Source organism: Clarias gariepinus, chromosome 9 (genome assembly GCF_024256425.1).
Source record: "Clarias gariepinus isolate MV-2021 ecotype Netherlands chromosome 9, CGAR_prim_01v2, whole genome shotgun sequence".
Lineage (NCBI taxonomy): Eukaryota > Metazoa > Chordata > Actinopteri > Siluriformes > Clariidae > Clarias > Clarias gariepinus.
Window position 1 is genome coordinate 11,870,745 of NC_071108.1, and position 60,948 is coordinate 11,931,692.

Consider the following 60,948-nt stretch of genomic DNA (forward strand, 5'->3'; position numbering starts at 1 on the left):
GAACTAAACCACAAAATAGACAGAGCTCCACTGTCTACAGGAGAACAGACGGGGCTTTGGAAACTCTGGGTTTGTGTCTTTTCTAAACTTTTATATTTACCTGAGCGCACACGCTTAAAGGACAGCATGCCACTCTCTCTCTTTCGCCGGCGTCTTTGGGAGGAAGAGGCTGGGTCTTTGCCTCTGTCTCTTAACTTTCTGCATAACTTTGTTTTTTTCTGTCTGTCTGCCCCTTTTTGGTCTTTGGCCCTGATACCTTACCGGTGCTAACAGGACCCTTAAATAAACACACCGCTAGGTGTGGTGCGTTCAGGATGATTGTGTTGCGGCGGCATTGCCTGGCAACCGCGTGTTTAAGTGGCCGCGCCTCTGCCTGTTTAGAACTCCGTGCGGTAGCAGCCTGCGGATCTGCCCGTTCTGAACAGTGCGAAGTATTTATGCGCGGTTCCGCCCCTCGTGAGACCTGCGTCATTATAACAGGACTCTGGAGTTTATTACTGTGGATTGGTAACTCTTCTTCTGCCACAACTTTAAAAATTAAAGAATTAAACTATAAATGTACACTTTATTGCCAAAAGTATTAGCTCGCCTGACATCCGATTCTTAATCCATAAGGGTTAATATGATGTTGGCCAACCCTTGGCAGTTATAACAGCTTCAACTATTCTGTAAAGGAACAGGAAGGGGCCATCCCCAAACTGGTCCCACAAAGTTGGGATCATGAAATTGTCCAAAATGTCTTGGTATGCTGAAGCATTAAGCATTCCTTTTACTGGAACTAAGTGGCCAAGCCCAACTCCTGAAAAACAACCCCACATCATAATCCCTTCTCCATCAAACTTGGCACAATGCAGTCAGACAAGTACTTTTCTCCTGGCAACTACCAAACCCAGACTCGTCCATTGGATTGCCAGACAGAGAAGCGTGATTTTTCACTTCAGAGAACACGTCTCCACTGATCTGGAGTCCAGCATGCTTTATACCACTGTATCTGATGGTTTGCATTGCACTTGGTAAAGTTAGGCTTGAATGCAGCATCTCAACCATGGAAACCCATTCCCTGAAGCTTTCTATGGACTGTTCTTAAGTTCCTTAAGAAGCTCTCTATGGACTGTTCCTAACCCGAAGGCCACATGAAGTTTGGAGGTCTCAAGCTATTGAATCTTCAGAAAGTTGTCGACCTCTGTGCACTATGCGTCTCCGCATCTGCTGACACCACTCTGTAATTTCACGTGGCCTACCACTTTGTGTCTGAGTTGCTGTCGTTTCCAATCGCTTCCACTTTGTTATAATACTATTAACATTAGACTGTGGAATATATAGTAGTGAGAAAATTTCACAACTTGCCTTCTGGACTGCACAGGTGGCATTCTGTCACGGTACCACCCTGGAATTCACCGAGCTCCTGAGCGCGACACATTTTTTCACAAATGTTTGTAGAAGTGGTCTGTATGCCTAGATGCTTGAGTTTAACCATGGAAGTGACTGGATGATCTGGATTCAGTTATTTGGATGGGTGAGTGAATACTTTTGGCAATATACTGTATATTTCACATAGGAGTTTATAAAAGTGGAGTGGATAAATGGGTATATGACAAGTTGACTAAAGTAATTATTGTCAGTAAAAGTGTAGATGACAAATTTCAATTTTCTGCTGAAATCATGTGTTTCCTATGTCAACAAAACCAAGTCATGAGTTTATAACTTTGTCTGTTTAATGTTTATGATTTTTGTTTTTTACACACAAAAGTTCCTACTGTGCCAATACATGCGCCAATGTCCAGCAGATTCTGCTGTACTGCTGTTACAGAGCTACCACTGTGGGTGAAGACCATAAACACATACATTATTAAAGCTCCACCTCACTGAGTCTCCATTAAGAAATAATCAGCATTTAAAAAATGAACTCTTATTTAATTACAATAACAGTAACAGTAAAATTTTTCATTTTTTACAGATTTAATTGTTGAACTAAAAAACTTAGCCCCCTTTTAAAAAGAAGAGATAGACATGAGTTTCTTGTAAAACATAAAAAGATTCTGCATCATATAAAAAAGCACATTCTTCTTTTCAAACTCAACATTTTTTAAAACCACAAGGTAGATGTAACCCCCATAAGAAGTTCAGTTCTCATATGAATGTAAAATTTTATAATTAATAATGTAAATATATTATTATATAAAATTATTGTGATTTCATATTTTAATATAACTTCCTTGAAATTGGAAATCTGCCTAACAATAGTTGAGTAGTCCTGTGTAGATAATGGTGATTGGCTAAATATTTCAAGCTCCGCCCCCAGCCCAAAATAGACTGTGTCTGCAAGCGTGCAGCGGGAGATTGTGAGCTAGTATTAGAGAACTATTAAACGGAATAAACTTAGCCAAATTGTTGCTGCTAGTGTGCAAAATTAGGGAAAAGAGGAGCTTATGCATCAGGAAGCAGTGCCAAAGTATTGTTAATTGTATTTTTTTGGTTTGGGATTGGAAAACATTTATTGAATCTCGGTGAGTACGGATTTATAATCACATGTAGCATTGAAGGCTAGTTATATTTTGAGTTATTCTGTGTTTTATGTTGTATTTAACCATCAATGACTGTAATTTCATTGTATTGGATGTAAATACTGATAAAATGCATGTTATTTTCATGTTAGCATGTGTGTAATGGTGAATTCTAATTGCTGTATTGTAATTTAACATTGCAATCCATGTTTGATGATATTAATACGGAACATATAACAGTATCTGTTCAATTATCTGGAAGTGTTTGCATTATTAATGGCTATTTTAGTTAATTGTATGTCATATAAATGTGTGCATTATTCTCTGTGATTATCAGGAGAATTCAGGAATTATTGCAATTCTATATTTATGTGCATTTGGTTTTAATGCTCATGGACTCGAACTATTTAAGTGATATACATGTGCCTGTTTTTATATAGGCCAGGTTTTTGGTTCATTAGAATTCCTGTGTTCTGGATAGAAGATGGCGAGCCACCCAGTTTGAATTGGTGACCTTCGATTGGTTTGTGCAGGACGTCCTTACATCCAGTATTCGGTAGGACTGTGCAATTACGACCTATGGAATTATTTTTCTAGGAACTTAATTTACTTGGAATCTGAAGGAACTTGTGAATTGGAACTGATCTGAGCTTAGCAACGTGAACTGAATGGACAGAACTGGTGATCCTTAATTCACCCAGTAATACACCTATACTGCTAAAACACACACACACACACACACACCTGTTATTGTTATTGAGTTTTATGTATTTGTTGTTCAAATAATACAAGTGTTATTTTGTATGCAAGTGTTTGCTTTTTTATAAATTTCAAAGCCTAAATTAATATTAAGTGAATTGTTCATTTAAGGGAATAGACCATTGTATATATTTACTGTATTTACATAAGCGAACCTAGTGTGTACTTACCCACAGCAGGGTTACATAAACACTTAATTTAATTTAATCATAGTGTTCTTTAGTAATTAATATTTCTTATTGCATAATTGTTACAAAATATAATAATGTTTTTGAGAGCCCTAACGCAGGGCTTCAGAGGGGATCAATGAAACAGCAGGTTGTGAGAGTGCTTATGATACGCATGGGAAGACCTTTCTGTTTGGAGACAGTGTGGGGTTATTAATTAATAAACTTAAAAGGAAACAAAATAAAAATAAAAAACACCATATAAACAAAGCTCCACTGTCTGTGCGAGACCTGACGGTGCTCTAAAAAATAGAAATAAAACTTAAGATTCTCTCTGGGCCTATGCCCTTACCGAGGATTTATGAAAAAGTTGTGCCTTTTTTATACTTTTATACTTATACCTGAGAGGTCTCTGAGTTTTATAAATGTAATAAGTAGAGTTTACAAATAGCAGTATAGTTCTTTTCCTACTAAAGACTAGTAGTATGCAAATATTTAAACATCAGTTTCCAGTATTATTTGAACACTAAATACTGTTTCTACCATTATGTTTATGTTTAGGCAAGGGAAAAAAAAATCATGTATAATTTCCATAAAACCTTGCTCAATTACAAAGAAAAAAATTGTTCAATAAGAACTTTGATGTATTGATGGTTTCCTGTTTTTCCTTTCTGTAGCAGTGACATCATAGCCTCTTCCTTCTGCTTTATGTGAAGAACCAGAGGTGATCTCTTTGAACTTATTTGCTAACTCCGATATCCTGCAGTTCACTTCAAAGCCAAGACACAACATTTTAGAAAAGCACGAAAATGTATAAGTATACAGTACTGTAGAGTAGATTTGCTGAGCAAAGATGGTTTGTCATGTGCAGAAAACAAGTCAACAACTCCTGAGTATGCTATTATTTTCTCAAGATGAAACAATTGTTAATTTTTTAGGAATATAAACCTTGTTAAATAAATGCATATTTTTAATACTGTTTGACAGATTTTTGACTGTTTGTGTTTTAAAGATTTACTATTAATGTTAGTTAAAATGTAAGGATGTAAACCACACACTTAATATTAAAATACTTGCCCCTTTCCAACATAAGTAAATAAATTAAAAAGTAAAATTAAAATCTACTAAATAAATTAACTATACCTTTTATATACACTACCGTTCAAAAGTTTTAGAACACTTGCAAATTTCTTTGTTTTTGTTTAGTGATTTATTTTCTACATTCTACAACAATACTGAGGATTTCAAAACTATAAAATAACACATATGGGATTAGGTAATTATGTAACAACAAGAAAAACAACAGTTAGTTGTTATTTTAAGACACAGAGGTCAGCCTTTCTGTAATAGTTTTTGCAAGAACAGTATTGTCAAGTGCATTTGCAAAATCTGTTAAGCACCATAATGAACCTGGCTCTCATGAAGGCCATCCCAGGAGGGCGAGACCAAAGCCTGCCTCTGCCGCAGACGAGAAGTTCATTTAGAGTTATCAGCCTAAAAAATGACCAATTAACAGCACCTCAGATTAGAGGCGTTAGCAGACACATCTCACGATTAACTGTTCAAAGTAGATCAATGCATTTTTTTGGACGCCTTCAGCATTCCTTTACAATGTAGAAAGAAATAAAAATCAGGAACCATCATGGAGTTAGAAAGTGTTCTAAAACTTTTGAACAGTAGTGTAAATCTACATATTGTCATGTCTTCTTTTGGTGTCTCTTCGTGTTTGTTTTTAACATATGCAACAATGAAGTAATAATATGAAATAATATTTACTTCAACAGATAGAGACAGTGTGGACATCTCTTTTAAATACCCTGATGGATATCGACATGCACCCATGTACGTCTGTCATGACACATGCATTTCTTCAAGTGTTTTAATTTAATCTGAGAAGCCACGTAAAGTTGTCTCCAAGTGGAGATACACTGCAGTAAACTCTGCTTCTGCATGTAGCCTCTCTACCATCACACACCTTACATTAAAAGACTCTGGAGTTTATTACTGTGGAGTGAATAAATGGGGATATGAAAAGCGAAGTAAAGCAAAGATTATTGTCAGAAAAAAGTATACATGACTTTAATTACCAACTTCAGAATACCCTAAACTAAAATAAACTATGTGTGAATTATCGATCCTAGCTACAAATGTTGCCTGTCTAATTGATTGTGAGGGTTAATTTTTGTTAAGGTTAATTTTTGTTAAGGTTAACAAAATATAAATACTTATGTGCATTCATAGCTAGCAAAATTTGGATTTTGCGGTATGTAGCTTTTAAATAAATGTAGTAAATTGGGGGGGGGGTGTCACTGAGGTGGTCAAACAACTCCACAGTGGCAAATCCCCAGAAATTGGGGAGATCCGTCGAAAATGCTCTGGGTGTTAAGGGGCTGTCTTGGTTGACACCCCTCTTCAACATTGCATTTGGGAAGTCTGGGACAGTGCCTAAGGAGTGGCAGACTGGGGTGGTGGTTCCCTTTTTCAAAAGGGGGAACCAAAAGGACTATAGGAGCATTACACTACTCAGTCTTTAGCCACCTACTGTATTCACCTACTATTCAGTTTCCCGCTCCAGCAGATAATGACTGCAGTTCATATCCTGTTGTACTGTAGCTTCCCACTGAAAATAGTTACAAGACCGTATGTGTGTAAGGTGCATAATACACAAAGGTAAAAATAATTTTGTGGCACACAAGTCTTCCTTTACCTGATTTCTTTTAATATTTACACATATCTATTCCTCACTCATTTTTGCCCCAGTGTTTTTGTAGTCCTGTTTGTTTAATTTTTTTTTACATATTTGTCAAAATTAAAATATTTAGATCATGAAACTAATTTTTTACATTTTACATAAATATTTTGTAAACCCCAGTAAGTACAAAATGTTTTTAAAGTTTTTAATCATGATTTCATTTATTAAGGGAGAAAAGCTGTTCAAACCTGGCAATATGTAAAAAAAGTAATTGCCCCCTTGCTAAATTATGAATGTTGAAATGTGAGAACCTGTCTGACAAAGTAAAGCATGCTAAAAGTTCTCAAAAAGCAACACATTATGCCATGATCTAAAGAAATTCAAGAACTTATAAGAAATAAAGGAATTAACATGTACCAGTCTGGAAAAGTTTATAAAGTAATTTCTAAGGCTTTGGGACCCCAGCAAACCATGGTGAGAGCCATTGTCCACAAATGGAGAAAATTTGGAAAAGTGGTGAACCTTCAAAGTAGTGGCCCACCTACTAAAATTACTCCAAGAGAACAGCGACAACTCATCCAGGTACTGTTACATCTGGCATAAAAATAATACACTGTTTCATAAAAAGAACATCATACCAACAATTCTCGGCCTGGCCATCGGGAGCACTGAGAGGATTTCCGGTGGCCTGTTGACTCATTTGGTGATTTTTTATTTTTTTTTTGTAATAATTAATAATTAAATTTTTTTATAGGAAAAAAAATCATCACTGTAATACTTAATGTATTACAGTGATGATTTCCGAATTTTACAATTGTCCTGACTTTTCTGGAATTCGGGTAGTATTAGAGGGAAAAAAACAAGGCTGTCTATGGTTTCTAAATTTATTTGGGTGCATAGGATGGCCTGGGTTGGTGTGGCTTGAAATCAGACCGAATTTAGACTGATCAGTTTGTGACGCTCAAGTACACTTGAATTATGCAGCAGGAAAATAATCTAAAACACACCAGCAAGTCCTCTTCTGAATGGCTCAAAAAAGAAGAGAAGAAATTAAGGATTTTTTAAATTATTAATTAAATAATTTATTAACTGCATTTTGTATTTACTTGGGTTATCTTTGAGTAAAATTAAAATGTATCAGGAAAAAAATCAGGAAGATAAAAACTAGGCAAATACTTTTTCACAGCACTGTATATGTTATGGACACATTAAGACAAGCCTGAGGTTTTTAAACATCATGTCTTGCACCTCTTCTACAAACACATTCATATAAGAATAAGAGGAATTTAAATCATACTTTATATTCAGAAACTTTATTCTCTGACCACCCACTGGCACTAATGGTTCCTACATGTTCCATGAGTGCATCCACTAAAATTGCCTCACCTGTGAGACACTTAATAAAAACTACTAAAAACTGCAATAAAATATACCTTACTTAAAGACCAGAGGTAGTGTTCTCTATATGTATACTTTACATAGATGTAATAAACAAAACCTTACTCAATCATAAATTATTTCATAAAGTAGGTTTAACACAGGTTACTCATATTTCATGAGACAAGAATAAAGTGGAGTGAAAAGGGGAAGTTCTGCTTTTTCTTTTATATAGTCATGGTAATATTTTAAAGGTGTAAAGTTTTATTGTTGAGGTGTGACTGGATGATAGTTAAAGCCATATTCAGCGAAATAGCTAAAACATCAAACATGATCACAAGTTTATTATTGCAAACAACTTGTTTACATCAGAACATTCAAAGGCTTTGCACAATGCCACAAAAGTGGTGGTAGGGCTTGAACCTGTGACCTTTCAATCACCAGTTTAACATCTTTACAACTAAGCTACCCCTGCCTGTGTATGCTGCAAGGCACACATAAAATGCACAAACCACATTTCTTTGTGCAACATATGAATTAAGAACTTGTTATGTAAATTATAGTTAATCGTTATCCAGAAAACTGTTTGGTGTACTTAATTAAAGATAAATAAATAAATAAATAAACCTAAAATTTAAGTTGAATGAATGTAATACACACAGAAAGATGGCAGTACAGTACAGTACATCACTTTTCTAGCAAAGACAGAGCATGTGACTCCTGTAAGCAAGCTGAAAATAAACACTTTTTTTGGCCTCGTTTCTTTATTATGTTCAATTATTAAAATATTAAGTGTGCTTGTATCATTCCATTTTTGTTCTTGGAAGAAAGAATTTACTTGACTGATATTATATAATCATACCATATTTAGGGCACTTGCTATGATAAAACAAATAACTCAATCAACATCTTTTAAAAATATATCATACAAGCTTGTGCCAACAACAAAGAATAAAATGTTCTCACTTAAAGCTCTGATGTGTGATTAAATCATTGCTACTTACTTGTGTTTATATAAGCACCCAGATGTGTTTACTTAAAACATCTCTGCTGACTTCATCTTCAAGGTTTTAACTTTTAACCTAAAATTCAAGTAGCTCTTCATCCATCCTGGCAGTAGACCTGCCACATGAGTATGATTGCTCCTTTCTGCCCAGGGGCAGCTTTCACACTTATGTACACTTATGTATTGCCACCTACTGTGAAAATAAATAAGTGTAATTTGTTTGAGTGACACCAATTAACCCAAAGAGAAGAAAAGAACAATGAAGTCACCCTTTACATTCTGCCTTACATTATTAATATTTCAGGAAAAAATGTAAAAAGCTACCTTCTTGCTTGCTTTCCTACTTTAGCAGCTATTGCTATGTAATTTAGAAGATGAGATTGGCATGTGCAGGCACCCGTAGACCCTTTAGTTGGGAAAAAAATTGTACATAAGAGATGTTTTAAGTAAACACATCTGGTAAATGTTTATATGAAAAGGCATCATCCCTAACTCACACTAAACCTTCCTTGGTCTTAGTGATAGCTCTGTTCTGTGTCTTATATTCAAGGATTCAAAGATGCTTTATTGTCATACCAGCACACTTCCATGTTCTGGTACGAAACTAGGACCCAGGTCCCGTTTAAGCCACAGAGATAGCATAGTAGTATAAATATTAGGGTGTATATATGTATATACTTAAATATAAATACGAGCAATCAGATATATTATGCAGGAATTTAGACATAAACTATACATAGTGTATTGCACATTTCCAGAGACTGTATTGCACACATTGTGTATTCGACTTATAGGGTTATATATGTATTGCACCATAGAGTTATATATTACACTAAAAATATAGAGATATGTTGTAATAAAATTCTATCCAAAGTTAGCAGTTTGTGATTGTGTTTGATTGTGTTTAATGGGAGAGGACCTACAAAGCACGGCTAGAGTTCAGCAGTCTAATTGCTTCAGGGTAAAAGCTGTTTTTGAGCCTGGTGGTCTTGCACTGAAGGCTCCTCAGTCTGAGGGAAGAGGTTGAAATAGAGCATGTAATCACTTGGATTTAAATGCTATTTATAATTGCCTACTTAGTAAGATTGGAAATCACCAGGGACACACACAATTAAATGTCTGCCTGAGCTAGCTTAAACTGAAGGTTTAAAAGGTTAAAAGCCAGTTGTTGACACTTAGGCTTTTACCCAGTACTTTCGATATGATGTTGAGTCTTATTTTCTCATGCAAAGTAACACCTCTTGTGCAAATATGCATACTGTGCATTTGCAAACTGAATGCACATTAAGCTTGACCAAGATCCTATCATCACTGAGCACAAACCAATACTACATTTTCTTAACTTTTTGACTCATGATTGCACATGCAGAAAGTGGCTGTAATTGCCACATTCTCTGATTTTATTATTTACTTCTTGCATATTACTGAATACAGTAATTTACATTTGACAGAAAAAAAGGCAATATATACTGTAGAATGGATCAAATTGTTGGCATTTTTTTCTCAACTGCCATGCGGAAGGCCTAGGCTCCCACTCCACCACCCTTAGATCATTTTCCACCTTTGCAGCACTTCTATCCTTCAGCCTTTTCACATATTATGATTTGGCAATTGTATTTATTACAGATTGGTATTAATCCTGTTATTTTGATAACAGTCCCAGTCTGAGCTAAAGTAAAGCAGGTCCATATGTACAGTAGCTCCATGGTGCTACCAACACTATGGTTTACAGTCTATAAGGTTTTCTTTGGTTGATAAGCTGACTGAATTTAAATTACTCTTTCAGTAAAGAGAGTAGAAGCTGCAAAACGCATGCTGATTTGTCATTATTTATTTTTAACTGGTATCTTGTGAATTTCTTAGGTAATTAATTTGGTGCCCACTGCAGCTATGCAGATATTATTTTTCTGTAAGTCACTCCTTCTGTCAACAAGCTTCTGTATTTCCTCGTTAAAAATGTTTTAGGTTGAGCTGTGAACCACAAATGCACTGCTGTATTCACTGCTTCTAATGAAATGATGCTTTGACACATTAAGACAAAGTTTTGGCAGAGCGTTGACAGTGCGAACAGAAGTGGGCAAACGTGCATTGTCATGCAAGATCACAACGCCCTTGGATAGCAGTCCTTTGCCTTCAATTCAAAGTTTAGGCTTCAGCTCTTCGGTAAGCATTTCACTGTGACGAGCCCTGTTGATTTTTGATCCTTTCTCCTAAAAATGTTCCAATACTGACCCTTGAGAATCCCAGAAAACTGCAAGCATCAATTTTTCCAGCTTATGGTTGACTTTTGAACTTTTTCTTGGTTAGCGATTGAGGTTGTTTCCATTCCTGTCTTTACTGTTTACTCTAGTGCTTGTAGGGATGAATCCATGTCTCGTCACCAGTAATGATTTTTTTTAAGAAACTTTTAGGTTTCTTAAAATATTGGTCCAAATTTTGTCTGCAGATATCCAAACGCTTTTGTTTACATTCTTCAATAAATACCATACTACAATTAGTTACAAATGAAATGATGTACTGTAACAATGTTCACACCTGCACAGCAGTGACTAGGGAGACAATAGTCTTGAACGGAAAATGATGATAAGACCATGCAGCCAACAGAAGTTTCAATATGACTGGATTGCGGATCATTTTTGACTCACCCATGTACAGTAATCTTAATCAGAATCACTACACTGCTTGGGCTATTGAATCACTACACTGCTTGGGCTATTCTGTTAATTTTTTGTTTGTTTGTTTATTTTTCTGTTAATAATTTGCCTATAGCTAAATAGTAAATACTGTTTGTATCATTAAATTTATGTTCAGGTCAAGAAATACTAAAATAATAATTTAATTATTTCATTAAGGCAACAACAACAAAAAATAAAATGTGTTCAATCAGAGCAATGTATTTTTAAGTTTCCTGTGTTTCCTTCCTGTAGCGTTTACATCATAGCTTTTTCCTCCTGCTTATTGTGAAGAACCAGAAGAGATCTCTCAGACATCCTCTGCAAACTCCTACACCATGCAGCTCAATTTAAAGACGTGTGACAACATTTTAAAAAAAGACTAATAATGTATAGTTATATGACACATTGTGCTGAGATTGGAAAGAAGGCTGAAACTAACACAAAAACAAGAACACAAAGCTTTCTCAGGACAGGATTTTTTAACAGTAAGTTAATTGCATTTCTTTATCCAGCTTGCTTGGGATCATCACTCTGTTATGTTCAATAGTTCAATTGTCTGCAATGTTTAATTTCTATTTCTATTTAACTAATATTGACTTTTCAAGAGTTAGTATTAGTGACATTTAAAATATAAAAATATGAACCATGAACTTTAAACCTGGTAGACATTTGTAACTATTAAACTAAGTTAGACCAAGTAGAGTGCATATAAAGCATTCATGAACTTAATATAGCAATGATTTGTACCTCTTTGTAAGTGTTTAACAATTCCACTGAGGAAACATTTAGTGTTTTTGTATTTGATTATAAGTTTTTTTGTTTTTTTTTTAGTTCTGATCTGTGTGACAATGAAAAGCAAGGCTGAAAGTGTATTTACTGGAACAGAAGGAGGCAGTGTGGATATCTCTTGTAAATACACTGATGGATATCAATATACACCCATGTACCTCTGCCGTGATCCATGCGCTTATTCTGATGTTTTAATTAAAACTGAGAAGGCTGATATTGTTACCTCTAAGGGAAGATATAGTGCACTAAACACCGTCTCTGCACGTAGCTTCTCTGTCACCATAAGACACCTCACATTAAAGGACTCTGGAGTTTATTACTGTGGATTGGAAACATGGGGACCTGACACTCTGACTAAAGTAAAGCTTCATGTCAGTAAAGGTATAGAAGATTTGTATAATTTAATCACTCTGAACATGTATTTCCTGTAGCAGTATTTGTTTCTGTCATTGCAACATGAATATTTCCAAACATTATCAAAATTATGTTGCAAGCAGCAAAAGAATACAGCAGTTGTACATAAACTAACACTGATTTATTATTTTGCATTAAGTTGCATTAAGTTAACTCAGAAACTACTGACATGATCTGAGCTGTACTGTTGTTTCATATGCTTATGTATAATGTTGCTTATTACCCATAACAGTTCCTACTGTGTCTACACATTCTCCAGTGTCCAGGCAGATTCAAAGTTCTGCTACTACAGAACTACCTCTTGCCACCACAGTGATAACAGCTACTGCAGGTATAGAACGTAAACACACATATAAAAATATATAACACACATATACACACACACCATTGTAACAGTTCATAAGTAGTTAGAAGGTAGATTGTAGCAGATTGTAGGTGGTTCCTGCCTTTTAATAATGAATCAAATAATCAGAAAACATGCTGAATTCTTTGTTAACAACGTGTTGACATGGACATTTTTATCACTACAGGAGCCCTCATAAAAAGTTCTCATACAGGGGGTAGAGTAAATCCTCTAAAAAGAAGAAAAAATGATCAGTGTGTTCGAGAGACTACAATGCTCTGGCGTGCACAAAAATTTTACCTTTTTCTTGCACATCATAAATGTTCTCATGTGCAATTAAAACTTTTTTTGTGTACTAGATAGTTTGTACTTTTTATTTTTACACTTCCAACCATGTCCAGTATACTACTAACAGAATGCTCTGCTGTCCCGTTGAGAGATTTTGGTAGTCAAATCATGACAGTTCAACATACCTTTTGCATGGTTCATAGCAGAGCCTTAAGTACATCTTATCATTTTGTAGTTAATACTTCATGCTTTAATGCCTAGGAACTAGGAACATAGGACACAGGAACATACAGTAGGAACGAGTCAATTGACCAAAAATTCAAAGAAATTCTGCAAAAACTTCTGGAATCTGGGGAAGGCCCTTAAGACTTTGTTAACCAATCACTTATCAGCATTAAGATATGTTAGCGAGATCAAAGATAGATTAAGCGCTTTATATGGATTTGATTTTTTTTATATATAAAAGGGGAAATGCCTAAATTTCTTGCAAAAAAACTTGTGTGATGTAGACTTTTTTCTTTCAGATAATTCCACATCATATGAACAAACATCATCCCAACCTCAAACTCAACATTATTTAAAGCCACATGGTAAATGTTCATTTTTATAGTTCTGTTCTGCAAAATTTAGAACTTTTAATTGCTTTCTTAGAGATCAAATAGATTCATAAATAAATGTATTATTCAAATCAAGCTGATGTTTTTATTTCACAGCTTATAGCCAAACATAATTACTATTTTATTAACTTTAATTATTTTGTTTAAATAGAACAGGTGCTTATTGTTTGTGGAGGGGTGCTAGGCCTAATGCTGTGCTGTATTCTTCCAGCTCTTGTGATTATTTACAGGAAAACATCCACAAATGTCACATGTAAGTTATAAGAGTATGTTTAGAAATATAAAGCAAATGTATCAAATAAAATACTTTACCTTCTTTAGTGCTGCCACATTGCCAGCATGAATTTCATTAAAATTTTCTTTGTTATTTAGGTTTAAAACCAATTGCTTCTGAAGTGTCACATTCACCCACTGATCAGGTATGCTAAACTGTGTTCTATAGCTGAAATATTATAAATATACAGTATATACTGTATTTTGAGCCAGTGGTGGCTCAATTGGTTAAGCCTCGGGTTACTGATCGAAAAGGCGGGCGCTCAAGCCCCAGCATTGTAAAATCACCAAACACAAAATCTGATATATATATACTGTATATATATACTGTATATACACACATACTGTACACATTCATGCTATATATATATACACTAATCAGCCATAGCATTAACACATCGATTATCAATTACAGTACATGTCAAGATAACTGGGAACAAGCTTATGTGCATTCAAGGCTCACCCATGCCTACCCCAAAATCCCCAGATTCCAACCCAATTGAGGCCATAGAACACCTATAAAATAGCTAATGGGTTGGGCAGTCCTTAACCCAATTGAAGAAAACAGCAAATGTCTAATACTTGTAATACGTTTACACCCTGTCTGTACTAAAACTAACTGAATGCCATTTCTTTTGAACTCTTTCTATCAAGGAGGACATTTGCCATGTGTATGATGAGATGTCAGCTGTGTATAGCTTAGCTGGTCCAGCTACAGAAGATGGTTCTTCAGGCACCTATTGCACCATTCAGCTTCCTGCTCCAGCAGATACATGTACTGATTACAATCCATATTCTCTTGTACTGTAGCTCCTCACTGAAACCAGTTACAGCACCTTATACATGTGAGACATACCAAAATATGTGACAATACCAAAAGGTAAAACGTTGTTGTGTTGTTGCAGCTCTCATGCGAACACGTGTACATAGTGATTAGGCAGAGTGAGAAAACACTTAACTAAGAAGCTGTATTCACTGACCGCCCACTAGTATGAATGTTTCCTATCTAAGTACATGTTCCATGAGCACACCTGCAGGAAGTGACTGAAGTGTGAGACGTTCCACAATAAAATGCTAAATTTAACATACTGTAGGTGGTATGTAGTTGTCTAACACATAAATTACTTCAAAAATCACAACAATCTAAATATATTTCTCGTTGTGTCTGATGTGGATTTAATACAAAGTAATAATAGTTTGCCCAGAGGTTGAGTATAATTGCCAAGATGTGAGCTGTTATTGTTGAGATGTTACCAAACCATACAGTAATATTTACCAAAATAGGTAAAAATGTCAACTATGAACATTAGACAACAGTGAATGTAATTCTTCTTTATTAATAATTGCTGAAAATATGTTTTTCAATGTTTTGTGCTATTTGTCCAAATTATGTCTTTAATGTTTCCAATAAATGTCTTAAATGGCAGATAAAAAAAAACCCTTTCTTTTTTGTTGTGTTTTTGTCATGTGCTTGCCATTGCAATATGGTATTAATTTATAACAGTAAGTCAAAAGGGGCACATATGACTCAAAGTCCTTGTTATTCTCCATGCATACAGCCACAACTTTACATCTTAAACAGTCATAAATTGAGAAATAATTCTATAAATTCTCATGAAACATAATGTGTATGTTCTCAATATGATGTTATTAATGGGTTTATTGTAATTTGTATTCCTTTAAACAAAATATCATTTTCTGCTAATATAATATCAACTTTGTAAAGTGTGGTGGGCAGTGGTTCTGGACTCAGTTTGAGTTGTGGGTTGTAGTGATTGACTTGCCAAGATGAATGTTGAGCACAGTGTTAAGAATTCTAAGCAAAACCCCAGTGAAGAAATTATTGCAGAGTATGATGATGATCATGGAGCTTTTGCTAGATGGTAGGCAGGTGAATAGTCCATTGGTGTGAGAGATCACCTGCATTGTTGGTGCGTTTTAATAATGTATTTTTTTTCTCATAATGTGAGACCATGTTGAGCCTTATCCATGTAAGCCAAGAAAAATAATTAAAAGCTGTTTGATTCATCAGTTTGATTCATTTTCATATAAATACTTTTAGCTGTCATTTTCCATGTACAGTAAAAGATTATTTTTAATAATGTTTGCTAAACGAAGTAAGAAATCTTTTTACTACCTATGTTGCATAAAACTATAATTTTAAGCATCTGTGTGAAACATGAAGACTAATATAAACTGGTTACAGAACAGAACACAGTCATATAGCACTCATTTATAATTAGTAGTAAACAGAAGAAGTAACCATCGTACATAAAATTACTGGTGAAAATATTTTTTATACTTTGTTTCTTAGTATGTTTCATGAATGTAATACTTAAATATCACAGAAAGATTGCAGTACATTTATTCTCCAGCAAAGATAGACCAGTTTGATTTTTCCCCTAACCATTATGTAATCTTTCACATGTCATAAAACCAAATACCAATTGTATCCATATTTTCAATTTTTTCAAAAACACAAATTACAAACTCATTCCATGTAATTACACTATTTCAAAGGCACTATATTGTTTGATGAATTAACTTATGAGCACATGAAGATATTAAACAAAATCAAACAACAAAAATAAAATTCGTCAAATTCTCTTCTTTCAGAGCTTTGATGTATCAACTATTTCCTGTTTACTTCCCTTAACAATGACATCTTTTTCCTGCTTATTGTGAAGAACCAACTGTGATCTCTTCAAACGTTTCTGCTGACTCCTACCTCATGAGGCTCACCTTAAAAACATAACACAAAATTCTGAAAAATAACAAATATCTATAGATATAGCAAATTGTGATTATTGTGAGTTTAGAAAGGAGGGTACTGTGCAAAAAAAAAACAATGCAAACTTTTCTGAGGACTCTCTTCGTTTCCCAAGGTAAATTAATTACATTTATTCATCCACTTGGTTTGGGAACCTTACTCTGTTTTTTGTCTGTTGAATGGATGTCACTTTTTATTACCATTTAACTAACATTATGTTTTCAATAATTGCTAATAATAAACCTTTAAACAGATATAAAAAAAACATTTAATTGTCATGTTGGGGGGGGGGGGGGGCGGTATGGATGTTAATGCCGTGGGCAGAAAGAGGGCAGGCATAGGCACAGAGGGGTGTTTTCAAACAACAAAAGTCTTTAATCACAAAACAAGTAACAAAGAAACATAACAAACACTTGTACTTTATCGGGCATGAGACCTCACCAAGGCACTAGTGGAAAACACAAATATAAGGTGAAACACAGGCTTACAGACAAACTTACAGGCTCTAATACCTGTTACCCAACATAGAAGCACTATGTTGAGACACAGGCTTAAGAACGAAACACAAAGCTAAACATGGAGCTGAAAACAGACACGACTAGGGCTAAAGACATGGCAATCAGCTACACATGCACTTAGCCACACAGCGGCTGGGCTAAGAGAACACACACAGCGGCTGGGCTAAGGGAACACACACAGCGGCTGGGCTAAGGGAACACACACAGAGGGTTAATGACATGCCTCGGTCCAGGTGTGCTCCCGCATCCCCTGACCGAGGTGCCTTCTGGGAAACTGGGTCTGCGAAACAAAAACTACCATTGACAAAACAGTGCCCTCTAGTGGCGATTCCTTACATTAATAATACAAAACTTTTGTAACTTTCAAATCTTTCAAATTTTAAATCTAGTTTTTTACACAGAGGAAAAGTAATGTCTATTGTAAAGCACAGGAACGTTTTGCCCATCTTTGTTGCTGTCATACTGAGCAAATTTTTACAATGTTTTTATGTGTTTTTTAGCTCTGACATGCGTGACAATGAAAAGCAAGGCTGAAAGTGTATTTACTGGAACAGAAGGGGGCAGTGTGAATATCTCTTGTAAATACACCGATGGATATCAATTTACACCCATGTACCTCTGCCGTGATCCATGCGCTTATTCTGATGTTTTAATTAAAACTGAGAAGGCTGATATTGTTACCTCTAAGGGAAGATACAGTGCACTAAACACCATCTCTGCACGTAGCTTCTCTGTCACCATAAGACACCTCACATTAAAGGACGCTGGAGTTTATCACTGTGGATTGGAAACATGGGGACCTGACACACTGACTAAAGTAAAGCTTAATATCAGTAAAGGTATAGAAGACTTTCATTTCCAACTTTTTAATACCGCAACTGTTTTATTGCCTTAACTTTACGAACTGTATGTAAATAAAAATGTATATTTCACATAACAATTTATAAATGTTGTGTGGATAAATGGAGATGTTTGGTTTGGTACATTGCCTATCATTTTAAATATTATAGACATAAATAGCCGAAAGCTGTTCATGTCAAGAAAATATAAATACTACCAAGGTCATTATTTATAGAAAAGATTATTGTGTGACATGCAAAAGGGGAATAAACAAAGTGATATACTGTATATGTGCAGTAAATGTCTAAAGTAACACTGATTTATTCTAATTGAGGCCTAAAGCCACCTCATGAGTGCATAACCTTGTCTGTTTCATATATGTTTATGATTTTTATTCTTACACACAACAGTTCCTACTGTGTCGACACCGGCTCCAGTGTCCAGGCAAATTCAACATTCTGATTTTACACAGCTACCCCATGCCACCACAGTGAGAACAGCTACTGCAGGTAAGGACCATAAACATATACTCATTAAGCTTCAGCTCCTTCCTGAGTCTCTATTGAGCAATAATTAGCATTCGAAACTTATATTAAATTAACATAAAAGACTGATCATTTTATACAGATTTTATTGTTGTACTAAACACTTTTTAAAAAGAAAAAATAGACATGAATTTCTTGTCAAACATGTAAAATTTATTTTTTTATTTTTTTTATTTATCAGAAACCTTTTTACGTCTTATAAACAAGCATATTCCACATTTCAAACTCAACATTCTTTGAACCCACAAGGTAAACAGTTGATTTTCATCATGTTCTTCAGTATTTAATATTCTATATTGCCTGTTTGCTGGGTTCATTACTAAATATAATTAAATAAATAATTCATTTTCACAGATTATAGTCATCTGAAATAACAGTTTACACTTCTTTTTTGTATCTTCTCTAACAGGACAGCTGCTTGTTGTTTGTGGGGGGCTGCTGGGTCTAGTACTGTACTGTGGTCCTGCAGCCCTTGTGTTTCTCTACAGAAGAGCTAACAGCCACAGGACATGTAAATGTGAAAAGCACTTCATAAAATACTTTTATTTTTATAATATTCTTAGCATCGATTTTTGTGTATGTTAATTTTTCTTGATCTAATTTAGCTTGCTATTTACTACCTGCTCCTGAAAAGCAAATGTCCCCTTTACCGTCTTATCAGGTACGATATACTGACTCCTGAACTAAAACCACTACTATAATAAGAGAACAAAAAATAGATCAGGCATAACTGCCGTTTCAAATGGATGCTTAATTTTTCGTGGAAATTTTTTTTGCTGCTTTTCACAAAGAAACATCAGGAATATGTTTTACAACCTAAATTCCAAATTGAAAAGTGGGGATGTTTTTTAAATTTGAATAAAATGAAGACTTTCAAATTACATGACCTAATATTTTTTTATTTACAATAGAACAAATAAAACATAACAAATGTTTAGAATTTTAAGCACAAAGGATATTGAGCTCATTTCATCAATTTTGATGCCTGCTACAGGGTTTAAAAAACTTTTTACAAACTCTTTCACAGATTGGAGAGCCTCTGCCCATCTTAACTTCTGAGATACTTTGCCTCTCTAAGACATCTTTTTTTGATAGCCAATCATGTTACAGACCAGATGCTAGATGTTCTACCAGCTGAATCTTTTCAAAACTTGCTTTTCAGCCCTTTGTTTTCCCCGTACCAGCTTATTTGTGACCTGTAGCAGGCATCAAATTTGAAATGTGCTCATTAAGTGAGTAAAAGGGTAAAATTTCTCTGTTTAAACATTTATGTTCCCTATGTTCTATTGTGAATAAAATATTTCCTCATGTGATTTGAAAGTCTTTTAGTTTTTAGTTTTAGTATTCAAATTTTAAAAATATCCTAACTTTTCCAGAATTCAGGTTATATTGCAGGGAAAAAAACAAGGCTGTCTATGGTTTCTAAATTTATTATGGTGCATAGGATGGCCTTGATTGGTGCGGGATTTCTCTGCCTGAAATTGTGTCCCAGTCTGGCCCTGCATTAAAGCAATCATTAAATATAAACAGTAGCCTTTACAGTTTGGTGGCATGTCTTATACATCACAGTGCATCTGAAAACTTACTGACTATCAACATATTGTAATATAATTATATATATTATATATTTTGCACATTTAAGGGTATTAGTGAGGTCAGGCAGTTAAAGTATGTTTTGTAAGAGGGTCTGGTGTGCAGTTGGCATTCCGGTTCATCCCAAAGGTGTTTAATGAGGTTGAGGTCAGGGTTTTATGCACGCCACTTAAGTTCTTTTACTCTAATCTTCTGCAAACAATTTGTTTATGAACCTTAACTTGTGCCCATGGAGCACACAGGTCTGGGGCTCCTAATTCCAATTCCATCTTTAGGGAAACAGTTAGTTGAAAAACCCATATATGGGTGCAAGGGTCAGGTGCCCGCATACTTTTGACTATACAGTGACTATACAATGCATTCTCTCACTGTGCCTATGTTTGAAACACATTCCAGTATGTGTGTGCAAGGCTGTTTTTCTGCCTCATCAGTGTGGGCTCAAGATCCACAGGGGTATTTTATATGTAATGGGTTAAACTGTGCAAATGAAAAACCCTAGGACCTTTCCTGAGTGCACATTTATGTAGCATGTATTTATTTTGTACAAGCATTGAAAAAGTGATGCTAGCACAAATGCCTCTCACAGTATTCTTATACAGTACATGCATGTCTGTACTGCAAATAACTACCTGTCATTTTTACTTTCACACTCATTCTGTCAAGGAGGACATCTGCCATGTGTATTATGAGATGTTGGCTGAGGACAGTTTACGTGTTCCAGTTATAGGAAATGATTCTTCATTCATCTACTGCACCATTCAGCTCTCTGACAACAATTACACCCCCTAAATATTATACTTATGAATAATACACAAAATACAATGTGCTGTTTAATAGTGGCGGTAGCTGCGGGCCATTAGAAAAATGCTTATTAGAAAAAAAAATTCTTCAGTTTGGAGCATAAAAATTGGACTTTAAAGCAATGGAAAAAGGTAATATGGTCTGATGAGTCCAGATTGAACCTACTTTAGAGCAATAGGCACAACAGAGTAAGAAGGGAAGTTCATGAACTGATGCACTTATACATGCATAAATGTATAAGTACATTCATTTAAAATCGCATTTTTCACAAAATTGCAAAATCAAAAAGGATTTTTTTTAAGAAATACAAAAAAATAATTATTATAAATAACTGATATTTGTATTCATTTGATTCTTTTCTTGTATTCATGAAGTTTTTATACAAAAGAGTTATGACCTATAAATATCTTCTTATGTGACTTATAACTATAAATTGTTATCTATTTATGTTATATACCTGTGTCTTCATTAAAATAAAGGTTCACAATGGAATACTGTAGGTGATGTACTGTATTTCTAATGTGTGTAATTCATGTGTTCTTCTAGAACAGTTCATTATATGTATAAATCGCATGCTAGAAGCAAGATTTTAGATCACACTGTAACTATAGATGGCCTTTCTGTTCTATCTAGTGCAACAGTAAGAGATCTCAGTGTGATTATATTCTAGTCTTTTATTTGAAGCTCATGTAGAAAATATCACCAGTATAGCATTCTTTCACCTCAGAAATATTGCCAAGTTAAGGAATATATTGTCACTAAACGATGCAGAAAAAATAGTTCATGCTTTTATCACCTCTAGGTTGGACTATTGTAACGCCCTACTGTCTGGTTGTTCAACTAGAATGAATAATACTTTTGATATATAAAGCATTAAATGGTCTCGCGCCGCAGTATCTAAGTGAACTGCTAGTGTCTTATGATCCGCCACGCCTACTTTGTTCAAAGAATGCAGGCTGCTTCTCAGTACTGCATATTATAAAAAATTACAGTTGGGGGCAGAGCTTTTTCTAACAAACCCCCAAAGCTATGGAATAGTCTTCCAAATAGTGTTTGGGACTCAGACACATTCCCAGTGTTTAAGTCCAGGCTAAAAACCTATTTATTTAATCAAGCATTTTTGTAAATAGATTTGCATTAGGTAAAGGAGCAGCTCTGGGGGACTTATAGACATAGAGTATTATGGTGAACTGGTATGTTTAAATGCTGTCTTTCCCACTCTGATTGATCACTCAGGTTTGTTGACAGTGAGGTGATTGTTTGCCTGGGTACGGTTTCACACTTCCATGAAGACGGTTCTGGCCTCGACTGATTTTGACAGCTGTTTCTCTGAGGACTTGGCTGCAGTCGCTCAGTTCAGGACTGGAATTTTCTATGAGTCAACCTGAGCCTCCATATTAACATTAATTAACATCAACTGTTATAGCTGAACTGCTGTCACCTAACACACAGTATGGATGCAGGTCAATTCCTGCTCTGTTTCATCCAAATGAGGATGGGTTCCCTGTTGAGTCTGGTTCCTCTCAAGGTTTCTTCTTATTGCCATCTCAGGGAATTTTTCCTTGCCACTGTAACATCGGTACCACCTCAGTTCATGGGAAAGAGATCTGGGTCTCCGGATTACTAGCCGTAGCTTTGTCACCCCCTAGTGTGTCTACGTGTGTACTTGTTCCCCTGTATCTGTATTAGCACAAGACCAAGTTCACCTGTGTCTACCCCTGTGTGTCTCTATATATACCAGCTGAGCCCGTAGCCCTTTGTCTGTTCACCGTTGTGCACCTGTGTTTTTTGTGTTGTAGAGTGCATATGCTTATGACCCTGTCCCCTTCCCCCAGGAGTAAAGGTGCCTGCAGGACGGGGTCCGGAGCAGCCGGAATAGATAAAGACTGTTGAGAGTCACGGCCCGCCTGCAGACCCAGCGTGGGAAGCTGCTACAGATCGGGCTGTACCTTTAATTTGTTTCTTGTTTTTGTTTGTTTATAAAAGAAATACTAATAAATATATTTCAGTTCTGACCCTGCATCTGCGTCTGTCCTATCTTCGACATGACAGAGTCATAAGCATATGCACTCTACAACACAAAAGACACAGGTGCACAACGGTGAACAGACAAAGGGCTACGGGCTCAGCTGGTATATATAGAGACACACAGGGGTAGACACAGGTGAACTTGGTCTTGTGCTAATACAGTTACAGGGGAACAAGTACACACGTAGACACACTAGGGGGTGACAAAGCTACGGCTAGTAATCCGGAGACCCAGATCTCTTTCCCATAAACTGAGGTGGTACCGATGTTACAGCCACTTTCACCCTTAGCTTGCTCATCAGAGACTATCTGACCATTTTTATTCATACACATTCACATTCCATCCAAACTTAAAGAATTATTTTGATTTGAATTGAATTGAATAAACAAAATCATATAATCATATAAATAGCTGACTCCAGGTCAGTCAACCTACTCTTAAACTTTCTTGCCATTTGATAAACAATTTCATTACAACTTCACAATTTTCAGGATGTTTAAATGTTTAGGCTCAAATGCAGTGGCGGCCGGTCAATAAGGGGCGCTGGGCCGCCGTCCCCTAAAGTTAAGCAGAGAAGAATGCTATTTTAACATGTAATTATTTAACATAACAATTATTTATTTTAATAATGAAATAACGTCATTTAGTCACAATATTCTGCTGTATTTCTTAATATAATTTATTTACAATTTTGGAAAAATGAAAAAAAGTATATTACGTCCATTTGTGTTCGTGTACGCAGGGCGCCGGACAAACAAGTGTCTATGTAGCCATGTAAATTTTTGAAAAGCATGTGATTTGAGGCTGAGCTCTAATTGGATTTTATCAAATCATCCTTGGGGTGTGGCACTGTACGCCCTGAACCCTCCCACTTTTGATCTTAGCGAATCAATATAGTTTTTAAATATTTGGGCTCATGTGATTGGACCATTCTCAACAAGTCTTATTAACGGTCAGCAGATTGTTAGTTAATGTACTGATAAGTGATTGACGTGGAAGCCATTTAAATATAAGAGAAAATTCGATCGGACAAAGAAAGACAAAAAGTTAAAGAGCTTGGACCTGATCGACCTGGTCTTCTTGTAAGGGCCATATTTCATTCTTGTAAATTGTTGCTGTGTTTATTTCATTTTAGTTTATTAGTTAAGCATTAAGCATTAAGTATCAAAGTCATAATTTGTATTGTGACATCATCTCACAGTTATGTAGCTGCATGTCTATCACGCACGTTAGTTGTTCAGTTGTTGTTAAGACACGGAAGGATACAGAAAGGTGTGAAGAACACAAGCTTTTGACCGTGAGACAGTGAGCTAAAAAGAATACAGTAAAATGAGTTGTTGTAACTGTAATCTATCGAAGCTACAGAACACAGCAAGCGACTTGTCGTGACTTTAGTGAATTTATGCAAGAAACTGTAACAACCATTGTACTTTGAGTTGAAAATAAACAAGAGACAAAGAAATCAACGAAACGTCTGGAGTCATGAGTGACACTGTGTAACAAAAGGGACACGCGTCAGAACTTGTGAATAACATGCACGTACACTTCTAATAAATTAAATTAGAAGATTATTAAAAGTTTTATTTTAATTTTGTTTGTGCCCCCTCCCAAATTTTTTGCACCAGTTGCCACTGCTCAAACGTTTCCCAATTCTTCACTATACCTGTTTTGAACAAAGTGTAGTCAGGAACTGTTTCTGGGAAATCCTTGATCAAACCCTAGCACTATCTTCTTTAAAAGAACGTAAATTTGCAATACCCAGTTTATGACAATGTGTACTTACCCCTCATAACACCAAACAGTGGACCAGAGATTAATGGCTTCAATAAGAGGCCTGTTAAATTAGGTTTGCATTGTTAGAGATGGCAAGAGGGCGTGCAGAATCAGAATTTGCACCATGCATAAGCCTATGTACTACAGGTGTAAAAATTATTTTTATTTTTTCATTTTGATTTCTACACATTTTGCAGATTTAATACAAATTTCCAAATTTTTCTTCTGCTTGTGTAAAGCTGCTTTGTGACAATGACAATACTTAAAAAATAAAACTTTATTTAAATGAAAACATATTTCTCTATATTTCTAAAATATTGCCGCCATTTAGTTCTACCTACACAACATTTAAATGCATCAATTCTTAAACTCTTAACATACTCTGAAAATACATTAACTAGATAAAGAATAACACTTCAGACAGTAAGCAAGCAACGAAAAACTACTGACCAGTCATTTCAGACAGCAAATTAATCCCATCAAAATGTTTTATTTTAAGCATTATTTACTTTATTACTACATACCATGAGAGAACAGAGACAAAACATAGATCTTATTTTGAAACCATTTATTTGATAAGATGGATTTGTGCTTTACATTACTTTTTTCCTAACTGATAAATAGCCTACTGTGGATTCTTCAAATATAGTCTTTTCACCTTTGTCTTTTAAATTTCCTGACTTTAAGGTTAAATAAACAATTGTGTCAGTTTATTGAATTGTTTGTTTTAATCCATAAATATTCTTAAAATATTTTAAATATGCATCTTCTGATTTTCATTTATGTATGATTCTATGCTCATGGTGTTGAAATAATGCAATTGTAAAACCATATTAGCAGGAACATTGTTTAAAGGTCCTACACATTATATTTTTCATTAAATTTTAATATGATCTTTAGGGACCTAATGAAAAGTTTGTATTATACGTTAATTAAAAATTCGAAAGGATTGTGTAAAAAAAAACACTACTTTTACCTGGTAAAAACTAGCTCTGTTCTCAGCAACCTGTTTCAGTACATGCTAATTTAAATGCTCATGACTTCTGCTGAGCCCGCCCCCCCCAGTTCTGTGGGGCGTGTCTTCACAACACACGTGGGGTATAGCCACGGAAGTGTAGTCCAGTGCGGGCAATGCTTTGGACTGCATTACCCACAAAGCATTGCCACAACACAGTGCTTGATGGGTAATGCAGTCCAAACTGGAAAACGCTGTAATATAGAGCCTGAGCCTGTTTTCTTCAGTCGTTTTGGGTTTGATTTAAGTACGGAACCTACGCGGAAGTTTGTAATATCGCCTGACAACGCAGAAATTAAAAGAATGGACATGCATCGACCCGTTTGTCTTTCTCATCACTGCATGGGCATGAATTAACGGGCTGTTGCGCTGCCGCGAGCAACAACAACAAAAACCGGAGAAGCTTACCGAGAGAGATACGGACGCGATGTGTTTACTGATGTGTTTACATGACTTCTTAATCTTCGACAGACATCGTTATAAACCATCTAACGTAACAAAGGTAAGCATAATATAGTTTTCCGACTACGTACACAGTTTGCAACTAGACAATCACCTTAATGCATTGTTTATTATAAACGGGCGATTAGGGATTATATAGAGACGGATGTACACAGAGAAGAAGCCATAACCATGTTCTATGAGAGTATAAGTTAACTTACACTCCGCATTTATCGTGATTATTAGAAAAGGCGATCTGCAAAGACTCATAGTAAAATAAATTACACTCACCGAGCCTGGTGAAGATGAAGCAGGAACACGAAGCGTTAGTACAGATCCATTTTTAGGAGCAGCTTCCTAGTAAAACCTGCTTTATATTGACCCGCGTTTATAAAGCAGTCTGGTGAAAAATGATTATCGCAAACATGAACGCATTTAGGTAAATCGGTGGGGACGTTAGCTTTAAAAACTAAATTCAGCCACTGCGTCCTCAGTGGCTCAGATACCTAACCCTAGGTAGGTACCCTAGGTCACTAACCCTAGGTAGTGAATGACGACTGCTGTGTTCGCTATTACACCCAACAACTGTACACAACACTCGCTTAGGCAACATTTTGCTCCAGCGGCGAAAAAACAATGGCCGACAGCGTCTTTTCACTCGGGGCGGGTCTTTGCTAAAACACCAGTGTCAATCAACTTGTGTAGGAACGCCCTCTTGTGGTGTGGCGTCACATCGACAGGCTTTTGCGATTGGCCTGATTTCAGAAGGGGAATGTTACTGTAATAAACGAAAAGAAAACCACTGGGCGGCTCTTTATCATCGTAGAGTGGTTGTGTACGCACTCTCCTAACACACAGTTTAGTTCAAACAGCTTAAAATAGTGCATGTAGTGCTGTATGACCCCTTTAAAGCAACACTGTTTGAAGACAATGAATAAATAATAAATAAATTTTAGCGATGGCAGTGCGACCATATCCTGCACTGCATGAAAAGAGCTGTATCCGGACAAATGTGATATGGGAAATCCCCGCTTAACTTTAAGTTTGCCAGATGTATGAGGCAGAGTGCTTGGAATGCATAGGAAATTTTGTGAAATGACCAGATATCTCATGTATGGGGATGTATACGGGAATCAGTGAAACTTTCTACGAATCCTCACAGCTAGCAGTGAGAGGTGATGGCTGTGAGGTGTAAAGGCCTTTTGTATGTTAATGACTAGCAGAAAGAGGTGCTGTCCTTCTTATCATAGCCGGGTGGGGGAATTGCCATGGTGTGCCTTTGTCTCTTCAGCCTGAGGGTTTGAAGGAGAATCAAGCTGCACACACTGCTCTTCTCAAAGAGGTTATCCAATTTCTTGATGCATTTAAGCGTAAGTTTGCTGAGAGAAGACCGCTGGAAGAGTCAAGCTATGTGCATAAAAGAGCTAAGAGGGCGCATAACGTGGGCATTGCGGTAAGTTGACTTTTATGTTACCTGACAATACAGTAGTAAATTATACCTTGCCAAGTTAGCCTGAGCATTTGGCTACACATCTACTTTTTGTTAATTGCATTGTTGTAGGTGTCCAGCATATTTAAAAGTTTGTCATGTCCGAATTAGACAATGTTGTTTAAAAATGTATGTATTAAAGCGGTTTTAATTCAATGTTACAGGAAGCTGTAAGTCAAATACAATTCACAAACTGGATAAGAATGTTGTTTCTTTACATGCTATGTATGGGGTTTTACATAATTATTTTAAATGTAATTAATGATACTACTCTCTTTCCACACAGAATAATGATCAGGCAGTGATGATCCGCTGGAGGAATTAAAGATGACTTTTGCAGATGCAGACCATGAGTGTATAAAGGGTAATCAGAAATTGTTATTGTAATTATTTTCATGTCCCTTTATTTTTGTCCCTCTAATAATTTAAATTTCTGTTACTTATCTGATTTTTTTTTACCAACAGGTTAAACATTGCAGAGAAAATACGTTTTGTCTCGGCCAGGAAAGTCTCAGCTAAGAGACTCCATTAAGACAGGGGCTAAAAACTGACAAAGATAAGTAAGTGTACATCTACAAATTCATTTATGTATTAAGTTCAGTACATCTCAGAGTGTTTTTAGGAGTTAAATGTATGGTGTGTTTTGCAGTTGCTGGAGTCCAGGTGTAGAGTCATTCAAACAGATGCAGTGAAAGAACTGTGGCAGACTGCAATACTGGAACTGATGTCCGATGAGGAGGATGCCATTGCGTGCCATGCCGTCAGCGTGTAATATCTAATGGGACCGAGCTAGAAGGACATTTATTTTGGACATCTAACAAGCACTGGTGTATGTTTGTTTTAGTACTGCTTTTAATTTAATTGCACCTTCATAATTGCACATTTGTAAATTTTTTCCATATTTTAAGGTTCTTTTGTTCCTTATTCTTACTTTGCTTTGTATATTTATTAATGTTTGGTTGGATTAAAAAAAAAAAAATTCTGAATCAATGCTATTGTAATTTTTTAAAGGATGTGGGGCATGTATAGTATTGTCGGGGCGGGGTGGCGATAGGGTCTATTTACATACCTGCCCAATAACCAATCAAGTCGCTATGTTATGAGGGCTTGGGTTGCCCCAAGTGATGCTCGCTGCAGAGCCAAATGGGAGGAGCTAGAGCTCCAGCTCCCCCTCGCTGGAGCTCTAGCCCCCCCTTGCTAGATCGAGTGGGCGGAGCTTGAGACATCATTGGGCCAGGTAGATCCAAGCACAGTTAGAATCCGTTCGAACTAGATGTACCTGTATCGCACGGTAAGAACACTGTACTTTAAAGATAAACTTTACATTGAAATGTATCTAAAATGTATATCTTATATTTATCGCTGTCTCGACATGACTATGGTTGCTATGTTTTCACACCCTTGAACAGAAACGTTAATCATTTTTTTTTCGCGTATCTAATGCTAGCATTCTCCCATCTCCCATGCTACATTTTAGCATGTGTAGTGTTTATATATAATCACATAATTTTTTTTTTTTTTTCAGATTAACCTGTACAGATGCATCAGACAATACTTTTGCGAGGACAGGATCCCCTGCTGTCTATCCAGAGATGCACAGTGTGCTGCCAAAAATACCACTGTACCTACTGTAAATCGGTTTACAACCATTTGCATGAGCTCCGGAATCATGTAGCTAATCACATGCGACATGCAGTTCAAGAAGAATGTGTGTTGTGAATAATTTTAATTGTAGTACTGTGCATGTGAGAAACACATCATGCTTGTTGAACCTTTAAGTTTTTGCATTGTCATTTCTTCCTAGCATTTAAATCTTAAATATATTGTTCATTTAATATGTTCTCCTGTTGTGAAACCTTTGGGAATTTTGAATTTCACATACTTACGTTTTTAAATTTTTTCAATATATTTTCTGTATTTCATTACTTCATTTCAATCATTATAAATATTAATAACATGTATATAAATACTCTTTATGTGGCAATCAGCCTGCAAGGGCTGGTGTAGAGTCTGTTAGGCATTTGTTTCAGCTGAGTAGTTGCATGTTCAGCTAATAGTTTTTAAATCAGGGCTTTATTTGGTAGAATTTCATGTGTTCTGCTTGGACAGAACAAAACCTTCACCTACACTGGCCTTGGTGTTTGGTGGCAGTGTGGTAAAAAATATATAAAAAGGGATCTTAATGTTGTTGTGCTCTTGAGCAAGGTGTTTCACCACAAAACCTCAGCATAGGCAATGCATTGTATTAAACATGTAAATGAAACAATTGTGCTAATTTTGTCATAATGTCATTTTTGAAGCCATGCTCTCCTATACATGTTCAAAAAAAGACATGGGGTGCAAGCCAAAAAATAACCTGTGAATTGGATGGATGGCAACACAAATGCTGAATTTGCAGTAAGGAATGGAATTGTTCCTTATGAGTGCATTCATCTTAAGTCATTGCTCTTCTGTCCCCACTCAGACACAACACCCATCATTTTAGATGAGGAGGTACTGACAAAAATGGTTGCTTGTAAGTTTTTTGAGGGTTGCAAGGAAACAGAGCTGCTTAAACCAACGAAAGGCAGCTACTGATGCAGGTGTTCCACTTTCTGTTGAGGTGACTGTTGGGGGACCTCCATCCAAAAAGTTCATTTCAGTATATGAGCCAAAGGTGTCATACCACAGCAGACTGGGTAGGGTAATAGCAGCATATGATTAAAAAAACGTCCTTGCACTGTCCCTGTGCCAAAGCAAGACAGTCATGTCTTCATAAATCAATCGCAAAATGGCATCTTTTTAGTACTGACCGACATTTGTTCATGACTGCAGTAAGTGACACCAGGCCAGATCCAGCTGTGAATAATCAAGAGACAGATTGTGCATCCAAGGCAAAGCTAGGTGAAGATGAAGGACACACATATCCTTTTGATGATGCAGGCCTTCGAAGGATGGTTCACTATTTAATGGGAAAAAAAGCTCTTCCTGCCCAACTACCCCAGCATTTGGTCACTGGTTCTAAATCTTTGCAGGATTTTCCAAGGCAGTGGATACCAAAAGAAACATCATGCATGGACTGTGCAGGGGAACTTACTGAACCACTGCTCATAACAGCAGATGCCAAACTTATCACTTATACTGGTGTTGTAAATGGTGAGACATGTCAAAATATATACTCCGTATCATCTTAGCAATACAAATTTAAATTATGATTGACTGATGATTAAAAGCAATCAATAACAATATTGTAATTTTTCTTTAGGCTTTTCTACATACTGATGTAGAACATGTCTGTACTGGCAGATTTTGAGGTACAGCTTTTTAACTTCTTTGCTTGTGAACTTTTCATATCTGTAGTTGAGTGTTAAGAAAGGATGCAGTGCACAGATGTCACAAATAACCCGCTATAGGTGAACTAAGTTCAAAGTGCACTTTTTTAACAAAACTATAAACAAAAACAAAACAAAAACATTTACCGGACATGACAGCTATATAATGTATTTATTGAATATGGTCTAATTGTAAATTGTCTAAAATTTACAGGGTGCCCCTCTTCAGCTGGGAGGAATTGATTGTGGGGTATTCATGTTGATGGTAAGTGGTCTTATAATTGCTTTGCAGCTGTGTTTGTGTGCTAAACACCACATTTGGTAATAAAGTTTTGTTTTTGTTTTTTAGTATGCACTCCATGTTACGCTCTCAAAGCCATTTGATTTTGCTGCGGTGAGTTTGCATCAATTTATGGTTATTTATAAAGCAAAAAGGATGGTGAGAACATAAAAAAAGACTAAGCCTTTCAATTGCTATCTTTTATCAGTCTGACATGCCTACAATCAGGAAGTGGTGGTGCTATCAGTTAATTCAGACATTTCCTTTGACAAGGTATGGTACTGATAATCATACTTTTGATTTAAACATCCATACTGTGGATTTCCAGTGTGTAGACAATATATAAACAATGCATGCCTAAAACCATGCCTAATGTTTGTCACTTGCCACAGTCAAGTCCAACAACTAGTCACCCAAGAACAACTACCTAATCCAGATGACATGATGGAAGTCACTCCAGCTGAGTCAGATAGCATGGAGATCTATGTATGTAGACACAATGTTTATGTATTGCTTAAATCAGTTATGCATTTACCTTTTCTGTTTTATATAGGTGTTTATAAGCAGAACTTCACTAATTACATTATTATTGGAATCCTTATATTGCACACAGGACTCAGCGGCGATGAAAAACATTTTGCTGGCCTGTAAGTGGGTGGAGGAGAACCAACACCAATTTGCTGGGAAGATTGAACTGCCAAAGATCCTGAAGATGGAGGAAGATGCATTGTTGGCTATCACAATGCGAGACTTATACACCATGTTTTATGAAGGTGAAAGGGATGAAGAAGTTTGGGCTCCCTTTCTTTTTACTTTTTAGAGAGTAGAGGACATGGACATTTTCTTGCAGGAAATACGAGACAAAAGAGACATCCGTGTGTCTTGTTTACACAACCCTCACTTGTAAATGTACTAGTGGGGTACTGTAATGTAAATATTGATTTTTGTTTTGTAAAATTTCTTTAATATTTTGTGTAAAAATTAGTGTTGTGTTCTTGAAATATATTTATTTATTTTAATATATTGTTATGCCATTAAAATCTTGTGTGAAAAGAAGTGTTGTGTTCTTGAAATATATTTATAATTTTATGACTTCTTATTATGACATTTTATCTAAATTTAAGATTTATTTTGTGTTTAGATGCACATTTTCCTAAATGTTAGATTTTCTTAAATCCAGCAAAAAACTTGTAGGACAGTGGAGTATGTGACCTTTAAATGAAGTTGCATGGCTGGTTTTAGGCTATTAAAGAGGGGTGCACAGATAGTTAGCAAACGGTTTTATCCAAAGCGACTTAAAAAGTGAGGAAACTATTCATCCTTATAAGTAGTAAATAAGACATACATAAATACAACATTTAAAAGGGTATTAGAAACATACACACATATATAGTGTGAGTAATGTTCTTATCAAGTATTTGCGTAAAACTACACTATTTGTGGGCAATAAAGCATTATTAAAATAAAGTATTTACGTAATGCCGTTAGTCACAAAAATAGTACTGGCCATGCTGAAAATAATAAATCATAATCATTACAAATATTAGAGAAAGATAAGCATTTACTTCCATTATGGTTGAACTTGCACTGACATTAACATATCAAGCCCCGCCCACTAGATCTAGCAAGGGGAAGCTAGAGCTCCTGCGATGGGGAGCTCCTCCCATTTACATTTAGGCATTTGACAGACGCTCTTATCCAAAGCAACTGACATTTTTATCTCATTACACATCTGAGCAGTTAAGGGTTAAGGGCCTTGCTCAAGGGCCCAACAGTGGTTGAGGGGTTTGAACCTGGGATCTTTTGAACCGTAGTCCAATGCCTTAACCACTGAGCTACCCCTGGCTCTGCAGCGAGCACCCTCTCTTGGGTTGGGCTAAATAAAAATGTCCCAATAGATGTCAGGGTTTTGGGAAAATTTTTTTTTTTTTTAACTGTAGGGAAGAGCAGAGTTGGGCAAAGGTGTAAAATGCAAATGGAGCTTGAGGTGTGAATGTCTCCTGACAAAATCCTTAAGTGGATTATTTGTAAGGCAACAAATGGCTGTACCATGGAAGGTTTCCTCAGCATGGAAACCTTCCATGGTATCAATCCGGAAGTATCCTAGCTTAGTGGAATTTGATGTATACGCTCAGTGGTACAGTGGTACCATTAAAATCAGTGGTGTATACAGGAGTTTCCTAGTACAGATATACCTCTTTTCATGCAGTGCTGTAGCTTGAAAACTTTATAAGATAACATAACACTACATAGTCTAATCTTATGTTAGCTATGACTTTTTATAACTTGGTTGATGACAAACTTATTTCACGTATGTACCTTTAATTCTTCCCCATCATATATTGCCACCCCAGTAAAGTCTTTTGATCTAACCTACCCATCCCTTTGTAAAACTCCTGGCTACACCCTGCACAAACAGTTCAATATAAACATATTAATGTGTTTTAGGGTGGGGTTTTCCTTGTATACAAAGACAAAACTGTGTTCGAAAAAAAATGTTACAGTATATCGGTGAAGTTATCAAGCCTTTAAGATACTACTCTGCTTTTTTTAAAGTAAGGCCTGATATAATGTTAATATATAAAATCCATACGTTCATATTTAGAGGCCTCAAACACTATTCAGTTCTCACTATCACACTGTTTTGGTAAGATGAAGGTTGACCAGCAGAATGATATTATTTAGGTTGGAAATTAGGATACCACTTAATGTGGCAGACAAGGAAATTGCTGGACCTTCAACATTGTGATATCATGTGAGGAGTCTGGACAGAAGGTGAAAATCTAAGTGAAAATCTTACCACTACCAGTCGAATGGAAAAAAAAGTTTAAACCACGATTTTCATTTAGAATTGCTTGGCCATGTCACATGGTTATTGTGTCATTTTCTATGGATGTACATTAACATTTCATCCCATACTAGGCGGCAACATGAGGCAGCACGTTGGCTTTGTGGTTAGCACTGTGGCCTTGCACCTCCAGGATTGTGGGTTCGATTTATGCTCTGGGCCTGTGTGCTTGGTTCCAAGGACATGCAGATTAGGATAATTGGTGTTCGCAAATTGCCCATAGTGTGTGAATGAGTGTGTGGTGTGTGCATGTAAGCCCTTTTCAGGGTGTCCTGTCTTGTGCCTAAAGTTCCCTTGGGATAGGCTGCAGGTTTCATGCAACCCTGTATAAGATAAGCAGTACAATAGTTCAATGAATTAATTAATGAATAGTGTGCAACTGAGGTCTTCAGTTCTAACTTGGACACTCTTTTGTTAAACCTCTGGTTACAGGTATAGAAATATTCCAAAATAAATACATGGTGGATTTTTTTTGTATACTAAGTGTATATATATCAACAGATTATACCAAAACCATAAAATAAGCAGTGAATGAGGACGCACAGAAGTTGGGTGTATAAACTATTGGCTAAGTGCACACATGCCTTCACAGTTTTGTTTAAACCCGAGAGCGATGCCGTGTTTGCTGCTCGGGTCAGAGCGTCGACGCCGTTGCCCTTTTAAGGACGCTGTGGGATCAGGAGAATGACGTTTACAGGCGCGAGCCCGGAGTCGCTGCTCTCAGCGCCAGGCGGAGCGGCGAGAAACAACGCACGGTGAGTTCCTCTGCTAACTTTATCTCTTCATCAAACTTAGTTGTATGTACGCGTGTGTCCCGAGACAGTGCTTTACGTTCAAACAACTATCACAGTAGCACTGTTTCGAGTGAATATAAAAAGCTTTAAAAAAACAACAACAACAAACAAACGGAATACTGTGTTACTAGGGCGCGCGGCCGGCGCCTAGCTAGTGAGCTAAAGTAGCTAGCAGGCGTCGCTAGACCCGTTTAAACACACCAGAGTATTTGGTTAGCTAGCTAGCGCTGGTCGGAGTTAGCAGGCGTTCGCTCAAACATGGCGGCGGAAGATGAGATGTTGCTACACATTTAGCTCCAACTTTCTGTGTGGTCTTCAGTGACGTATCTTGTGTATTGTGGTCCAAAGGGTTTAGCAGCTGAAGGAAACCCAAACTTGGGCTACCAGTCGGACAGCTAGATGTGTGTTCTCTAGCTAAGTTAGCTAGCTAGTTGTTAGTTAGCTGTCCTTACTGAGTTCAGCGTTAGCCAGTCAGCTAACCTAGCAAAAAAAAAAAACTTCTTTAAGGTTTTTGGATACAGCCTTTAAGCACGTAACGTTAATGTTTTGGAATGGGGATTCATATTAATTGTCACTTCTCTGAGACGTGTTTGTCACCCAGTCCTGTTAGTTATGTGCTGTGTTTTTTGTTGCTCTCTATGGTTTAGCCCTGCTACAGTTACAGCAGACAGTTAATCTTATACCAGTAATTTACATACAAGTGTTTAATGCTCTTTTTTTAACTCACCAGTAAGTGATTTGCACACATGCATAGAAGTTTTGGTATGAGTTTCTCTAAAACTGGCACTGATGCTCTGATGGGCGTTTCTCACGGTGTGTAATGAATCTATTATTATTATTATTAAAGCCAGTCTGTTACAATATGTCTTAAGACTTGCCCTGTAAAAGATTTAGCAGTGACAGATTATACATTTTTAAAGATAGCACTGACAAACCTTAAAATATACAGTATACTCATTTTTGTATAAAGTTCTATATGACTTTATTTTAGCCATCTCTTCCACATTGTGGAAGTATGAATATTTTTTTTTGTACATGGGGAAGTTGGAGAATTCGCAAACCAAGATTTTGTGGGCTGATAATGAAATCCTAACTATTGTGTAGTGCTATGAATGCTTAGAAAATTTGCAGAAGTAAAACTGTCTGATTTGTAAAAAGAAGAATCACTGTGAGGGCATGTGAAAGATAGGAATGCCCATGTGAGTTTTTTTTTTGGACACATCACCTTGCGTACAAAGAATAAGCATTTAAGTTTGCTTTAAACTTAAACAGTTTTTTTTCTTTTTTTTTTAGTTTTGTTAGATTTAGGGTCAACATTAATTTTGTAAAGCTGCTTCTCGACAATGACCATTGTTAAAAACACTATATAAATAAAACTGGTTTAATTGAATTGAAAGCACTTTTTTTTTGGTTTTCATTAGTGGATAGTTTTTTAATACAATTGCAAAACAAGCGTTTTGTCTAATCATTGTAAAATTATTTCTGACCAACCCTCTGCCCTACATTTATCTAAATGTATTCACTTAAAATGGAACTCAAGTTTATAAATGCTTGTTTGTTTTTGAGGAAGTTGCACACAACTAGAAGTTTGTATCAAGTCACACACATCTAGTCATGGGTGGTGACTGTCAAGCTGCTAATTATGGTTTGGGTTTGCTAACAAAGATTAAACCAAGACTGACTAAATTGCCAAGCTATTGAAGATTCACCAGACTCCTTATTAATATTTTTGTTTTTAATCCAGGTGGTTCCACTTGTGTCCTCTATCCTTTAATACATGTTGCATATTGTGGTTGCTATATTGTTGAAAATGTCTAATGCTGCTTGAGTGTTTGTTGGACCATATCGGCTTACTAGTGTGTAAATACCAGGAAGGCTCTCGAGCCTTTAGCAACCTCTCACAGTGGCATTTCATAATGTTTACTGGTTTCACGGACGGCCGAACAGATGATCCTGACAGTGGCCTCTATGATTCACTAACACCCTTCAACTGTTCATTACAGGATTGTAACATGAGGTAACCTGGTTTAATATAGAGCTAGCTGATGATTTCTTTAAACAGAGCAGTACAAGATTCTTGTGCTACAACTTGTCTATTGGGGACGGGGTTTTTGTTTGGATGTATGTTTTTAAATCGTCATGATTTATCTGATTTTTTTTCCACTTACATTTATACTTTGCTTCTATCTTTGATGCATCTGATGAGCATTTTTTATGATGTTATAGAAAGAGAGTTTCAGGTCTTCAACCTCAAAAGTCTTGCTTTCAAAGTATTTAGCAAATGAATAATAAGTAAAAAAAAAAAAAAAAAGCAGTTAAACTCATTATTGGTAGTTTGGTATCATACAGCTTGTTCCAGTTTATTACCCTGATGTTTCTGATAAATCATTCATGTTTTTTATTTTTATTTTTTATGAATATGTTTCTCTTTAAAACTTTGAAGGGCATGTTAGAAAATGACATCTGTGTTTAAACTAGTGTGACCGTATTGCAAACAAGAAATGTATCTGTTTGACTGGTTTCAGAGGTCAGAAATTCTGGTTCTGTTTAAATGAAACAGACCTGTTTTAAGCCAGAGATGTAATTTCTTACTTGTTGTCAGGTTTTGGCATGTAAAATACCACAAATAAATCAGTTAAACTTTTGGTATTGATTTTGTTCATCCCTAGTATTAGACATTTCCTTGAATCAGGGTTTATAAGGGATACAAGTTGCTTGTAAATGTATAAGCCAACTAATTTGGGAAACTTCTTTTATAGTGACCCAAATGCATGTTGTCTTAAATAAAAAGTATTTAACATTTGTTTAATGTTAACTTGCAAAACAGACAACTAATTGTACATCCTGCTTAGCTTGTCAGTGATTTTGATGCAAAGAGCAAGACAAATGTTTTTGTTTATTTATTTATTTTTGTTTATTGCACATTATGAATCCTGGTTTGCTTTTAGGTAAATTGGCACATGCATTCTTGGAACCTTGATGTAGTTAAAGATTTTCTCCAGTTTTCTGGTATTTTTGCCTAGGATTTTGCTAGTATAAATGTGACGGTTAATACAAAATGCAGATGATTGAACATCCAGTAGAAATGTCTAGCTCAGTCTGGTACAGTAATGCATCTTTAATGTAACAAATGTGTTGACAAAATTATGACTTTTGAGTCCTGACTTCCTCAGATTTGTCTCTCCTTTGCCAAAGTGCACAGTATTAACAACAAAAATAGCGTTGTGTGATTCCATTGCAGAACAAAAACATCTTACCTTTCCTGAAAACAGATTGTTTAAGGGAATTTGGATAGAACCAGTGTCTCAATTTGTCAAAACATTTCTGTTAATTATAAGGGTTTGTGTATTTGCACTACAGATATTACATACTTTATTGTGCAGCTGAAGATAAGTCTTATGCATGTGAAATTATAATGTGATTAGGTTTGCATTGGAGAATTTTAAAATGCTGATTGAGTTTAAAATTTTGTAACGTTTTTCTTAATAAACATTATAAAATAAGTTCATCATCCCATTGACAACTCACCAAACATATTGTGCATCAACAATGAAACTAGCACCTGCATATTTTTAAATAGGGGCAAAAAAACAAATAGGCCAGTGATTTGACAAACAAATAATTAGTAACAGACTAGGTAACTTTACAGTAAATTATATTTTGGTATTCTAGCCTAGGACTGGAATGAAGGCTGCTTCTGGATTATATGGGTTATTTAATGAATGCAGGTGTGAAACAGTAATCTCTTGTTCTGGTTCTTTTGGTCTATACAGAAATGTCTCTGTAGGTGGTGAGCTATTTGCTGTGGGCTTACAGATATGCATGAGCAGGACTTGTGTGCATATGTGGACATACGATGGGATGCATTTTTGTATTAATACACACAAATACTTGGTTTATTTTTTATTTTTTATAACAAGTATACTAATTGTTATTATACTAATTAAGTTATCTTTACCAACCTATATGTGACATTCAATCACTAACTGCAGATAGTGTCAAATAAAGTTACAGTAATTTGCTGCTGTTGATCTTTCTTTTCCTGTTACTTGTTTTAGTTGAGGTATCCTGCATACATCCTGTGAGATGTTGAAAGTAAGTGTGTGTGTGTGTTTAGGCAGGACGTTTGCGTTTCACTGCACACTCCCCAGGCTGCTGTATAGGGTGTGCTCAGTCCTCTCGGGCAGGAAAACACTAAAGTTTGAACGGGCAAAGATCACAGTGGTGGTGAGTGTTATGGATGTTGTATGTAGGTTTTAAAGCAGCCACAGTGTGGTTCTGACCCATTGTACATTATTAATAAATGCACAATTATTATTTTGGGAATTGATCATAGGAATATGTGGAAGCACATTGTGTGTGAGAAGGAATGCGATTTTCGCACATTGTGTGCGAAAATCTGTAATCAGAGATTAGATTTTTCAAACATCTGAACAGTAGTCTCTTTTTGTAGTGAAAGTGCCATCGATTAGATGCAATTAATTTTAGTTACCCTAACCTGAAAAAAAGTTTAAAATAGTCGCATGTGTTTTAGATTGTTTTTCTTTTGTCTTTAAAGCCAAAAATGTTTTCCATGTGCTTTCTTTAATCCTTAGCCACAATGCTTCCTTAAACCCAACTGGCAATGTCTGTGTGAGCGAGAGAAAGATAAAGCAGCTTAACAAGTGCTGTTTGCAGCCCCTTTAGTCTTTTATCAGTAGAGCAAAAGAGCGATTAGCCTCCAGTTTACTGGTCTACTATGTTGCTGCCAGCTATCAAACACCCAGCTTATCTACACTGCTGCCTTTAACACAGAGTTGCTGCTAACACGCATGCATGTTCGGATCCACTGACCGTTTCACACTTTCCATAACTCTGCTCCCACCTAATCCACAGCACCAGCAGGGCCAGAGCTGTAACAGCAACCGACAGTTAACGTTGTGTGTTATTCAGGTCTGTTCATTTCCACACAGTTGGAATACACGTTGTCTTTTCTCTTAGCAGTGCTGTCCAATACACTTTGTCTTTTCTCTTAGCAGTGCTGTCCATAACCTTTTTTTTTTTTTTATTTAGAAACTAAACGAATATACCAATGTTTTAACTGCTGATGTGGTGATTTTCATTTTCATACTCATATTCATTTCAGATTAATTTTGTGTCTTGTATAAATCTGCAAATTGGGGGCATTTTGTTTTACAGAGATTCACATTAATACAAGTGCTTATTTGTTTGCTGGTGAAGGAGGACAATGCTTGCTTCGTGCCACTCTGCCATCTCTCTAGCATGCAGGGGTGTGCATTAGCAATGCTAATGAAGTATGTGCGGTTGGCACTGCTAGCCTGTACATAATGAGCAGTTTCCATAGAACACCTTTATTTAGATATATTTGGGGGATGAGGTTAGGTTTGTTGATTCAACCTTGTGTAGCACAAGCGATTTCTTTCTGTATCAAGATGCCTTATTTGTAGCAGTAGGTGCAGTCTACACAAACATCATTAAATCCATAAATATGACTCTGTGCACAACTCGTGATTAGCATTTAGTTTATGTAGCATTTTCTTTTAAAAACCTATATATATATATATATATATATATATATATATATATATATATATATATATATATAGGTTTTGCATGACTAAGGATGTAGCGTGCTGTAGTAAATGCGAGTGCTGTCAAATGATTTTAAGAGAGAGAGAGAGAGTGTAGGTTTGCTGTCCTTATATGGTTTGTTCAGTATGAAATGGAGTCGGGGGGGGGGGCGACCAAGGCTGGGAGTAAGCGAGTGAGTGGCCTTAAATTTGTCATCGATTCATTCCTGTTCTCTGTCATAATAGCGGTAGGAAGATTTTTAGAAAACACAAAGCAAGTCATCGAACTAGCATTGCTCTAACTAGCACTTGTTGAGCAAGGCACTCTCATATACTGCGACTATATATTACCAATAATTTCATTTAAGTAAAGTAAACTAAGGTAGAAAAAGGAAATTCACATTTCTGAACATTTTGCTAACTGAAAATGGTTACTCAGAGGTTTGGAAAAAGTTTGGAAAAATGTTTATAGATTTTATGGGCCTGGCACAAGTGCAAAGGAATAAGAGTAAGTATCCGTCCCTAGTTCTGTCTGAGCTAGATTTTTGTTTAAACAATCGAGTGGAGATGGAGCCTTTAGTGTGAGAGAGGGAGAGGAAGGCCGGATTGAAATAGTAGTCTGAAACTTGCTGACTCTGTGTCAGCTGCAACTGGGACCGAAACTATTAGACCTTCCCTTTTGACCCTTTCCTCTAACATTTCCAAGTACTTTCTGTTAGCCAGTCTACTTTTCACTACATGCTTGCCAACCCACAGTATTTTCTAAGATTTAGTCCATTTTTATTTTGTTTTTATAAGTCGTTTATTGGTAATATGAATGATTGCCCCATGATTGAGAAAGTAGACAAATGTATCATGATGTGGTGGTGTATACAAGTCAAATTGGATTCCTGAACCACTGAACTGGCTTAAGTGCTGATGTTTGTTGTCTCTGTTGGCAGGCTGTAGAGGTGTGTGCTGAGGGACGCCACCATGCGTGAATATAAGCTTGTTGTCTTGGGCTCGGGAGGTGTGGGGAAATCTGCACTGGTAAGAGCAAATCCATATTCCAAACCATACATGCATGAGGAAGATGATGTTTCTAATTGTTGTCAAACTAGTACTAAAAATACACTGTAATTATGTCAGGTCACTGCATAAAATACATATTGACTTATTTGCAGTGTACAGCTGCAGTCATATGGTGTAATTCCTAAATCCTGGACGATAATACTGCTTCTCTTTTTCTTTACAGACAGTGCAATTTGTTCAGGGAATATTTGTGGAGAAATATGATCCCACAATAGAAGACTCATATAGGAAGGTAAGACATGCTTTTAAAAATGTATACATTTTATTTGTGGAGACATTAGCTTAAGTAATTTACCAATTTGAGTATCAGAGTAATCGTTTATCAATTGCCTGTGACTTTGCCTGACCCACTGGAAATGTTTAAGGGGTTGACCAATCTCTGTGCCATGGTGTTCACTTACATTTGCCTTCTTTAATTTTTTGCATTTATATCTATTCTGGTTCTCTCTTTCATTCTAGCAAGTAGAAGTGGATGGGCAACAATGTATGCTTGAAATTCTTGACACAGCAGGCACAGTAAGTGCAGTATTTAATTTTACTCATTACAACACAGAAAACCTAAGACCACAATGTATAGAATGTATTTAATAGATAATGGAGGTTTAAAAATTAGTTTTTGTTTTTTGTTTGTTTGTTGTTGTTTTTTCACCAAAAAAAAATAAAAAATTCGTTATGGAGTTTATTTTTCACTAAACTCTGGTATGACTGCTTATTTGTTATTGTCATGATTGAGGTCCTTAATCAGTGTTTCATTCGTATGTGTTATAGGAACAATTTACAGCGATGAGGGATCTGTATATGAAGAACGGACAGGGCTTCGCTCTTGTCTACTCCATCACAGCACAGTCAACCTTTAATGACCTTCAAGACCTGAGAGAACAGATCTTAAGAGTCAAAGACACAGAAGATGTGAGCATTTCTACTGCATGAATTTTTATTTTATTTATTAAAAAAAAATATATATACAGTGGAACCTCGGATTACGAGCTTAATTCGTTCCGGAAGTGGGCTCGTATTCCAAAACACTCTTAAACCAAATTTAATTTTCCCATAGGAAATAATGGAAACTTAAATTATTCGTTCTACAGCCCAAAAAAATAAATACATAAATATAATTAATACAAAATATAAAGTAAAAATAAAACAAATTAACCTGTACTTTACCTTAAAAAATGTAAAATTAAACCCCGACAGATAAGGGTTTTCGTTTGTGCATGCAGAGTGTATGTGTGTAAAATGTGCACACACACACACACACACACACATTAACGGATAGACCGTTTTTAAAACCATTAAAAAATTAGCAAGGAACATTCCTAGTCATACTCACGTGAGCGCATACTAACAGGATCACTGCTGTAAGTAAAACAACAACAACAACAACAAAAAACAAATTAAACAGCTCCTCACCTTTGAAAACAATCGCGACAGAGAGGAGTTTGTGTGTTTATTTGGCAACCTGAGAGAAGGGGGGATGAAGGGGGGCTCGCTCACGTTAACAGCCCCCTTCTCTCAGGTTGCCAAACAAACACACAAACTCTCTGCCTTACACAGACACAAACACGCGCACGCAAAAACACTGCAGGCACTAAGACCCAGCAGGGGAGACGATAGGTCTCGGCTTTACAGCTCCCCTTCTCTCAGGTTGCCAAATAAACACACAAACTCTTCTCTGTCGCGACTGTTTTCAAAGGTGAGGAGTTGTTTAATTTTTGTTGTTGTTGTTTTACTTTACAGTAGTAATCCCGTTAGTATGCACTCACGCGAGTGTGACTAGCGATTTTCCTTGCTAATTTTTAAACGGTTTTAAAAACGGTCTCTCCGTTAATGTGTGTGTGTGTGTGTGTGTGTGTGTGTGCGCGCACGCACATCTCACACACACACACAGCGCGTGTGTGTTCACCCAGCAGGAGAGACGATTACCTACAATTCTGCTGCAAGAGAGAGAAAAACCGTTGGCTCACTTGTGATGACGTAACGCTCGTTGTTAAAACAAGAAGCGCATGCGTGAAACATGATACTCGGTGCTTGTTAACTAAGACAATGCTCGTTTTTCAAGTAAAAAATTATTTAAAATTGTTGCTCGTCTTGCAAAACACTCGTTAACCACGTTACTCGTAATTCGAGGTTCCACTGTATATATAGAGTCTTAAGGCCTAGTTCCTGAAAAACTAGGGGTCTCCTTTATATTTTAACCTAATGTTCCTTATTTTTAGATCACTCTAACAAGTCACTATGTTTTTCAACAATGATTTGAAAAAACATAATTGCTGTTTTAGTTTTTAGGATTTTAATCAGTTCTAATTTGTCCTTACACTCAAATAATTTTGCTACTCATACCATGTGTCTTGAGCATTTGATTTCTCCGTTTCCTTTAATAGCTTTATAATAAGAATGAATGAATCTTGCCACTGATTGTGACGAATAAATTTTTGAACAAAGATTCATTTGTTGGCTTACCTCTCTCTGTGTCTGTAGGTGCCGATGATTCTGGTGGGGAATAAATGTGACCTTGAGGATGAGAGAGTTGTAGGGAAAGAGCAAGGTCAGAATCTTGCTCGGCAGTGGAATAACTGTGCCTTCCTAGAATCCTCCGCCAAATCAAAGATCAATGTCAACGAGGTAGGTTTGTCAAATTTGTTGCGTCAATAGATTCCTGTTTGTCTGTGTTAACTTGCCAAAAGGGAAAAAAAAAATCATAATTCTGTTATTATAATATATATATATATATATATATATTTTCTAATGGTTAAATTTCTACGTAAAAATTAAATATCATGCCCGGATTATTCTGGGTTGTAGGATGAAAATTAGTCCTAGTGAGAATCTCTACCAGTATGTGATTGCATCATTTGTAATGGTCATTTTTGTCATACTCTGCGACTGATCGTGTGTGTGTGTGTGTGTGTGTGTGTGTGAGATTCAGAAACCAGAGGTCCGTTCTTCGTACGTCGCTAACTCAGTTAGCTGGATTTGATTGTTTTGGATTTGTCCTGATCTTGGATTGTTTCGTTCTTCGATGCGCTTCTAGCATTTGTTGTCATAGCAACATATCCGTAAGCTTGAACCTGCTCGGGAGCAGGTTTATTTCATGTAAACAGGATTTAGCCTGCGCTCCTGCCAGGTTATGATTGGTTGAAATGGCGAGGTCACATCTGATTGGTTAAAAAGCATGCCTGCCTTACGTGGAAAAAAAAAAGTATATGCCCCCTGCCATGGACTCCCCCCCCACTCACTCACACACACACACACACACACACACACAATCGCTATCAAATATTATATATGAACATAAATTCATAGGTTTTGTATTATCAAATATGATATTACTTTTATAATAAACCCTAGGCATGAGACAGCCGTCGAGACCATTATTACAAACTCTTGTATAATGTTTATTTTGTAACATTTATTTTTCAGGGGTTTGTCATAAAAATATGCTAATAAATATTTATATATATATATATATTAAAAAATAATATTTTATAATGATAAATTGGACGAAACTAATTTTATTATAAAATAAACAATATAAAAGTATACATAATATTTCTATTTTTTCATATACAACATATTTATTTTCATATTGCTTATTTTATTTTATTGTCTCATGTAATTTGTAATTTGTAAACCATTAACCTATGAATTTATGTTCTAATATAATATTTAATAGCGATTATGTAGGGGGGGCAATCCATGGCAGGGGGGCATTTTAGCGCATAACACGTGTTATAAAAAAAATTGAGCCGCTCTTTTTCCATTTCGTCAACCAATCGGAGGGCTTGTGATCAGTGTTTCTACTGTCGATGCATATCGCCTTTTAAACCAACGCACGAGCGCGCAATAATCCTAGACAACTCAGTCCAGCTATACTAATCATCAACTACAGGTGAGCTCAAAGAACCGACTTAGCCGGATCGTAATTAGCACGATGATCTCATCTGAGATGTGTCAATTCATCTCGGATGTGTCAAGCGACGTACGAAGAACGGACCTCAGGAATGTTTAAGTTTCGGCTTAGTTTGTTGCTGAATATCCAGTCTTATTTACTATTCATCCTCTTTACTTGTTACTGTTAAATATTGTATTTGTCTGTTTGTGTGTCAGATCTTTTACGACCTGGTCAGACAGATCAATAGAAAAACGCCGGTGGAAAAGAAGAAAGACAAAAAGAAGTCTAATTGCACACTGCTCTAAAATGCACATAAACACTCTCCCCAGCAGCAGTTCTGAGCCAGGTAACGAATGCAGTTTTATTTCAGAATGGAGGTAGTAACAGCTCTTTAGGAAAATGTTGGATAGAATTTCAGACTATGCCATTTTAATATTAAAACTAACTAAATAATTATTACTTATTAATAATTGACAATATTAATTTTGTGCATTTTAAATAAAGCAAGCTTCCCGAGTACTCCTTGTATTCATTGGATTTTTGGTGAACGTAGAAATTTCAGAAAGCTTTAATATACAGGGTGGGCCATTTATATGGATACACCTTAATAAAATTGGAATGGTTGGTGTAATTTACTTCGTGTTTGTGGCACATTAGTATATGTGAGGGGGAAAACTTTTCAAGAAGGGTGGTGACCATGGTGGCCATTTTAAAGTCTGCCATTTTGGCTCCAACTTTTGTTTTTTCGATAGGAAGAGGGTGATGTGATACATCAAACATATTGGGAATTTTACGAGAAAAACAATGGTGTGCTTGGTTTTAACGTAACTTAGTTTCATGAGTTATTTACAAGTTTCTGAACACTTATAAAATGTGTTCAATGTGCTGCCCATTGTGTTGGATTGGCAATGCAACCCCCTTTTCCCACTCTTCACACACTGATAGCAACACCGCAGGAGAAATGCTAGAGCAGGCTTTCAGTATCCGTAGTTTCAGGTGCTGCACATCCTGTATCTTCACAGCATAGACAATTGCCTTTAGATGACCCCAAAGATAAAAGTCGAAGGGGGTCAGATCGGGAGACTTTGGGGGCCCACGACGACCAATCCACTTTCCAGGAAACTGTTCATTTAGGAATGCTCGGACCGGACACCCATAATCTGGTGGTGCGCCATCTTGCTGGAAAAACTCGGGGAACGTGCCAGCTTCAGTGCATAAAGAGGGAAACACATCATCATGTAGCAATTTTGCACATCCAGTGGCCTTGAGGTTTCCATTGATGAAGAATGGCCCCACTATCTTTGTACCCCATATACCACACCATACCATCAATTTTTTTTGTTCCAACAGTCTTGGAGGGATCTATCCAATGTGGGTTAGTGTCCAATAGCGGTGGTTTTGTTTGTTAATCATTCACATAAAAGTTTGCCTTATCACTGAACAAAATCAGAGGGTCCTGTTCCAATTTTTGTTTTGCCCATTCTGCAAATTCAGTGCGCTGATCTGGGTCATCCTCGTTGAGTTGCTGCAGTAGCTGGAGTTTGTAAGGATGCCATTTGTGAGTAGCTAATATCCACCGAAGGAATGTTCAACTAATGCCACTCTCCATTGACATGCGGCGAGTGCTACGCTGCGGGCTCTTGCTGAATAAAGCTAGGACAGCCACTGATGGTTTTTCATTAGTGACTGTTTTCATGCGTCCACATTTTGGCAAATCCAACACTGAACCAATTTCATGAAACTTAGCAAGCAGTTTGCTAACTGTAGCATGAAAGATGGGTGGTCTCGTAGGGTGTTTTGCATTGAAATCTGCTGTAATGACCCGGTTAATGCGTTCACCAGACATCAACACAATTTCTATCCGCTCCTCACTTGTTAACCTCTGCGACATGTCAATGGCTGTAAACAAAGAGAAACTTGTAAATAACTCAATAAAGTGAATAAAGTTACGTTAAAACCAAGCACACCATTGTTTTTCTTGTGAAATTCCCAATAAGTTTGATGTGTCACATGACCCTCTTCCTATTGAAAAAACAAAATGGCCGACTTCAAAATGGCCACCATGGTTACCACCCATCTTGAAAAGTTTTCCCCCTCACATATTAACTTCCTGTTTTTGGCACATTAGTATATCAACTATTCCCATTTTATTAAGGTGTATCCATATAAATGGCCCACCCTGTAGATAGCACCCCTGAACGCATAGGTGCTCAGCTACATCGCCTCCTGCTGGTGATAACAAGCGCACTAACTTATCTGTCCAGCATTTTGAAAAAGCTTTTTAGGTACGGACAGACTGAAAATCCTTTTAGAATCCATTACGAATGCAAATTAAACGTAGCAAAATTTGCATGGCCTTGTAGACTGAACTGGAATTATGACCTATTTATTTATTTGATAATTAATTATTAGTTTTTTGTTTTTTTTTGTAATAGAAAATTAGTCACCCATGATTATTTTTCTGCATTTGTTTTCTAGAATGCTGAGATGAAGACCTGTTGCCCTACTGGCCAGCATTCCAGCCCCATTCAGTAGTTATTGGAAACCAATGTAGGCAAAGGCAGAATGTGATTAAGACTCACTTCTCAGCTTAAGGAAAGGAATGAAAAGAAGTTTACCTTCTTACCTTTTCAACATTTTCTGCTTTTCCTTCCAAGAAAAAAAAAAACACCCCCTGACATGATACGCGATAAAACACAAATTAAATTGTCTTTCTTGAGCTCTTACAGTTTTTTGCAATTGCCATTTTTAAAGACGGACTATAGAAACCAGACTCTTGTGGATTCATTAGGGGGATGATTGTGACATGCTGTTCATTAATACCTTTCAGAGGCATGACCACATTAAAATAATCATATTAATGTTTGCAGAAGTTTAATCATAATATACTAGCCTTTTCTTTTGTTTCATCACCATCTTTATGACCAAGCCTCCCGCTTCTTGCTACGTAGTTTACACTCCAGTTACATCTGGGGTTATACACACTTCTCCCTATTCAGCCGGACCAGCTCATCACCTAAGGTTTTTGCCTGAATTACTTTGTTTTATAGTTGAGCTCAATATTTTCCATATTTCACATAATTTATGATAAATTCCATTTTCTGCATAAAGCGATTGTGGAAAATGGTTCTTTTATTAATAGATGGGCAGAAATAACAAATGGGTTTCTTTGTCTCATGCTGAAAAATATATATTGTACTAAAAACAACTCTAATTTCTCATGTTGTCCTGTCATGCTCAAAGTGGTAATTTTTCAGCTTTTATGAACGATTAAATTTTAGTACATTTTCATTAAGTTTCTGGTGTGTTGTATTTTGTTTGACCTTTTTTTCCCTCCCTTGGCTCTCAATGATCTATTTTGTGGCTGTATAGGAGAATAATGAAAATGGGTTTATAACATTGTTGACTTCTCTGTCTGTAATGAATAATCTGTGATTAGCTCTGCATTGTCATAAACCAAATAACTATATAGAAGAAAGAGAATATTTTCAGACATTTAATTTAAAGATTTTCTTCTTGATTTACTTTATGTTGTCAGTCATAATTTTAATTTTATTATAATATTTTTCTTTTTGGCTTACTTGATCACTTATGCTATTTTATGTTGATTTTAAATAAATGTATTTCATATAAATGACAGTTACACAAATTTGCTAGATTTGTTAAGCTTTCTTAGAAAATGTTCCACAGCAGTGCTTTAATTGTTTTTTTCACTAGAGGGAAGCAAATCACCGGTGTTGCTCTCCTAACAGTGTAATTGCACCAAGTCTGATGTGCTTAAAGAAAATGCATTGTCTTGCTAATAGTTTAATCGTGATTTTGCCAGGAGACTGTAACATTTGAAGAGCAATTTGATGACTGCTATTTTCTCTCTGGAATTAATTTTTATGGATCTCATGAGGTTCATTTACTGCTTTATTGCCCAAATTGACCACATATACTTTCATACATGAAAGTCTGTTAACTGGTTGGTTACTTGGGTCTTATGTATATGTCCAGAACAAGCATCAGATATTTAAAATTACTATTTTAGGCAGAGCATGCTTCCCTTTTCTTATCTCAGGCCTATTGTCTTGCTTATAATCCTGAATATACATTTTAACCAGTTTGTTCCATGGATTCGAGCTGTCTTCATTAATTTAACTGTTGACTATAGAAGTAAACCTTTCCGTAGAAAATCACAGGTTTATAATAATGTGCTCATGTTAATGTTTCAACAGTAACTCATTCGCAAGCACATCCATGGGACATGAATGTGCAGACTCTATATGGCTAATAATAATTTGATTGCAAAATCTATTATTTAATTGATATGGTGAGGTTATTTCGTTAATTTAGCCTATTTTTTATTATACAGGAGGGCACTGTTGGCAGATTGGGGTAGGTGTTTCGCCTGCCATGCGAAAGGCCCAGGCTCGATTCCCAGCCATTTACCAAACCTCCCACCTACTGGATGCAGTGTCAGTCCCAAGCCCGGATAAAATGGGAGGGTTGCCTCAGGAAGGGCATCTGGCGTAAAAACCTGTGCCAAGTTGTTGTGCGGACTGGATATTCCGTTGTGGCGACCCCTAGTCAGGAGCAGCCGAAAGGCCAACAACATTTTTACAACGTTAAATAAGTCTTTAACCTTGAAGGCATCAGCTTAAGGATTTTGCACTCTCCGTTACTTACGTTAATTGCTGTGGTACAAGAGGAATGGTGGAACATTTTAGTTTTAGTTAATGATCTTATTAAAGAAGTGGCATTTCAGGAATCCTTGTGTTTAGTGGAAAATAACTGGGACGTTTCCTTTTTCTATCACTCCACTTGTCTGCATTTCCTACAAAAACTGCCCATTTTAGCAATAGCAGATTTTCACTAAAGCGGCATTTTTGTCAAATATTGCTTAATTAAACACTTTGGTATATGCTGTTATTGGAAATTAACTTCACACCACATTGATTAGTGTGCATATTACAACATGCTCTGTTGTGTTTTATTTATTACATATCTGATTGGTTGTGGCCCCTGTATTCTCCTAGTCATCATCCTGTAGTGCTGATCCAACATCAGCCTTTAGTGTCCTTCACTTTATCATGTCAGGCTAACCTGGCATGTGACGGAAGGTGACGGTTTCTTTTCTTTAAATGCACAGGCCTGATTCTGTGTGTGGAAGACAGGCATGATGTGTTTACAGTTCTACATCCCACACCCAGAATACAACATAAACAAAACACTTGGCTACACAGTTTGTTGTAGCCCATGATTAACGGATTTTACACATACAATACGTGCTTTTTTTTTTTGTAGACTGGCAATGGCCTCATTGAAGGCTGAATTTTAACTTATGCTGCATTTAACCACTGATGCTGCCTGTTTGTCTAGCTGAAGTGCACTCTATCTATGGTGAACTCAGAGATTTAAAGAATTAGCTTTTTCAAAAAGTATGTGAATCTTTGGCTTTTCATGGTTTTCTGCATTCGTCATGATATGTGATCTAATCTTATTGTCAAGGGTATTGACAAATATAATGTGCCAAAAATAATATCACAAAATTTAACACATTCAACACATTTAACATTCACACTAATAGTGGAAAAAGTGAATATAATTTAATTTATTAAGAGACTGCCAGACCCGCTGAATCAAGAAATCATTTAAACAGAAACTGTCTGACAAAGTGAAGCACACTAAAAGATCTTAAAAAGCAACACATCATGCCATGAACTAAAGAAATTCAATGTAACTGACGTTTCCTCCTGGAGTGAGTGCTATTATCCACAAATGGAGAAAACTTGGAACAGTCGTGAACCTTCCCAGGTGTGGCCTGCCTGCCAAATTACTCGAAGAGCACAATGACCCCTCATCCTGAAGCTCATTTAAAAAAAGACAGAACAACATCTAAAAAACTGCTGGCCAATGTTCCTGATCCAACTATAATAAAGAGACTGGGTGAAAATGGCATCCATGGGAGAGTTCCAAGGCAAAAGTCACTGCTGACCAAAAAGAACACCAGCAAGACCACTTCTGAATGGCTCAAAACAAAAACAAAATCAAGGTTTTGGAGTGGCCTAGTCAAAGTCTGATCTTAAATCCGATTGAGATGTTGTGGTATGACATTAAAAAGGCTGTGCACGCTCAAAAACCCTACAATATGGCTGAATTAAAAGAACTCTTGGCAAATTTCTTCACATCAACATAAAAGACTCATTGGAACACTTGATCGCAGTTGTTGCTGCCAAGGGTGGCACAACCAGTTATTAGTGAGCAATTACTTTTTCAAATAGGGCCAGACAAGTTTGGACAGCTTATTACCCTTAATAGATGAAATCAGCATTTGAAAACTGCATTTTGTATTTACTCAGGTTATCTGTGTGTAATATTAAAATTTGTTTAATGACAAATATGCAACAAAAAAAGATTTTTTTCTATCTATATTTACTCAGAATTATAAAAATTTATAAACCCAGAAATCTAGTCTTATCTTGTAAGAGTCGCCTTGTCATACACGATGTAAGTTTGTGTTTTCACAAGATTGCGTGAGATTGGTGTGCCAACAGCTGTGGAGGTTGAGAAGATGAACAGGAAAAAAAACAGAACAATGTTTGAACGATGATGTAAACGATGATGTTCTGGCAGTGTGTTTAAGTGGTTTCATGAACAGCTGTAGAGGTATGAAGTATGACCACTAAAGTGTTCACACACAGACAATAGAATCAGGACAGTTTTCTGCCCAAAGGTAACTGAATTTTGTATGACCTTCCCAGCACACACACCTGTTTATCCTGCGGGCTGGATTTGCTATTGAGCTGTGCGTGTGTGTGAGAGGGAAAGAGGGAGAGTTTGCACCCTGTTATTAAAGTCCTACATTAATAGTCACTGCATTGATCATCGTGTATGACTGATGCTGCTGTGTGTCTGCATCTGGAGCTGGAATCTACATCTGTTCCTCTCTTATCATATGTGCTTTAGAGATTTCAAGCTATAAATGAGCTTTTCAGATTTTTTACTGCTTAGTGAATTTCAAAAATAGTTCGATTTTTAGTTGTGTGTCTGGATAATAAGACGTGTTGCTTGATTAATGTAACACTGGCCTTGGTGTCCAAGCAGATTTTAATTAGTATTTAAACTGTAGCTGCTGAGCGGAGAAATAGGTTCAACAACCAAAAAAAGAAAGGGAATAAAACACTACTCTTCAGTGACAAATTAAGGAAGGTATTAGAGAAGTTTTTTATTTGCTTATGTTACTTACTCGGACAACCACTGCCAGCTGCAGTACATACATGAGCTGTCAGTTGAACAGTAATTTTCTCACAATCATTTGGTACCCTGTATTAATGTACATATGTTATTTCTTATTAAGTATCACTATAAGGGCTCCAGAGTGGCACAATGGTAAAGTGCTCGCCCTATCATCCCGAGATCGCTAGCTTGATTCTGGGGTGATGGTAGCCTTCCTGCAGCCGGGGGCCTAGAGAGAGCTGATTAGCCAAGTTCTCTCAGCGGGGTGGGATGGGAGGCACTCAGATCATTATGGCGATACAGCCAATCATGGGCATCTGTGAGCTCGCAAGCAGAAGGAGCGCTCCCTTCCGAATATCTTACGCCACCCCAACGGTGCGTGAGTGGAAAGTTTGAAAAGATGCGGTTGGCTGGCGTCACATGGTTCGAAGGTTTGGAGTTCCTTCTGCTTTGGACCCTCTCTAACTGACTTCTGAGACTGCTGTGTTCCAGTAGTAGCCTCAATGTGGGGCCCTCTAGTGACAGATGGAAATTGGATATGACTAAATCAGGGAGAAAATCTGGGAAAAATCCCTCCTCAAAAAAGGATTACTGTAATCAGTCAGCTTTCTGGGTAAACAAAAAGTGGGTTTTATGGTAACCTGGTGTTTTTACTTGTCTTACAGGCTGGCTCCCAATTTATGTGTACATCTTCATCATTCTATGACTGATCATAGCTTTTGGTCAGAGCACTTATCCCATGTTAGATGTGGATCAGACTTCCACATCTAACATGGGAGACTGCTTTGTATAGGTTTTGGCACACCCTGACTATAGGATGGACCCAACCTTTGGTACTATTCACTATTTTAGTGTACCTTGTTCTATGGTTTATAGGTGAAATAGCTCTGTCTGTGCATTTAGTTAATGGAGCTGTATTACTGTAAAGTCTGGTTTGGTCTCTTAGTTAATCTAGGAAATGTGAGCATTCATGCTGACATGGCTTCTGGGAGAAAGCCTGACCTGTCAGTTTAAAGCTGATAGTCTTCTGTCTTACCTCTCATGGCCTTGCATTGGCGTGGAGTGCAGGGGTGTTTAAGATTTAAACATGTTGTTAATTTATTATTAAGATATTGAGCATAAAGACATTACTTTGCTTTTTATTTAAATAAAAGTATGCATGTTTTAAGGGGTGCAGTTCTTACTGAATGATAAGCGTCAGTTCTAAAATGCCTTTATCTGATCACGTATCTGATTATCATGCAGTCAGATCTGTAAAATAACACCGTACGAATGGATCAATATTGATAAAGTATTTTGTAGTATTTGTATTTATATGAAGGTTATGCAGAATTTACATTAACATATTCATACATATGTTCGTGTACTACTTTCAGTTTCAGAGTCAAAATTGGAAAAATTGAGTAAATAAAGAAAAATCTAATTTTAGTAAAATTTTCCATGCATCTAATTTAATAACTATAAGTAATGCAAATTTGTTTTGTATTTACAATTGATTTCACACAACATAATTTGCATAGAACACTTTTAATAAACAACATAGTTTATCAACATAAACGGATTCGTCAAACAGAAGCTCTTTGGCCATTATAGAAAATAATTACAAAAGAAAAAATATATTTAAGATAGATTATGATAAGCTATTTTGTGTACATACAGTATTAAAGCTTGGACATTCACAAAAAGTAAATAAATTTCAAACATGCTTAATAAACCTTACTTAGCTTTGAGTGAATATTTGAACAATGAAATTAATTGCTCAGTTAATCACAACTGTGTGCTGTGTTCCAGTAACTGTTCAGGTAAACTGGTCAAATGTGCGCATTAACCTTATATGCTAGAGAGAGGACATTTGCTGCATATACTTCTGTATGTGTTTACAATCACATAGGCTCATACTGGAATAATGTTTGTCATATGAGTTTCTAAAAAGAAATCATATAGTATGTGGAATATCAGTAGTGGAAAAGCATTTGCAGAAGATCAACATCATATTGTATATTAAAGAAATGTATTGTATTGTTACATTTTTATATGTGAACATCTTTGGTTCCTTATTTAAATGGTATTTAGCTTATTTTTCCTGGTTTATTCAGCACTTGATTTTGACTGACAGTTGAACAAGCCTACCTTAAAGGTCCAAACAGGCAGACAATCAATGAACAGATTGACACTAGTTAATTTGACTCATCAGGAACAGACTGCTTGTATTTCCCAAAAGGACCTTAGTCTCCTTTTTCCAATTACTATATATCCTATTTTGAGAGCATTGTATACATAAATTTTATTCAAAGATCCAGTATGTGACACTGTATATGGATGACTCTATGGTAAAGGAATGCACACTAGTGATAATTACATGCTCAAGCTTGCACGTTGGGGAGCTATTGTTTTCTGAAAAAAAAAAGGATCAAAGGGATACCTTTACCTTCAGAACACGGTTGATGACAAGACAGAAAAAGAGAGTTAACAAATACACCTCTGTTACACCCTCTCTGCATGTGTTCATTATTGGCTTCTAAATTTGAAATAGTTCTTGAGAACAGTCTTAATTTTCTCTCTTCTAACTTGCAAACATTCCACGCTTATTTAGCAACAAACAAACCTGTGAAGTTTTAAACCCAGACTGCAGAGCTATAATCAAACATTGGCCCTTTTGAAATTTTCATTTCTGTATTGTCTGTTTTTGGTTTGCTTTTTGCTTTCAATCCACCAACTCTTGTCCAGAATGGCTTATAGACACTATCTTTAGGTTTGGATGCTTTATTCTTCTTCTTGGCTCTTTTAAAGAGGGTTTCCTCCTCATCCTGTAGGTGTAACCATCCTGGTCTCTCCTTGAGATGTTTTTCCCGGTCAGGCCGAATACTCCGCAAGACCTTTTTGAAGATGCTGGTGGTTAGAGAGAGTCGCCTACAAAACTCCTGAGAGCAGCTGAGTCGTAGTGGATGCTGAGATGCTTCAGCAATTCTTCCTGTGCTCTCTGCCTCATCAGATATCCGGTTCTCCAGTTCAGGCAGATCCAGCCAGTTACCCACTAAATCAGCAAAGACATTGTCTCCAAGCACTAATGGCTGTCTGTTGCGGCTTTGACTCATCAGAGAGGATGTCCAGTCGCTGGAGTCATCCGTGTCGAATTGAGAAAAATCACTGTCGATAGAGGGCCCTTCCCGTGAAAGTGTGGTCATTAGACCTTGGAGATCAGTCATTGTGGCTGAATGGAACGAAGACTGATGCTCTTTAAAGGTGGATCTTGAGGTTGAATGTCTTCCAGTGTTGCCTGAATGGATGTTGTCTCTAGAATCACAAGAAGAGAAGCTGTCATCCTCAGAGCTGGAGAATGAAGCAGAGGTGCACAGACTTCCTCGATGGTGGGTTCCTCTAGGTTCCTGCCTTCTGGATACAGGGTTTGGAGCCAGACTACATTTCTCATATGGGGAGCTGGTGAGGAATTTAGAGGGCTCCATTTCTAGATCAGACAAACTTGATTCTCTTGTAAATGTATGTTTTTTTGGCTGTTCTGAAATCCGGGTTTCTTTTTGTCTGCTTCCTACTGAGGTATGATTTAAATTATGTGTGAGGCCAGAGTCTGAGGTTATGGGTCTGTGAGAAGAGTGTTGGTAATGCTGACTGGTTTTGCAGGAGAGCTGAAGTTGTTCCAGAGCAGTCTGCACCTTAAGGAGTTTCAGCTCCTGCAAAGCTCCCATCATAGAGTTCATCTGAGTCTGGAGACCATCGCCTGCCTCCCGCATGGAGATCTGAAAGAGAAAGATACTTTAATATAAAGTAACTACTAGGTTTTCATCAAAGATCATGTTCAAAGGGGAACCAACATATAAGTCTGTGTTGCTAAAATCCTAAGAAATGACATCATTTGGCATCCGCAGACATTAAAAATACCACCTAATATGGATGACTACATGAGCAGAATTCTGCGGTTGGTGGTGATCTATCATTCCATGGGTTCAGATTTCACCTCAGGGATCTGATTTAGGAGAACAAAAGAGCTGAGTCCCGCCCTTTGGTTTGAACTGGCAGTACTCTTACCCACATGTAATGTCATGCCAAGAATAGGGAGGAAATTAAAACCCCAGGAAAAAGTAGCAAGGTTTTGACACTTGTCACTTATCAATCTATTGCTGTACAGTTTTCATTTTTCATATTTTTAGCTGTATTCCTTCTTCTATGTCTCTCACACACCTGTTATTCTGTAACTGTATCTCCTTGTGGCTTGGGATCAAGGTGAGAGTCAAAGTCTGTTCATCATAACAGCATCAAATTGTGTGTGTGTGAAACAATAAAATGCCTTTATTACAGCAATTTGCTCCCCGAATTAATGAACTATAGATTTCCCCGTTCTTTAATGGACACATACTGTACATTAACAGTGCTGCCTGTAAAAGGTCTCTGCGTCTCTCAGATTACAGATCAATAGCTGTTATCAGCTTCTAGAGAGGAAGCTGTGCACTCCTGGAACAGTAACCTCAGTTAGAGGGTGAAAATGTAAAAATCTTTAAAGAGATTCTTTTAATACCAATGTCATCATCTAAATGATAACATATACTTAAAAAGCATAAAGTATAACATTGCAAATTATTCAATAACTGTGCTTTTCTAATAGTTGAAAGCTAGCACGTGAAGCTATATAGTCCCATTTCAAAATGCAACAACAGAATAATTATAGCAAAGCTTATATGCACAAATATAAATGAAGTTACCCCCTATCTATAAACATGATTTCTGCAATAATGCGTTCTGCCGGAGTTTTGCTAGAGTTATGCAACCCATTAGTTTAAAAATAAGCACTATCACCTTACCATACTCCAGTAAGCTTTCTCTCCCTTGATGTCTCTCTTCCTCTCCCTTTCTCTCCTTCTCTTTCTTTCCACTGTGTATCTGCTTTTTAACCAATCAGGTGACTGACCAATTCATGCGTCACATTGATTTTTTTTTTTTTTTTTTTTTTACGCTGGCCTAAACAGGATGGCTGTAGGGAGTTGTAGTTTTAAAGAAAAAATTGCCTTTATGAATCAAACCTGCTGCTCCTAGGACTGAGACATGTCTGAGGGATAATTACTCATATTCAGTAGACTTATGTTCGAGGAAGTGCATTTGTCTTTGTTTGTGTATCCATGGAGACCTTCACCCTGTGATGAGAGAATTTCTTACTCTTTGCCTGATTTACGCATCACTCTTGCTGCAGATTGTGACCTAATCCATGACAGTGGGGGTTTAAGATCAAATACCTTTTACCAGTTTAGACATGCCACACACGTGCACACCTATACACACATCTACTATAGAGTAAAATTAGGCAGCTGGGTATCCATTCAGTATATCACTGTACATCTGTGTACATATTGTTTTATTGAGCAGCTTAAATGAATAAAGTCTCTTTTTATCTATTTGAATTTCCAAACTATTTAACAACACAGGGATCGAGTGGTAGGGAATCATACTAAATAAGAAAACTGAGATGTGCCCATTTATGGTAACTGGCTTTGACATATATTTCTTGATGTCTGTGTAACATTGTGTTTTATTTTGAGAAGCTCATTAAATATAGATGTGAGCATGTTGTAAAGAGCTTTTAGAGGTCATGTGGAGAAACTGACTCTGTAATAAAAGAAGAAAGAAGAGGGTCTGTTGTCAGTGACGACTAACACTATGACCTCATAATCATTTAGATATCAATGATGTCCGTGACGCAAGTGATGTAAAGAAAGACTTCTTTGTGTGGAAATGTCAAAAGCGTACAAAGAAATCATTCAGACTGAATGAAATTTTTTTTTTAAAGGCATTTTTTTTTCTAAAAGCATTATGAACATTGGAGAAGAACTGATCAGCTGATTGGAGCACTGTGGGAATTGATTAAAAACCATTTATGTCTGACTTGGTTTTCTGTAACTGCTGCTTTCTCATCACCCTGGTCTCCTGCGCGCTCTCCTTCAGGATGAGCCCAGACACATTGGGGGATTTGACTTACGTCACCCTAACAACTCATTCATGACGGATATGGTTGTGAGTAACATCCCTAAGGCAATCTTAGATCTGCTAGTCAGCACCATGCACGCACACACCCGAACACGCTGTGAGAGCATGTCTCCTGTTCTCATTTGTCAACAACTGCATGTGACATGAACAATGAATGCATAGATGATCTACACAGCATGTTTATCATCACATAGCTCAGTGGGGTGATAAACCAGCCAACCGATTGATTGCTTCTTAATGATCTTTATTGCACCTCTGGGAAGGATAAGTGCAATTACTTCACTTATAAACAGGGGAATGAAAAGGAGGTATTCATTCACAAGATGCAGGAATACTGAATAAAAGCTGTAATAAAAGGTGGATGGTAGTACACTCAATACCCTGACTGTTTAAGTGTGAATGCCATGTTATATTCGCAATCAGCAGGTTTTAAGCTAAGGTTTAAGGGTTTTTCCTTTATAAGGGAGACAGGGAGAGAAATGTTCAGCAAACAAGCACACTTATTTTCAACATGCCAAAAAAAATCAAAAGTAGTAAATTGTGTTTATGTACATTTATTGTAACCTTTATATGATTAAATTGTGTATTTTATACAAATATATGCTGTGTTAATCAGGTCAAAATTTCTGAGCATAAGTTTAAGATATGGGCAAGGCCCATAACGCTAATGTCCATATAGAATACTCAGCCCCCTTAGTACCAAATAACTTAAATAAAACCAATAACTTGCAGATCAAATGACCCCAAGAAAATTAAAATGCTCAAGAAAAAATATATGACATGTTTATATGGTAATATATTACATGATTTGGCATTCCAGTTGGACGGCTGACATGGACATAACAGCAAAACTCTTGTATTACTTCATTGCTTTGTATATGCATGGCATTCTTGCATGGTTCATATGTGATATATGTGTAAACTCCAGCGCCTGGTAAAGGCAGACATTTCAGAGTTTTAAGACGAGCTCGGTTTAAAGAAACTTTGAGCAACAAAGCCAGCCTTTGTTGCTCTCCATTATCCAAGTCTGTATGATGAACCACTGCTCCCCCACAATGCAATCCTCATCCCTTTAACAACTCATGAGCTTACTTGACTTCACCTATTATTAGATTGATTAACCATGAAAAAAATGGTTTAAATTACTTTATTTAGGAATAAAATCTGATTACATTCCTGTAACAACTAATTATACATTATACAATAATGAAACCTGGCAGAATTAATTAACCTACTGTATGAGTATGTACCTAGTGTAGAACGCAGGATCAGGGGGAAAAGCGAGAGGCAGACAAGCCAATCATTGGGATGGTATAACAATTAGCCAATCAGCTTCGTTTATTTCAAATCAGTTTCCAGTGCACGCGACCGTCGCGCGACAGACCTGCACTGTTCCTAAATCTGACACGCAGCAGACTTTAGCACATACACGCCATTATGTCATATCAAGTGAGCTACACGTAATAATGTAATAAGTAGGAAACAATTTAGACTTAGCATTAGATAGAACTACAGTAGCAGACACTTTTCAAGAAAAAAACAAGAAATTCATCCAGGTCATTATTCATATGTCTAATAAAGTCTTTACATATGGGCTCTTAAAATTGAGCCAAGTAAATCCAACAAATACTACTACTAATAATAGCAATAACAGTAATAATTATAATAATCAGAATAATAATAAACACTCACCAGTTCATGTTTCAAACGTTTCAGGCCCTTGTCCATGTCTTTGCGCTCTGGCACGCGCTCCATCATGCAAACAATCTATTAAATACTTATTAAATACTTATTAAGCTTACACGCGCTGACCAATTTACAAATCTTAAAACCTAGCTGGAGCAGTGAAAGTCTCTGCGGTTTTCTCGGCGCCGCTTTTAGCACCAAATCTGTGAAGCACGAGCTCAAAACTCCACGCGCACGCACTTCAACACACACACACACACAGCGATTTAATTCTGCAGATCTTTCACAGCACTCAAGCCTGTGAGCAGTGCAGTCTGAGGTTCCGTCTGCTCAGTGCGAGTGTGTGAGAAACTACAGCAGGATGATTTGTCTCCACGTGTGACGCTCAGACTGCGTTTTAAATCTCCAGGACACACCTCACTCACTCACTCACTCACTCACAGGGGGTTTAACTAACCTCACTCACTCACTCACTCACATGGGGTTTAACTAACCTCACTTACTCACTCACTCACTCACAGGGGGTTTAACTAACCTCACTCACTCACTCACTCACATGGGGTTTA

At 36.6% G+C, this 60,948-nt stretch overlaps 3 protein-coding genes, 1 long non-coding RNA gene and 1 pseudogene across 6 annotated transcripts; 4 read left to right on the forward strand and 1 right to left on the reverse strand.

The window, feature by feature from the left end:
- Positions 1–2,330: 2,330 nt before the first annotated feature.
- Positions 2,331–5,613, forward strand: LOC128529700 (uncharacterized). The gene is made up of 3 exons (XR_008361071.1): positions 2,331–2,507; positions 2,945–4,154; positions 5,215–5,613. It is a non-coding gene; the product is annotated as an uncharacterized LOC128529700 (long non-coding RNA).
- Positions 5,614–11,432: 5,819 nt separating this feature from the next.
- LOC128529699 (CMRF35-like molecule 9) lies at positions 11,433–15,571 on the forward strand. Its single transcript, XM_053503173.1, has 7 exons — positions 11,433–11,665; positions 12,012–12,350; positions 12,616–12,714; positions 13,539–13,604; positions 13,783–13,884; positions 14,004–14,050; positions 14,559–15,571. The coding sequence occupies exons 1-7, from the start codon at positions 11,566–11,568 to the stop codon at positions 14,712–14,714; spliced, it is 909 nt and encodes a 302-aa protein (XP_053359148.1). The 5' UTR covers positions 11,433–11,565; the 3' UTR covers positions 14,715–15,571.
- A 197-nt stretch (positions 15,572–15,768) lies between these two features.
- On the forward strand, positions 15,769–22,812 carry LOC128530082 (CMRF35-like molecule 8; annotated as a pseudogene).
- An 11,962-nt stretch (positions 22,813–34,774) lies between these two features.
- rap1aa (RAP1A, member of RAS oncogene family a) lies at positions 34,775–48,779 on the forward strand. 2 transcript variants are annotated; one of them, XM_053503708.1, is made up of 9 exons: positions 34,884–34,912; positions 39,069–39,178; positions 41,463–41,550; positions 41,756–41,824; positions 42,052–42,108; positions 42,361–42,501; positions 44,071–44,214; positions 45,700–45,830; positions 47,963–48,779. In XM_053503708.1, the coding sequence occupies exons 3-8, from the start codon at positions 41,494–41,496 to the stop codon at positions 45,787–45,789; spliced, it is 558 nt and encodes a 185-aa protein (XP_053359683.1). In that variant the 5' UTR covers positions 34,884–34,912; positions 39,069–39,178; positions 41,463–41,493; the 3' UTR covers positions 45,790–45,830; positions 47,963–48,779. The 2 variants fall into 2 exon arrangements, with proteins under 2 accessions (XP_053359682.1, XP_053359683.1); XM_053503707.1 differs by lacking the exon at positions 39,069–39,178 and having other exon boundaries at positions 34,775–34,912.
- Positions 48,780–54,293: 5,514 nt separating this feature from the next.
- Positions 54,294–60,663, reverse strand: inka2 (inka box actin regulator 2). Of its 2 annotated transcripts, none has more exons than XM_053504543.1 (2): positions 60,389–60,663; positions 54,294–56,460 (listed from the first exon to the last, which is right to left on the reverse strand). In XM_053504543.1, the coding sequence occupies exons 1-2, from the start codon at positions 60,452–60,454 to the stop codon at positions 55,321–55,323; spliced, it is 1,206 nt and encodes a 401-aa protein (XP_053360518.1). In that variant the 5' UTR covers positions 60,455–60,663; the 3' UTR covers positions 54,294–55,320. The 2 variants fall into 2 exon arrangements, with proteins under 2 accessions (XP_053360518.1, XP_053360519.1); XM_053504544.1 differs by lacking the exon at positions 60,389–60,663 and adding an exon at positions 57,520–57,834.
- Positions 60,664–60,948: the final 285 nt, after the last annotated feature.

Coding starts and splice junctions, on each gene's coding strand:
- rap1aa (XM_053503707.1), top strand. CDS start 41,494: ATGCGTGAATATAAGCTTGTTGTCTTGGGCTCGGGAGGTGTGGGGAAA. Junction 42,502..44,070: donor GAGTCAAAGACACAGAAGAT/GTGAGCATTTCT, acceptor CTGTGTCTGTAG/GTGCCGATGATTCTGGTGGG. Junction 44,215..45,699: donor CAAAGATCAATGTCAACGAG/GTAGGTTTGTCA, acceptor TTTGTGTGTCAG/ATCTTTTACGACCTGGTCAG.
- inka2 (XM_053504543.1), bottom strand. CDS start 60,454: ATGATGGAGCGCGTGCCAGAGCGCAAAGACATGGACAAGGGCCTGAAA. Junction 56,461..60,388: donor AACGTTTGAAACATGAACTG/GTGAGTGTTTAT, acceptor TTTCTCTTTCAG/ATCTCCATGCGGGAGGCAGG.
- LOC128529699 (XM_053503173.1), top strand. CDS start 11,566: ATGTATAGTTATATGACACATTGTGCTGAGATTGGAAAGAAGGCTGAA. Junction 12,715..13,538: donor AGTGATAACAGCTACTGCAG/GTATAGAACGTA, acceptor TTTTTCTTTCAG/ATAATTCCACATCATATGAA. Junction 13,885..14,003: donor AACATCCACAAATGTCACAT/GTAAGTTATAAG, acceptor TTTGTTATTTAG/GTTTAAAACCAATTGCTTCT.